Source organism: Papaver somniferum, chromosome 10 (assembly GCF_003573695.1).
Source record: "Papaver somniferum cultivar HN1 chromosome 10, ASM357369v1, whole genome shotgun sequence".
NCBI classification, from domain to species: domain Eukaryota; kingdom Viridiplantae; phylum Streptophyta; class Magnoliopsida; order Ranunculales; family Papaveraceae; genus Papaver; species Papaver somniferum.
Genome location: NC_039367.1, coordinates 69,131,180 through 69,203,268, shown reverse-complemented (window position 1 = coordinate 69,203,268; position 72,089 = coordinate 69,131,180). Strand labels below are relative to the sequence as shown.

Sequence of the window (72,089 nt, the reverse complement as noted above, 5' to 3'; positions counted from 1 at the left end):
CAATTTTATTGATTGTGCTCAACATAAGAAAACTCACAGAGCTACGACTAAGATAATCACACGGAGATGACTACCTTAATCGTTCAAATACTCAACATAAGGAAAACCTTACGGAATATACGACTACATAAACCAATAGAACATGATTAGTATAAACGTTCATATACTCAACACAAGAACTTGTGGAATATATGAAAAACTCAACTAGATTAATTACAAGAGAACCTATATTTAATCTAATTGGAATACACAACCAAACTAATCACCGAAGCAATCAATTTAATTGTCAAAAGATTTTGCTCGACAAAAGAAGACTTTCGAAGCAAATAACTAAATAACCAATCAAGATGATTAATTTAGTTCAAGAATGCTCAACATATATCATCTCATGGAACAACCAACAAGGCCAATATTAATCGACATAGTTGTAAGGTGCTCAACATAAGATACACAATGGAGCCTTCACGGTAAAACATAACAAAATGGATCAATGAAGATCAATATCGTGGATAACATACAAGGATCTATTCTATTTTCCATCACTATTTGCATAATGACATAATAGACTTTATCCTTGTCACACAAAAGATTTTATCCTATTTTCCATCAAATAAATGACTGCATAGGCATAACTTTTGTATTTGTCAAAAGTCCATTCGTCCTTTCATCAATATGAAAACCAATTCTTGAACGACTTTACTTTTGACAAAGTATGGGACAAACATAGTTCACGGACGTAAACACCAATATCCCATAACAAGTTACAATATAACAAATCATAAAGATTAAATATTGCAAAAATCATCTTCCAAACAAATTTAGAATTTAAACCAATAAATCTAAAAACATGAAGATGAAAATGTTGGACATAGCTATGTGTAATCACAATAATGGCTATTCCAAACTCTAGTATTCCAAAATTATCTTCCAAACAAATTTAGAATTTAAACCAATAAATCTAAAAATATGAAGATGAAAACGTTGGACATAGCTATGTGTAATCACAATAATGGCTATTCCAAACTCTAGTAATCCTTCTCAAAAATAACAATAAATTCTCATAAGAAGTTTCCTAGGAAACAAGACAAACTCGTAATGCACATACAAGATGATTTGTCCTTATAGGGTATAATCAATCTTTTTCGCATGGATTTACACCAATAATAGCTACCAAAGGCGTATAAATAGATTTTTCTTAACAAAGAAGAACATACAAAGTCAATAACGACTATGCACCATAGTTCACAAAGGATGGTTGTGAACATTCATGAATTCCATAGCACTGCGTACTACTTTCCATTCTTGAACTTCCTTCTTTGTGATTCACCAAAAACATTCCTGTAACATCTACAAATTAGCTTAGAAGAGTAGTACTCCAAGAATCCAAGTGCCCAAGTTCAAGAGAAGTGGAACAAGTGCAACGAAATGGAGCAAAATACTCAAAAACAAGAGACAGGACAAATACCAATCTTAACTCATCCAAATTCAAGGTTTCTCATCTCCATTTTGAATAGAATTCAAAGAGGAGGAGAGTGCAAAAAGAATGAGGTCAATCCGAGTTCGGACGAATAAGTTACGGCCAAACAAGGTTTACCGAATATCGACGTCAAGTATGCATACTTGGTACGTGTACCATGAAGTCCAAACATCCCGAAAAAATGTTTTCAAACCTAAACATTTAAGAACCTTAAACACAGATCAAGTTAGGTAGAAATGAACAATAATCAAGGTACATGGATCATTATAAGTACTCAAACAAGTAATAAAAACATAAAACTTACTCAAGTTTATAGACATACCTTTTTAGAAAAGTCCAATTGAATTCTTCAGCCTTACCGAATATAATTTGTGCGCCCCAGTTATTGTGCTTTCCTCACCGTATACATAGAAGGGAATTTCTTGGTGAGGATGCACTTTCAACAGAAATAAGTTGTCTTGAGGTGAAAAATGTCTTCCTCACCATGGCACCAAGAAAGAGTTTCTTTCCAACAACTCTTAAATCTTGTAGTGTTGGGAAACACCCAAGGAACTGTTTTTATAAGTCTATCAAAAAACTTCAAGAGAACCCAAAAGGATTTGTGTTTCTGATTTCTTGTTTTACAACTTATAAAAAACAGTTTCTGCAGATAGTTTTTAGTACTGCGAGGGGAAACTCTTTTTGATAAACAGAGACATCCTAGCTTCTCCATAAAAGAAGGCAATACTACTATCTTGATATGAAGTATCAGGAATTGAGCAACGCATCAATTCATGCTTTGAGGTGATACACTCAGATGACTGAGATTTAAACTCCTCTTATAATTCGTTTAGTTTGTTACAACTAATTGGATTACGCAGAGGAGGAGCATTGCTCTCACTGATTAGTAAATCGATATCAACCTCAACATAAATATTATTCATCATAACTTGATTTATCCTGTCAAGAGATTCTTGCTCTTTCTGGAGGTATAACTCAACATCAAGAGATAAGCTCTCAAGCTTCTTTTCAAGCCATGAAAACACTTCAAAGGATTTTAAAACTGGTGGAGGTTTAGATAGAATTTCTTCTACATATTTAATTAAATCATTCATGGAAGATAATTCTGAAATCCCTAGGTTTCTGTGGTGCATTTATTGAGATAGCACTATTGTCCATAGAGTCAGATCTCTTACAAACACAAACTTATTAGGTCTTTAATGTGTTTGCCTGCTCTGATACCAATTGAAAAAGCGGGGGTCTAAAAACACCACCCAATATTTCGATTAGCAATCTGTATGGACTAACTCTGAAATACTTTACTAGAGAATCAACTAGACAGTCAGACTCAATCTAGATAAAAGTATCTTAAGGAGTTAATATCTCTCTATTGATTTGATTTTTAATCAAGCTAAAAACAATAGCGAGTCTTTATCAAATACAAGGAATAACTTGGACGGTACCAAAGACCAATGTCCAAGGATCAATCAATATCAATCAACAACCAAAGGTTGGATTTCCAATTGATGATCACGAACGCACAACCTGTATTATTTCAATTATATAAAATATAATGCGGAAAATAAATAACATAGACACCAGAAATTTTGTTAACGAGGAAACCGCAAATGCAGAAAAACCCCGGGACCTAGTCCAGATTGAATACACACTGTATTAATCCGCTACAGACACTAGCCTACTCCAATCTAACTTCGGACTGGACTATATTTGAACCCCAATCAGTCTCCCACCGATCCAAGGTACAGTTGTACTCCTACGACTCTGATCCCAGCAGGATACTACGCACTTGATTCCCTTAGCTGATCTCACCCACAACAAAGAGTTGTTGCAACCCAAAATCACAGACTTGATAATAAACAGATTTGTCTCACACAGAAAATTCTATCAAAGGATAAATCTGTATCCCACAGATAAACCCTAGGTTTTGTTCCGTCTTAAGATATAAAATCAAGGTGAACAGGAACCAATTGATAATCCGGTTTTATATTCCCGAAGAACAACCTAGATTAATCAATCGCCTCTCTACAATCCTTCCTGACTACACAGGCGGTTTGTCGAGGAATCACAAACAGTGAGACGAAAATGTTTGTGACTTCTTTATCTTGCTTATCGGAGAACTCTCACGATCTCAATCCAATCAATCGATTGTACTCGTACGATAGAAGATGCAAGATCAGATCACACAACTAAGATAAAAGTAGTATCTGTCTGGCTTCACAATCCTAATGAAGTCTTTAAATCGTTAACCTGGTTTTAGAGAAGAAAACCAAAGGTTAAAGGATAATCAACTCTAGCGAGCGCACTAGTATCACACAGACGTGTGGGGATTAGTTTTGCACAATGCTAGATGTCTCTTTTATATAGTCTTCAAATCAGGGTTTTGCCTTAGGTACAAAGCAATCCTTATTCACCATTAGATGAAAACCTGATTTAGATTCAAGCTAATATTTCTCAACCGTTAGATCGAAAACTTAGCTTGTCACACACACTTGGGTAGACGTTTACTGGGTTTGTGAAAACCATGCCCAAACGTGTACGTGTATGTTGGTTCAACATAGTAACCCAAAAGTTTAACCATATGAGCAATGCATATTAACCTTGTTCCTCTTCACCATAACTAGTTCAGTTGACTCAAGTGAACTAGTTAAAGAGTTGTTCAATTTTTATGAGATCTTATGTAACTACACAAGACACAAAAGGGTTTGATATTTGTTCGAGTGTAGTTGGTTCTAGTGTTGCTAATTTTCTTTTATTATGAGTTTACTTAGTGTGTTTATCCACACCGTGTGTTTTGAAACAAAGATGATTCGATTGAATCGGCTCATGAACATTATAGCCATGGTTTGCATAAAGCATTCCTTAGTAATTTAATGTTTCATGTTCAGAGCACATCTTTAAATCATAACCTCTTAAGTCCACAAACAAGTTCACGGACTTAAGTTAATCGGTTGAGTTTTCCAAACTCAGCAGAAATTCTCGGAAAGAGAACTTCCGCCAGTTCGCGGATTGGGTTCGCGGACTTAGCACACAAACGAGTTTTGGAAAATCCAGCAGAAATTCTCGGTCGAGAACTTCCGACAGTTCGGAACTGAGTCTGCGGACTGGGTTCGCGGACTTGGCAAGCCAATTCCACAATCCTCCCGATTTCTCTTGATCAACAAAGTTCGAAAACTTCGGTTCAAGGAATACATGGTTATGTAATCTAAACTCTCATTTCAATCATTGAGACATTCTCAGAGGACGCTATATAGCCGTTATTCACAGATCGATTCACGTCAGAGCAGTTCTCAAAGTGATTGAAATTTTTCATGACTTTCGTCACTAGGTGAAGATAAACTTGATCAAAGCGAAACGCTTTGCCAACACACGATTTCGAGATAAAAGATAAGCAATGAATGCTCAGCTCGAAATGTCAAATGTGTATGATCTAGTCTATATAACATACGACTTTTGCCTCATAAGAAGTCATTAGTACAAAACAAAGCTAGGATAAGTTAGCCTGTGTTAGTGGTGGTCAGGATTTTTCTAGACAAAGATAAATCAAGGGTTGTGGTTCTCCTGACCACCCCCTACAACTCGCACGTGTGACATTAATTCCAATATTATGAATGAAAAATGAATACTCAAGTCAAGATATGGATTTTCAAAAATTATAACGAGGAGGTTCGAACTCATGACCTATTGTGTCATAAGAGTGGCCTCTAACCAGTGTTCCACCTTGGTTGTAATTAATAGAAAAGATAAATCATTGGTGGTGGTTTGTTCAACTTAAATATCATAATTGCGTTATTAATTAGTGTTTCACTAATTGCACATAATAAATAATCTATTCATTATAAAGTGTTTTATTAATTAGTGTTTCACTTATTGCTCATAATAAATGACTAATCATTTTTTAATTATAAATGTTTTCTTAATTAATTATAATATTTATTTCTATTAATAAGTAATTTTGATACATAATATCAATAGACATTTTCGACGACAATGAGTAGTATAAGAGGTGGAGGCCGAAAGATTAGTGGTGGTTAAGGGCGGCGCCAAACACAATTATATTTATTTTTGTTCTTTTATCATAAAACGGGATACAAAGTCCATTTTTCACATGTATCCAACTTGCCAAGAGTTTTTTCTCCCTCTTTCCTCAAAATCCTGGCTCCTCCCCTGGTTTGTGGTGGAAGAAGTAGTGACGGTGAGTACTGGTGAGTAGTGATGGACAATATTAATTTTATGTTGTCGTTACAACATCAATAACATTGTAGTGTGGAAGATGTGGTTGGTTGTTTTTAACACTTTTGATAAAGGAATGTACCATATATTTCAGGGATGATATCATATAAGATAATATTTGCATGATCGTAGTTGGATCACCCAAATGATACCCCTGTTATCTTTGGTACTATATCGTATAAATCATGATTTTTAATGTTAAAATAAAATTGATTGCAATACAAAAAAGAATATATACACGGAAAAAAAATAATGAAACTAATCAATTGACGACATTTTGTTCAATCTAAACCTCATACATGGCATTTGTGATTGAAAATTAGAATTGCGTCCTACAACCTACATGGGGTGGGCGGCAGTGATGGTGGCAGTGGTGGAGTCAAAAATTAACATTGAGGAGGCCTACTTTAAAAAAAAAAAAAAAAAAAAAACATGTAAACTTTGGTGGACTAAACCATAAATATATATGGACAAAGTACTATTTATAAAATAAACTAGAAAATTTATGTAGTTATTAAAAATTTAAGGGGTTAGAGCCAGGTTAGTCAACCCTTGGCTCTGCCACTAGGTGGTGGTGGATAAAAAATGGATTCATATGGTTTTATGGTGGTGGCGGGTATTGGTGAATAAAAACATATTATGCTAATTTCGTAACGTCACAAAATATGTAACATTATATTATAAAGTATAAAACGTGGTTGATCATTCTAATGTTAAAATAAACTCGATAAAACACGTGTCCATTTTAAAAAATTGGTGCAATCAATTGCCATGTTATGTAATAACTAAATGAACGACACGAGTCAAGATCAGAACATATGAAATTATTTATTATCGATTTATCTATGCAAAGAGTGGTCAGGATTTGTCCTTGGAAAAGATAAATTTATTGCTGGGGTTTGTTTAACTTAACCATTTTTAAAATATTTTATTAATTAGTGTCATTGATTGTTCATAATGATTAATTAAATTTTTATTATAAATGTCCCTTTAATAATCTAACATAAATACATTATTTTATAAATAAATAATTGTACTAAAATCTATATTAATTCTAATGGTGGTAGTGGAAGTAGGGTTAGTATAAACGATGGCGGGTGTTTGTGAATGGTGGAGGCGGTAACATTACTATTGGTGGAAGAAATAGTGGCGGTGGATGGTTTTTATGGTGGTGGGTGTTGGTAATAGTAGTGGATAATAATAGTTTTTGTTTTTTAGTGAGTTTTATTGACCGAGTAAAAAACAATCTTCACAAAACATGCAACATTGTATTGTGAAAGATGTAATTGGTTGTTTTTAGCACCATTGATAAGGACAAAAATCAAATATTTCGAGGATGATACCGAAACGTATAAGACAATATGATCATGACTGTTGGATCACCGAAACGGTATCCGTATTATATAAAGGCAATTGGTGTACCCGCATAAGAGAACATTATCGCTCTCTCAAGTACTATTACATTTTTTTTCGTGAAAGACCATCAATGTCGAGTTGTTTCGCGACAACTACCTACAAACACAACAACTTTCACTCAATTCCCGATATAAAACATTATTGACCGGGAAAATGTATTTGCATTCTAAATATTTGTTTGAAAATTATGTTTGTTCATCAAAATCATCATAAAAAAACTCTAAATCATAAATCTAAATTTCGCCTCCGATGTTTATAGAATATTTTTTATATTTTACATTCTCAAATCATGGGACCTCTTGATTACAAATCAACAATATCAAATTATGGATCAATATGTATAGGTTTCATTCACTGGGTTAGAAGGTAGGGTAGATATAGATGGGTAGATCACACAAAGCAGAACATGACTGAGAATACTTCAATAATTTGGTCAAGAAATAAGGTCAAAATTTTAAGATTAACTTTCTATAGGACTAATTAGATCGGCTTCGGTAGGAGCCGACTAAAATATGGATTAATAATATTTTCCACGTAAGACAATTTCAAAACATAGTTTGGCTAACTCTGCCTATGTAAAGAGTGGTCAAGATTTTTCCTTCCTTAATTGCTATGTTATGTGATAAGAAGGTGATATCTAAGATTGGGGTACAATTCAAATCTATTAGAGTCATACCATTTACAACTGGACGCCTTGAAAAAAATTGACGTGTTGTTATTATTATTACAGGTAAGGGATACATTTACCACACTTGTGCAAATAGCTCACTTCGCAAATGATTGGTGTTGCATGTACTGTCTAGAATGCAACGATGAATTTGAGGAAACAAGGCACCAGAAGCAGTGTCCGGAGTATTTTGGATATAGTAACTTAGACCCGATTTAATACTTATGTTCTTTTTTTTTTTAGTTTTTCCACAATCTATTTATTTAAGAAAAATGAAAATTACAAATACATAACATCAACAAAAATTAGACAGATTGTGTTTGATAATAATGGCTACCGATGGTCCGAAAACAGCGAAAGAAAGGAATTGTTGTAGAAGAATTGTTGGGATATACGAAGGATTACTTGATACGAATGAAAGAGGTATAACTATTTCGATTTTGAAATCACATAAAGTTCACAGTAGAAGATGACATCAAGTTTAAAGTTAGTAACAAACATAATATGGCTAACTAAAAATGTTAAAAACAAACAGGATATATAAACTTAGAAAGCCGTGGGACTTGAAGAGGCCAATTTTGAAAACTACAATCTCAGAAAGAAACGATCCACAATACCATAATTTTTTTAATAAATACTCAACGTAGAAGATGTCAACTTTTGGTAAAGGATCTATTGACAACCTATAAATTTGAAATAAGATCAGGGAGTACAATATGTGTTCAAGGTTCTTTATGAGGTAATGTGTCGCCAGATTGTATTTCAAGTGAAGGTAGGAACATATGGAAGTGACAAAATGTCCAAGACTTTTGAAGTTACCAAAGCCTTCGTTAAGACGAACTGTTGGGCACAATACTTTGTTGAAGATTTAATGACAGAGGTTTACATATATACAATCCCTTCGAAAAGGTAATTGGTACACATTTTAAACATTGTCATCTAATGGGTGTTGAAAAATTACAGGAAAATCATGTCACATTGAAGAGTTTGTATCATCCTTTTGATGCACAAAAATATTATTCTCTGCCTATTTGGAGGATCGACAACATGACCATGATAGATGAGTCAGCTGGAGCGAAATAGGAGCATGGGGAGACTTTTATGGACGATATTGATTAGTTGATTTCACTGAGATGAGCGCTGCTGACGACATATTTCCAAAAAATATTTAAACTTCCATGTTCATGTAGAGCATTATCTCATTATAAGCAATGAACCAAAATAAAAAAGTGTCTGGAAGTTAACATTATATTTCTTTCGTTTGAGCAAATCTCCGGCGGTAAAATATTAAAGGAAAAAAACAAGAAAAAAAGAGAGAAAATTCCCGACTATTTTTTATGACAAACCCATATTAAATCATAAGGAGTTGATAAGTATTCGGGACACAAATTATATGATATATTAAAAATAAACCAACATCATGGCTCGTGTCGTTACGGCACGGGTTAAGGGCTAGTAGGAGATAGAATAGATAGACTTCTGAGTGATAGATAATTTCAAGTCTCCACATACCTTTTTGTTGATGAAGTTCAACGGTTCCTTGTATAGATCTTCTTCGTTGTATGATGAATCGCCATGAAGTCCTTGAGCTCAACTACACTTTTCTATCCTAGTCCGAGACTCAGCTATGTAGGCTAAAAATCAAGACTCATAGTTTTGATCACTAACATTGACAAACATGCTTGATATAGAAACGCATGCGAGGTCGACCGAGATATGCTCTAACAGTTGTTGTCTGGAAAGTTGAGATTGGGAGACTTGCCGGTGCGGTGGTGACCTTCGACGGTCGAGATTTTGCATCTTAAGAGGAAAGGTAATCGTTGATTATTGCAACCCTTCGTTTGGTAGCCAGTGGCATGAAAGCATGATCAACATGGCTTTAATATGGCCTAGTTTCGGCGCGGCCAAAGTTAGGGTTTTAGCTTTGTTTAGGCGCGACCAAACTAGGGCCAAAGGTTTCCATGCGTTAGCTGGTAACCTTGGACGGCTAAGATCTGCACCTTAGATGGAAAACTAGCCGTTGATCGTCGCACGCCTTCGTTTTGGTAGCCACAGAGGGAAGGCCGGCATGGTATGGCGCGACAAGGTGGTTGGCATGCCATTGGCACATGTGGCATGGCATGCCTTGGTGCGGTTTGGTGTGGCCAAAACTAGGGTTTTGGGCCAAAGGTTACCATGTGTTTTTTGGCGACCTTGGATGGCTAGGATTTCCATCTAGGATTGAAGGGTGGTCGTTGATCGTCGCATGCCTTCGTTTTGGTAGCCACATAGGGAAGGTCGGCATGGTATGGCGCGGCAAGCTGGTTGGCATGCCATTGGCACATGTGGCATGGCATGCCTTGGCGCGGTTTGGCGTGGCCAAAACTAGAGTTTTGGGCCAAAGGTTACCATGCGTTGTTTGGCGGCCTTGGACGGCTAGGATTTCCATCTAAGATTGAAGGGTGGTCGTTGATCGTCGCAAGCCTTCGTTTTTGGTAGCCGCATAGGGAAGGCCGGCATGGTATGGCGCGGCAAGGTGGTTGGCATGCCATTGGCACATGTGGCATGGCATGCCTTGGTGCGGTTTGGCGTGGCCAAAACTAGGGTTTTGGGCCAAAGGTTACCATGCGCTGTTTGGCAGCCTTGGACGGCTAGGATTTACATCTAAGATTGAAGGGTGGTCGTTGATCGTCGCACGCCTTCGTTTTTGGTATCCGCATAGGGAAGGCCGACATGGTATGGCGCGGCAAGGTGGTTGGCATGTCATTGGCACATGTGGCATGGCATGCCTTGGCGCATGGTGCAGCTAGCACGGTTGGGGCCAAGGCAAGGTGTGGTTGGCTTGGCATGGTGGGGTCGAGGGTTTGTCATGCCATTGGCGCATGGTGCGGATAGCACGGCTGGGGACAAGGCATGGTGCGGTTGGCTTGGCATGGTGGGGCCAAGGGTTTGGCATGCCATTGGCGCACGGTGCGGCTAGCACGGTTGGGGCCGAGGCAAGGTGCGATTGGCTTGGTATGGTGGGGCCAAGGGTTTGGCATGCTATTGGCGCATGGTGCGGCTAGCACGGTTGGGGACAAGGAAAGGTGCGGTTGGATTGGCATGGTGGGGCCAAGGGTTTGGAATGCCATTGGCGCATGGTGCGGCTAGCATGGTTGGCATGCCTTGGCGCAGTGGACGTGGCTGCCATGGTTTGCCATTGGCACAGTGGTGCATCTGGCATGTTTGGCATACCTTGGCGCGGAGATGTGGCTGGCATGGTTTGCCATCGGCACAGTGGTGCGGCTGGCATGCCTTGGCGCGGAGATGTGGCTGGCATGGTTTGCCATCGGCACAGTGGTGCAGCTGGCATGGTTTGCCATCGGCACAGTGGTGCGGCTGACATGGTTGGCATGCCTTGGCGCGTGTAGGATCAGAATCTCGCAGCAATAATGCCTCAACAAAATTATTAACAACACAACACAACAATGTCGCAGAACAGCTTCAGAAATGACATAATAAACGATGTCAGCCAAATCATGAGAAAAGTGTGACGATCCTGCGAAAATAAGGAAGTTTGCGAGGTTGATATTTATAAGGTTGCGAGAATGTCGCAAGTCATATCCGGAAATAAAGGACATACTAGCTGTCATCCACTATGTATTTCCCTATAAATAGTCGTTCAGTTGTAAAGGAAATAGAGAGATCTTTTCTGAGTGAGAAGCAAATAAATAAGAGAGAGAAAATTTAGAGCAGAGGTTATTCTTGATTCCTTTATCTTTTCTTGTAAGACTTTTCAAACACTCATCAATACAATTAAGATTGTTAATCCAAAAATGAGTTGAATGTTAATGAAATCTTGTGAGGGGTGTAGTGTAGGATTTCCTGCAACTACATAATGGCGCTAGAAACAGGGAAAGGATTGAAGATTGAAGATTGTTCTAGAAAAAATTGAAAATTAATATTGAGATTTGTGAAGATTTGGAGTAATTGGTTAAGAATTTTACATAATCTCTGACAATTCATTAATATTGAAGAAATGGCTAGAAGAAGAAATACATCAGATCAACCAACTACTGTTAGAAGAAGCAAGAGACTTGCTGGAAAGGAAAGAAGTGCAATGGGAGAATCTACTAGAATGAGAAATAATGGAGAAAATCAAGTTCAACCACCAGTTCAACAAACACTAGTGCAAGGAAGGAATGTAGATTATGACAGGGTGAGTATACACACTTGGCGATCAAATTCAGCAGAAGAAGTAGAAGAAGAGCAGCAAACCAGGAACCATAGACAGGTAGAGAGGAATCAAGAAGCAGATGAAGGAATGATTCATGGAGATGAGGAATTAGAGCGTTAGAAACGTTGAGACGAAGAATACATGAAGAAGAAGAGTTGAGGCAAAAGAACGTGCAAATCTAACAAGGCAAAATCACGAATTGAGGATGGAAAATATGAGAATACAAAGTAGAAGATCGAGAAGTACTACAAGATCATATTCAAGATCGACTAGAAGAGAGATGAGGCGAAACTCACCCACAGTTAATGCTGGAAATAATATTCGAGAAGAAATACCAAATCCTAATGAAGAACATCGCGAAGATATAGAAAGGACTGATGATCGTTACGTTCCACAAAATGAAACTTTTGATGATAGGCAAAATGATAGAAATCAAGAGAATGGACAACGTCAAGGACGAAATAATCAAGATGGCGAAGGTAATCGAGAGGAAGGAAGGAGAATTTTACATGAGAGAGAAGCTCAAAGAAATCAACAAACGATTGAAGAAGAAATTAAAAGACACTATGCTGAACAAGCACGTTTAATTTGCGAACGTGAAATATTGAGAGCGGAAATGGAAGAACAAGAGCTTCAGGAGACAATTCGCCAGAACAATCACGAAAATCGAGAAAGAAGGCGTACACAAAACCGAAATAACAGTAATCTCAATGAAGAGTATGATAGAGTACAGAGGATGGCTGAAAGACAGCGAATGGAATTGATAAGAAATGAACAAAATCATGGAGGGGAAAATGAGAGACATCATCATATGCGAATTCAAGATAGAGATGAGGAAGAGAATCGCAGGAGAAGATGATATGAGGATGATGAAGAAGAAATGCATAATTTCGCAAGAGAAGAAAGACATGAACGTAGAAGAAGGGAGGCGAAATTAAAGAGACCAATGGATCAAAATTCAGACGTAAATGGACAAATCTTAAAAGAATTGGAAGAAATGAGAGGAATGTTGAACAATAGAGGAGAAGTAGGCAGAATACAATTAGATGAAGCTATAGAGGAAGTTGTGAAAACTCGATTTACAAGAGAAGTACAGCTAGGAGGAATACCCCCGAAATGCAATTTGCCTGCATTAACCAACATTTTTGATGGAACAACTTGTGCAATTCAACACATTAAAGCCTATGTGAGGTGCATGCTACAATGGGAAAATCATGATGCCGTATTATGCAAGTATTTTGCATCCAGCTTAACAGGGGAGGCGTTAAAATGGTTCGAAGGTTTACCAAATAATACAATAACATCTTTCAATCATCTGCAGACTACATTCCTGGGGGCATATATAAGTAACAATTCTTCGCGACCTGGTATTGAAGACGTGTTTGGATTAAAACAAAGGAATGGCGAAAGTTTGAAGCACCTAACTAAAAGATGGAGGACTATGTGTATCGAAATGGCTGGCCGTGTGGATGAGAGATATCTTATCTTATCATTTATCAATGCTACGTTTGCAACCAATCTATTGTATATCCAAATTTTCAGAGTCAAGAATACGATCACAATGACTGAATTGCGAGAACTTCAGGAAGAATATATTTCTCTAGAGGAAAGGAAAAATGAAATGGAACCATACCCGGTTGTGAACACCAGTTCACAAACAGCGAATGCAAGCTTATTACCTAAACTAATAAACACAATGGCGAGTACTTCGCAAGTACAACAAGAAAAGATGACGGGAAACAATCAACAGAAACTGGTGGCTATGGGAAGCCGATATCAAGAGGAGTATGAAAGAGAAAGAAATTTCTACAATCGTGGTGGAAATAACAAGATTCAAAGACTCGATCAGCCGCAAGAAACTAGACAAAATTATAATAGAGGACAAGGAGGTCACAAGGTAGTATGGGAAGAAATCAAGATGCCACCTCTAAATCCAAGTGTGGAGAAAATATGGGAAGCTATAATTTTGATGGAGAATATACCAACACCATGGAATATGGGAACGGAACCACCTCCAAACCACAGAAGTCATGAGTTATGTTCTTATCATCATTTTCATGGACATACTACAAATGATTGCAGAAATATAAAAAGAATTATTCTGAGAATGATAGATCAAGTAAAACTAAACCACTTTTTGGTAGGGAACCCACAATCTCAACCATTTCCACCACCACCACCAGATCATCACAGAGTCAACACGGTGAAAAAGAAGGAAACATTCTTCATATAAGTTGGTGCAAAAGCAAAGAATCTATTCTATCACTCTATCGTACATTCATACAAGACAATTGAAGATTTTCATGACAATGTTTTGAGTAGAGTGTTCGCAAGAGACAATGATGGAAGAGAAATTATGAACATTGCGAAAATCTCGCCACTAGAGGAATGACAGAAACAAACTATTTCTTTTACCGCAGAAGAAGTCCCCGAGGGTGGAGAGATTCTTGACAACCCATTGGTGGTAAAATTAGAAATTAATCCAAAAATAAAGAAGATGAGGATGATGAAGCTGAAGATTCATGGGAAATTAATAGGATTCTAATCGATACTGGAAGCTCTGTGAACATCTTATTTTATCATACTTATAAAACTATGGGAGGAAGAGATGATGATCTTATACCATCAACATATTAGATATATGGTTTGAATGGTACTTCCAACAAGCATAAAGGGGAGGTTACTATGCGAATTCCATTGAAGGGAATATCTTCTGAAATCCTGTTATGTGTCGTTGACGTAGAATCACCCTACAATGCATTAATTGGTCGACCTTGGCTACATGGGATTCTAGGTGTAGCTTCAACTTTCCACCAGTGCATCAAATTCCCTCACCCCAGCGGTGTAGGAATCATAAAGGAGATTGGGTTGAAGGAAAGAAATGTTACGAAACTGAGGTAGAATCCTGCGAAGGAAGAGCAAACAAGAAGGAAAGTTGGCGACGCAAAATCAAAGAGACACAAAGAAGTGAGAGATTGATGGTGGATGCAATCGAACGAAAAGAAGAAGAAATGTTGAAACTAATGCTAGCTCAGAATAAGAAATGGTGAACATACCACTACCAAGGAAGCAGTAGCAGAAAATAACAAAGAAGCAGAGAATGGAAAGGTAAAAAAATAAGAATGTATGAATGATTGATTTGTTGCGACACTCTCGCAACAAATAAAATTCTCAAAAATACATTTTTGAATGAAAAATGAGATTGAAATGCAAATACGATATGATGTGCGAGAATCTCGCAGAGATAATGAATTCTACAAAAGACAATCAGAGAACAATGACAAAAGAGAAAGGGGCGAACCTTTATGGCGTACACCCTAGTTCGCGAATACAATTTCGCAAGAGGCAAATGTAAGACCTAAAGTACGTCATATAAGGGGGTACCTGTTGCATGGCTCAGGGAAAGGCTACACCGCCCCGGAACCTGAGTCATGGAGATTTGGGGTCAATAAAGCCCATCCGGGAGAGGCACCTTGGATTCTCACTTAAGCATATGACTTAGGTTGGGCGACTAAGGTAATAAGGACTCTCCCAAGGAGTGCAGAATCTGACCAAGGCGCCGAGGTACACGGTTGAGTCAAGAGTGCCAGGGGCGTCTGGAGCGTACCTTGCCATTCTTGACAAGTCTTGGCTTATACTGCACTCGGCCCGAAGAAAACCCCACTTAGGGTGCAGTCTCGTAACCATAAGCCCTATAGGTAAAAGGGATAAGAGGCTGCGAAAACAACTGGTTGTTGTTAAGACCGGATGGGAGGAGCCAACCTTGTATGGTAGAGGTACGCCTCCTTGAAGGGGAAACCAGGGGGAAGATAAGGGCGGCACCCTCCATTAGGGAGCTGATAAGTGTCTTAAGACGCAAATGTCATGAGGCCTTTTACTCACAAGGGTATTAAGGCTTGTCATATTTGTGCGACAATCCTGAAGAGGCAATAATATAAAAGAAAAAGATAAGACGAGATCAATGGGTTTTCGCATGAAAGTGCGAAGACGTCCTGCGATTTCGTTGCAAGACGGCAATGTCATGGGGTTTTATTTTCGCAAGAATATTTAGGCCTGTCATATTGTCGCAACATTCCTGAAGAGGCAATAATACAAAACAAAAAGTTAAGGAAAGATCAATGGGTTTTTGCATGAAAGTGCAAGGACGTCCTGCGATTTTGCCGCAATGACAAGGGGTGGCATGATAATACCTTTAGCTAGGAAGGCAAAATAAGACCACACAAAAATGAAATTTTGAAAAGAATCAAAATTCACTTCGCATATGATTGCGAAATTATACAGAAACAACTGCGAAGCTGAGGCACAAAATAAGAGAAATCTGCAAAATCTCTCATTTGGATACAATTAACAGAGGCAAGTATGGGAATGAATGAAATCAGAAAATGTTATTTGTTTCCACATGATAAATTTACGCAGAAAGTTAAAAATTAATAATTATGTTGATTAACCATATTGCAAGGAAGAATTTTCTTAATGAATGCAGGTCAAAATAAAAGAAACTTATATATTAAGGAATATGGGGAACCAAGAGAATTCGTAAATATACAAAAAGAAGGAATAAATGTAAAAGTATTACAGAAGATCAAAGAAAGAAACAAAGACTACTTCTTAGTTGATCTATCACCATCTTCATCAGATTTGCTCTCTTCTTCATCCTCATCAGAACATTTATCTCCATCAGAACCTTCATCACCATCAGATTCTTCATCATCAGCTTCGCTATCAGAGACGATCAGACTAGGAATGTTCTTTGGGATCTCCTCCAAGAGACAAGGATAATCAGAATGAGGAATATTATGGTCATCACTAACCATTTGAATAGTTTGATTGCGAAAATGCAGAGCGTCGTTCTTAAAGTTCGCAACCGTGATCTTGATTTGATTCTTTAATCTAGAATATTTGTCGTTGCGAGAAGAAAGATTCTTTGCGAGTTCCTCTTTTTCAGCTTCAAGTTCCTCAACTCTTTGGCGATATCTACTTTTAGACCCTGCGAAGCACATAGCAATTAATCAGTAACTTGATAAAAACTCGTGAAAAACCAAAGATTAATAAAGGAAAACAGTTAATGACCTTCTCTCTCAGAAATCATATCTCTAATCAAGGTTGTATGCTCAACTTGGAGACTAACATTTACACCTAAATCTTTTCTGGCGTTATCCAAGATTGTCGCGGCCCAAGCGAACTCATCATCACTATTTATAAGAAGACGAGAACGAACTTGATTTTCTCTCTCGCTAAGAACATCATTTTGACGATTGGCTTCATCTCGTTCAAGTTGAACCTCAAGAAGAGTCTCTTGGAATTTCTCCAAAGCCTTAACACCTTGATCAGAGATACGATCTTTATCATCTATAAGTTTGCTAATCTTGGTTCTTAATTCATTGATATTCTCTTTAGAATTGAGATAAAAACGTTTAAATTGGTTGGCTAAACCTAAACTAGATCTATGATCAATCTCTAAGAGGCGAAATTTGGATTTAAGTTCATTCAAAGCCAGAGATGAAATTTTATCATTAGAGAAACTATTCAAAGATTTATTAAGATGTTCAAGAAGAGTGTCATTATCTAGGGCATCGGGAAATGAACGAAGTAGAATGGCTTCATCAGAAAGACCATAAATGTCTGCAAAAAGGATTAATCAAATAAGATAAGAAAATAGGATGAATGAATGAAAGGAAAGGAGAAAAATTGCATACCATAGAGATGATCATTAGCTTTTTGAAGAGTAGAAATTTTGTTCCTTTGCGAAGAAGTGTCGGTTTCCAGTTGTTTGCTCTTCTCGTGAAGACCTTTAACTTCAGCTTCTAATTGTTCGTTCTTCTCACGAAGACCCTTAGCTTCAGTTTCCAGTTCTTCATTCTTCGTACGAAATTGAAGATTCTTCTTTTCAAGAATTTCGCGTCTCCTCTCCAAATCTGAGGCAACAGCGAAAGAAGCTTTTCCAGCCTGCGAGAAAATGTAAAAAGTATTAAAATAGAAAGAGATTTTGAGTTACAATAATGAAGAAGTAAAAAGACGAAAGCATACTAGACTATTAAGAGAATGCAGGAAGTTGGGAGTCACCGATCTAGAAACTCCGCGAAGAGAACTATCACCATCCAATAAAGGAACATTGCAAATTATGGCGAGAGATTTGCAGGTGTTAGCGAGTTGAATATCTCTCATTCCTTGCCAAGAATCAGAAAAGATGTCAGAGAGCTTAGCCATAGAAGATTCAGATGGAGAATCTTCATTTGCAGCAGAGTCATCATTATCCTCATCATCCTCATCACTCTCGGAGTTTTCATGAGAAGGAGTATTTGAAGGAGAGGAAGAATGGATTTTTCTCTTTTTTGAAGGAGGAGAAGTTGGTTTTTCCCTGCGAAGAGCACCTTTACCTTTATCACCAGTCTTCGCAACATTGGCAGGCTCTTATATTTCAGCGATAACCTTCACACACAGGTAGAAATAAGAAATAGAGGCAACAATATATTGTTTAAAATCATAAGAGAATATTTCTTACTTCATCTGTGTATGAGCGAAGAGCTAACAAGGTATTAGCCTTCCCAGTCCTGCGGCAGCTATCTTTCAATTTTTGGATCTGTAGAATGTCACAAGAATCAGCGAACAAAAGAATAAAGAAAAATAAAGAAATGTAAAGTGGGCGAAACTGGAAGAAATATACCTCTTTCTTCTTCTCGGTTCAAGAGAATACCCAAGGTTGATAAGTAGCGAGATTCTCAAGAAGAACATTTGACCCAGCAATGTAAGGTCCTTTCAGCATCAAGGGAAAAACGCACCATTTATCATCTTTGGATTGGCGAGGGGTTGTGTTCTTACCAGAGTGCCAATCAATGTCATGCATGAGCATTTTATCTTCAGCAATAACATCCTTCTTTTCAAGCGAATGCCCCAGCGAGGATTCTCTTTCTTCATGGATATTAATTCATAATTTTCGAAGAAATTCGCTATTGTATACTTCTCAGGGACTATCTCTAGATCTACGAATTTAGGATCCCTAATTTCTTTGGAATAAAGAGATCCTTTACCAGCACCACGGTTAGCGAACTCCATCATCAGACGGATTCAATCCCTACTTAATTGGAAGATAGCTCGCAAAAATCCCGAGTGAGCGAGAATTTCATAGAACAGAGGAATATCTGGGTCATAAAGAGGAATGGGGAGACCTGCGATAATTTTACCCAGTGAAACTATGATTGATTGATCATCACAATGTTGATCAGATAAAAGTTTGATAGAAAGAATTGATTTGGCACTTTCACCAGGAATGGTAGAAAGTGTGAAACCTTTCTCGGCAAGATCTTTTTGAATTTCCTTAAAAGTTTTCTCATGCTTTTGACCTCTTGGAGGCATATCTGAATATAGGGTATGAGAATGAATGAAAAGTAATAAGATTGAAGAGGGAAGAATTACAGTAGCAGAATTTACGGAAGAACAATGGAGTTGCAGAGATGAGAGAGTAAAAAGAGAAGAGAAAGTAAAAAGAAAATGGAAATAAGAGTAAGAAGAATATATAGAGAATATTTTTTTTTACTTGAAGAAATAAACACCATTAATGCGAAAAGACGTGAGCGGTTGAAAAACAGCGGTTACAGAAGACCTGTCAAGAAATAGATGGAAGAAAGGATACGTGTGATAAATGTAGAATATGAAGAGATGGATAGCTGCGACATTTCTCACATCGTTCTCTACTTCGCAGAGAAGATATGAGAAGAGGCAAGATGTAGGATCAGAATCTCGCAGCAATAATGCCTCAGCGAAATTATTAACAACACAACACAACAGTGTCGCTGAACAACTTCAGAAATGACATAATAAACGACGTCAGCCAAATCATGAGAAAAGTGTGACGATCCTGCGAAAATAAGGAAGTTTTCGAGGTTAATATTTATAAGGTTGCGAGAATGTCGCAAGTCATATCCGAAAATAAAGGACAGATTAGCTGTCATCCACTATGTATTTCCCTATAAATATCTGTTCAGTTGTAAAGGAAATAGAGAGATCTTTTCTGAGTGAGAAGCAAGTAAATAAGAGAGAGAAAATCTAGAGCAGAGGTTATTCTTGATTCCTTTATCTTTTCTTGTAAGATTGTTCAAAGACTCATCAATAAAATTAAGATTGTTAATCCAAAAATGAGTTGAATGTTAATGAAATCTTGTGAGGGGTATAGTGTAGGATTTCCTGCAACTATAGCGCGGTAGCACGAGAATTAGGGTTTGGCATAGATGATTTCAATCGATGTGAAGGGTTTTGCCATGGAACATGACCCATAAAAAAAAAGGTACCCCGGTAATTCTTGCGTAGGCATGCTGATTGATTCAATAAATGTGTTAATGGTCATAGTGACGTCATGTCAGTTATACAGTTTTATGATTTTAACCCTAAGCTAAAAACCACCATCAACATTGTAGATCCTCAGTCCCCAAGTGTGGTTTACCTGTTTATATCTGGTGTGGTCGGTGAGTTGACTATGATAAGGATATCACCATCTTGTAATCCCTACTCGTGACTCTATTACTTCTTCCACGTGAAACTAAAACATGGAGAAGTACGGATTACCCTTGTAGCGGTTGTTGCCATGGTGAAGCTCTGGCTGGTATCGACAAACGAGCAGCAACAATTCTTGGCAGAAGATGTGATCAGAAGAGACCACATCGCTTGGGAACCAAAATAGGTTGGTTGGAATTGCATGGGCGTCCATGGAAGCAAAGGGATCGGTTGGATGCGTAAGCGAGTAAACTGTCCACGACCATGAGGTTTGGCGAGATGGATCAAAAAGTGGCCACAACTGCGATCCTTGGATGGCTGTAATCACGATCCTTGACAGGGAGGAGTGTGGTGGCTACGAGCACGAACCTTGGAAGGAAGGAGTGTGGCGGCTATGGCACGATCTTTGGCAGAAATAAGTGGCGTTGAAGCGGCTTCGGCTCTTGGAGAGGACGTTGAAGCGGAGCGACTTCTGGAGAGAACGTTAAAGCGGAGCCGTTGCTGGAGGACGTTGAAGTGGATCCGCTGCTGGAGGATGTTGAAGTGGATCCGCTGCTGGAGAACGTTGAAGTGAAGCCGCTGCTGGAGAACGTTGAAGCGGAGCGACTTCTGGATAGAACGTTTAAGCGGCTCCTGGAGAAAAACATCAAAGCGACTCCTAGAGAAAACTCCAGTGAGGGCGCCATTAACCCTTGACTTCAAAAACGACTTGGTACGATATGGTATATCGGAAGACGTCATAAATAGTGTTGTTCGGCAAGTAGAGGTTTTCTCCTCACGGGAAAGAATACGCTTCTTTTGTTTGATTTTCCCTTGCAACTCTCAAAACCTTGACGGTTACAATGTTGAAGTCGGAGGCCGCGTCAATCAGCGTGCTATCAAACTCGACATCCTTCAAGTGAACAGTGGTTAGGATTCGCCAGTTCCATCTATCAATTGTGCTTTCCAGGAGAGGTTGGGGTTTGGGAACGACTTCCCTGGCTGGAAACAGCTGCTTTCATGATGCAGTGCGGTTGAGGGATGCAAATATGTCTTGACGCTGCGCCTTGGAGAAATACAGAATCTCACATAAATGTTTCATCATAGACTGCACGATTTTGTGGGCGAAGTCCCCAGAAATCATGCAGCTCCTGACGGGAAGAGGGTCTCTGTGAACTCGGAAGGGTTGCTGATTTTCTTTGCCTCGATTTTGGAGAATTCGTTCCTGATCTTCACGTGTGATGGAATCGGATTGTTGATTCTTTTCTACTGGGCGTTTAAGAGCAACGCGAGCCTCTTCATCTATAAAGGCGCGTCCTGCTGAAGTGCTGGCGCCGGATGTTAAAAGTATTCCTTGTCATCTCCATCTGGGGTTGACGTGACTCTTGTGGTAGCCGCTTGTTAGTGTCTTGAGGAAAATAAGTATGTCCTTCTGAGTTGTAGCCATGTCTGTCTGAGCCCTACGAGAATCTTTTGTCTTTCCATCAAATCAACAATAGTAATATAGGATCGGCTTCCTCTGGCTCCTCCAGTTTCTCGTCCTGACGGAGGAGTAGCTGAAGCTCTGGTGACGGTTGGAGGTGTCATACTTGACGAAAAATTGGGAGCGGCGGCAGCGGCTCTGGCTCTGGTGATTGGAGGTGTAACACCTGAAGGAGCATTTTCCGCTGCAGAGGCTCTGGCTCTGGTAACCGAAGGTGTAACGCCTGAAGGAACATTCTCCATGTCGGTGGTGTTGACAGGTGGCGTTTTAACACCACTTGAAGGAACGTTAACACCGGGAATAATTTCAGTGCCAGTGTTCTCAGGGTTTGTTGCTGATCCGGACCTGAGTTATACCATCTTGAGATAGGGGTTGAAAGATAAAATCGGGAATTGAGAAATTGATATTGTAACCGAGAGATTAATCTCCCACTATGGTCGCCAATTGTTTGTGGGTGAAAACCGTTTCTTCTGATTTTGGTAATTTTGGGTGTGTGGGTGAGAAACGAATCTAAACCCTAAACAATGTACTGCACGGGAGTACTTTTAATTCGAGAGATCAATATGTACAATCCTGGCCTACACCAAGAAATGGTTGTTCTAGGCTTGCTTCAGTCACAAAGTGAATGAGAATGGTTGGTCTTAGGGAGGGAAGCGAAGAAAGAGTTGAGACAAGAATAGTTGATTCTGGAAGTGTAGGCATTTTGCGACTTGTATCAGAAAGTTGAACTGGCTAGCTGAGTGAGAAAGCTATCAGATGATTTCTGGATGTGGTATTATTCTCCTGACCAAAACTTGTTTTTTGGTGGAAATATGTGAGACCTATTTATACAAGTCATAGTGAATGTACCCTGGTCTCGTAGGAAGTGGAAACGATTGAGTGGTGGAAGAAAAGAGTAACGTGTAACTGCCAGACGTTATGCTTCCATGATGAAGGAAGTGAATTCGTGTAACCGCCGGTCATTACTCTTCCATGATGAAGGAAATGAATTGTTTACACTGTTACTTTTCACCACCACTAATTATCCTACTTCATGACACTTTCTTGTAACGGGCGCATTGCACGCCGCACGCCGCAAACCGCCAGACCAATACCCTGATGAGCATCCCCCAGTTTGTGACATATTTTGATGTCTCGAGTGTTTTCTTGGAAAACATGTAGAACTTTTCTACGTGTGGCAAGTTAAAATCGAGAGGCTTGCCGCAGGTAAATAGCATGTGATGCTAGGCTCGTCTTGGCTAGTCGCCTAAAACTTGTCGCGAGCTCACCGGTTTGGTGGCGAACTTCGATGGCCGAGATCGCATCTTATGAATAAGGGTAGCCATTGATTGTGGCTACCTTGTGTTGGCGCATGAAAATGGTGCAGTGGCATTGCGGCATGACTTGTTCATGCCAGTAGCACGAAGGTGCAAGAGGTTCCTGGCGTAGCCATGGGTGCTGCGTTTAGGCGGCTGGTATCCTAAGAGTTGCCACAAGTCCGTCAGTTCGGTGGCGAACTTGGATGGCTGAGATTGCATATCATGAAGAATGATGGCCATTGATTATGGCCACATCTTGTTGCATAGCGAAGTGGCGTCAGCAACATGCTAATGGCATGCCAGTGGCGTAGCCATGGCATAGTGGCATGCCAATGGCGTAGCCTTGGCATAGCGGTATGCCAGTGATGTTGCGGCATGGTAATGGCATAGCGGTTTGCCAGTGATGTTGCGGCATGGCCAAAGCTAAAAATTGGCTCCATTGACAAATTTAGGGTTTGGCGTCGTGGAAAGATTGGGGCTTGGCGTGGCCAAGTCTTGGCGTCGTGGAAAGATTAGGGATTGGCGTGGCCAAGTCTTGGCGCCGTGGAAAGATTAGGGCTTGGCGTGTCCAAGGCGTCGTGGAAGAATTAGGGCTTGGCGTGGCCAATTCTCCGTGGAAGAATTAGGGTTTGGCGTGGCCAATTCTCCGTGGAAGAATTAGGGCTTGGCGTGGTCAAGGCGTCGTGGAAGAATTTTCCGTGGAAGAATTAGATATTGGCTTTATTTGTGGGTCTGACTCCACGGAGCCTTGGCCACGCTAAGCCCGTTGCTTTGGAAACGTTATTTGGCTTTGGTAGCAATTTGCTCAAATTAGGGTTTGTCGAAACCCTAATTAGTGCACGTTTCGTGCGGCTGCGGCATGGCCCTACTTTTGTGAAAATGGCGCCATGGATATGCAAAAGGAACCATGGCAAGGCCATAGTGTGGAAACGGTCACAGGAGTAGGAATTGTCGTGGGTGGTTATTTATGGCAGGTTGCCACGAAGTGGCATGTTTGCGAAGTTGGCATGTTGTGAAGTTTGCATGTTGCGAAGTTGGCATGTTGCGAAGTTGCCGCGGTAGGGTGCGTTTGGCCTTTAACGTATGGTGGCAAGTTTAGAGTAACCTGATTGGCCACAAAGGGGGGGCGGCCAAACATAAGGCGCGACCACACTTCTGGTGAGAGTGTGGCGCATTTGGGGCGACCTAATTAATTTTGACAAGCAAGGTCTGTTATATTGCGCGAGGCGCGAAACCCTAACTTCTGCAAGTTAGTCAGGACGGTTGACTAAATTCTATGTGTCGACACATAGCTCTTTTAAGTTCGTTGCCAGAGAGCAGCATGCTTTTCTGATTGAATACCTTATGCAGAGATCTTATTCTTGATACTTGGAGATTCGTGCTACTCTGCTGTGAGTGAACACGAATCGTCATGCCATATCAACATTAAGAGTTCAGCTGGAGAACATAGCATAGAAGGCATTCAGAGGAACTCATATTAAGTGAATATACCCGAGGCGCCGAAATTTACAGAACATCTGGGATTTGCAAGTCTGGATAAATTTCATGTAAGTATATTTAGCGGCTCAATGAATATTCCAGTGGAGAGGATTACACACGTGGCTCTGTTTCCTTGCAGAGTGACGTCACATCAGATGCAAGGTTTTACGATTTTAACCCTAAGCTAAAAACCACCATCAACAATAGTTCAGTCATCAACATAGTCTCCAGCAAATCTCTAAAAAAAAGAATATCAAACCAGTAATACTCAAAATTAAGGTGCGATAGAATGAGTCTAAAATGCAATGCATCTATAAGCTATATCTTTCATCAGAATATGAAAAAGCGGGGGTCTAACAACCTCACCCAATATTTAGTTTCGGCAATCTGTATGGACAAACTCCAATATAATTCTAAGAGAATCAACTAGACAGTCAGACTCAATCAATGGAAATATATCCAAGAGTTGTATCTTTGTTTCACAATGTAATCAGTAAATCAAACAGATAGAAATCCGCGAGCCTGATTATTATGTGGAACAACTTGAACGGTACCAAAGACCAATGTTCAAGTGTCAATCAATTTATATCAACAACCAAAGGTTGGATTATCAAATTGATCACTACAAAAATATTGAGTTTTAGCCACGCTGAAGAATCGTGGCAATTGCTCAAAAATCCGTGGCAAAAGATAACTTACAATGCTTGAAGTGTCGTAACAAATAGGCCAGTGGCTAATACTATTTTCCACGATGATGGCCACCATTTTCTTTGCTTGGCTAATAATGCAACAACACTTACCACGGGTACCAACGTGGCTAATAATTAATCGGATGGCACATGTGTGTGGCTATTAGCCACCGCTGTCCATGCGTGGGTGCTACTTTAGGATCATTTTCTGAAGCTAGATTTCACTCTAGTTGTTTACTGATACAGTTATTTTTTGCTGCCATTAAAATAACAAGACAACATTTACTTACAGTACAACAATTTCAAGAAGACAATCTAGTCATTGAAAGGAAAAAAAACACAAGTACTACATGGTTGTCTGATTGATTACATTCAATAAAAGCAAATAAAATTGTCTGATTGATTACATTCAACAAAAGCAAATAAAAACTTAATACTAAACCATTCAGAGTCTGATACAAGCAGAAATTTAAAGTGAATATGCGAAAACAAAATACTTCAATTATGACAGATGGATTTCTTACTTCCGAAGTTAACTATCTTACATCTTCCAACATTGCCTAGAACATAATATCTTTCAATGAAATTAACCTGCAAAATGTAGACATCAAATATAATATCAATGACAAATAACATAAGAAAATATACTTGTATGCAACATTCAAATAGGCCTAATTCCTTATTCCTTCAAATATAACATGTGGTCTAAACCATCAATTCAGCCAACTATATTTTCTCACGTACACCTATGGATTTAAACAAGTACAAACATACATCAATACATTCAAGCGGATACAGCTAGTTACCCATAAATTCAATCCATGGCAGAAAAAAACAAGAAATTCAGAATAGTCCGAAACAAGTACACCCATTTCAACAATTCGTTATAATTCAATATGAATATATATCATACACTGGTGTATGCGAACTTTAAGATGGTTGGCAAGCTATGTGGCCAACGATAACGCAAATGTGTGTCGTGACAGCTAAAGAAAGTATGTGTCCGCAAATATCACTATAGTCCATGATGTTAATCCAGAGTCTAACTTACAATTATGCCATCGTCTTTCTAATATGTTGCAGCAAGGGGAACATGTTTAGTGGTATGAGCAATTGTAATCTTATGAATATAGGTATTGAACCACGCACAACCATTTGTACTTATAAAGCAGAAAAATTACCTTAGATTCGTGTAGTAAGATCATATTTCTATGGCTCTGAATGTGGGAGGTCGCTCTACAAAACAAAATGCAATAAATAAAGCTTATGATTCTAGATAATACACTGCAAAATCTATTTATGGATATGCTCATACATACCCGACCGGCAAATAGTAGCAATAGGGCATCTATTTTTTTCGGTGATTCCTCGTTAGCCTTTTTCATATGCTCTACAGTTTTCTCCATATGAAGACGTTCTTCTTTCATGTCGTTCATCATATCAACCTGATCCTCCTTCAGTTTCTTAATTCCATCTCTTAATGCAGCATTTTCCTCGTCGTTTTGGCCAACATTTGAAGAAGATCCCCCCTAAGCTTGGTTCCTCTAATTGCTGAACCAACAGAACGAATCCGACCTGGTTTCTCAGCTCCCGTGATTTTAGAATACTTGTCTCCTTTCAGCTGGTCATATGAAGTGACCTCCAAGATTGAAACATCACTATCTGGACCATTCTCTTCTAAATATAAGGCTTCCAGTTGAGCCTGCAATTAATAATATGCAAATTTAAAGTAAGAAAGTTCAACTTAGCGTCGCCTATATAGTTTCTTTTTTGCCGGAGGTTGTGGGTTGTCATACATATTCCTGCAAGAACCACAAACATTAAGTAAGCACATGATAACAAAACGAAACGATAACACGACGTGTAGATAAAACACACATGATAAGAAATTAATGAAAATTCTTGACGGCATCGAATTTCGGATGAAGTTGTGGTCTAATTCGCATTTCTTTGAAGTCTTGCCTTGCTTTCAAACGCCATCCTTTCACTTTTTGTCGAGCTCGAGAAGAGTACCAAGTATATTTTCGCAGACATTTTTCTCAATATGCATGACAGCACAATGTGCTTTAGTAGATTATCTGCAACTTTCTAAAATTAAGATTAACATCCCCCGTTCCATCCTGCATATTCTCCATGTTATCAACTTCACTAGGAAAATCATTTCCCAACAAACCACCAAGATCGTCCCTAATACGGATACCATCAACAACAACATGAGTATCAACCTCAACATCTTCATTTCCTAATTTCTGATGCTGGTGTTGATACACTTCTTTCTTCATGATGAATCCAATTCGTATAACTTGGAAACATCTCATAGCAGACTACATCATCAACAATTCTACTTCGCTCTTGCCACTTAAATTTTTTATAATCAGTACAAGGACACTTCAATTTCCTTCCCTGTTAAGCTTTCCATGGATGTAAGCGTAATCTAGGAATGCATTCAATCCTTACTCATACTCTGAAGAAGCAGTGTCCTTATCAACCCAGCTCTTATCCATGTTCTCTTAATTATGAAACAGCTACAGTGATATGCTCAACTATTGTGATGACAATCTAATAAAAACACAGAATCAATAACATTTAATACTAAAAAAATAAAAACCATGCCTTGTGAAGAATGTTATATTCAGAACCGAGAAACAAAAACTATCCCTGCATCATTGAAAAAACTAGAATTAGTACCAATCACTAGATTTCTTTGCAGAAATTTATAAAGATTTAATTTGATGAGAAGGAAAAGATATAAGTTGTCAGCGAGCATTTGCATTGATAAAATATGTCCATAAGAAACTCAAATAATTTCAAAATCCATCTTCATCCTTATTTCTCAATATTAACCACTGACCTGATCCTACCTAACAAAATAATCAAATAAGATTATAACATAGTAGCTGGTCAAAAATAAGATGCGTTTTCAGTAAATAATAGGGTATCCAGAAATAAAGTTTTTGTGATTTTCAAATTAAGGATTTAAAAAGAAAAAAGAAAATGAAAATTAATAAAATGCAATGAGAAGGAGTCGGTAACCAGGGTCTATGGATTCCACTACTATTTATAATTCTGCACCGAAAAGAATTCAAATTTCAAATCTATGTTTAAATCTTTGTTCTATTGCAACACCTATTATTGGTATAATTTTTTCTAATATAACTTGCATCTCCTAAGTATAACCCATCAAAGTCTCCCAAGCATAACCTATCAAATTATAATAGCAAGCAAATCATTGAAAAATAATTATTGGTTCACAATCACTATTTGTATCGTCTTAGCATAACCCATCAAATGATTTAACCTAAGCATGGATTATCAAATACTATAACAAATAAAATTGTGAAACCAAAAACAATTATGCATTTAGGCTTTACAAAGCCGGTGGAACAAAAACATATAATCTAATAGAATCAATAAAAATAATTAAGGAATTGAAGATTCATTTCTTATAACCTAAAACCAAATTAGTTTCAAAATAATTCAAATGGCCTAATGCTCGAAGTAGTTTTCTCCATAAACCCTAATTACAAATCTTAGCAAAACATGGAGATGAATTTCTCAAAATCCATGAAAATAAATTAAAAGAGTAAGAGATAATAAACCGATATCACCGTCGTCAGCCGGTAATAGTCGTCTTCTTCCCCTCTTGTTTTCTTCTCCTCGAATGGCCGTCAAACCTCTTCTCAGTACCCAAACAGTAGCCGCAACCTCTTGTTGTCGGAAATCCGGCCCCCTGGTTCTTCCGTCCGTCGGCCTCCTCTCTCCAAAACAGAAATCTAATACCGGCCTCTTCTCCACAAAACAGTAACAGAACCTGGTGGAAAAAATTACCTTCCCGAACAGACCCAGCCGAGAACCCCCTCTCTCGTAGTAATGCACTTTCTTTTATATTGAGATTCCAAGTTTAGCTCTGACTTTCCAATCTCGTGTCGTCAAAATGAGCCAAATCTTTATATACGCGGGACCCACTTCCTTAATCTTCATCCACTATGTTATTACTCTCACAAATAAAAGGTAAGTGCCTTTTCAACTTCCTTAAAAGAAATATATATGAGTATCACCTTGTTTTGGAAAGACTGAATATGGTATCTTCATTTAATTTCCTTGTATGCATATATGCCAGCTCCTTTTTGTCCTTCTCTGCATGCATGCCTTTGACTTTCCTTATCATTTGGTGCGAGCAATTAGAGGTAACTTTGCATGGACTATCAAAGTGACGACATAATTGATTTCTTTCTGTTTATGCACGTCCAATCACAGAATAAATTTCCATCTTCGGCTTTGATATTTTTGGACTGCTACCGGCTTGAGACGATGACGTATATTGGTGGTGTGTTACTGAATTAACTGGCCAACTCTGCTGCCCATGATTAAGCACCACACCCGTAACCGTTAATTTAGCTTCCATTTAGTCATTTTATTGCACCGCTTTGGATTTGTTTGTAATTCCTGGAAACAGCTTAAAACAATGTTATTAGCCTGAATATCGAGTTCTAGCTAATATAAATATGGGTATAAAATGTAGCACTTACGTGCTCATCAACAAACTTACCTCCCGTTCCAGACGGGGGATTAACCATTGTAGTCGACTCAGGACACGACTCCTATGTCATGTACGAACCCGAGGGTCCGAGACGATATCGTAATCGTCGTCCTTCTCTGCACACAGTTTATATTTAAATTACCCTTCCGTAGGGTTTAAAAAAAGAAGTAAAAATAATGTCCAAGTCCAAAGTCCAAAGTCCAAAAATAAAGTGCAAAAGAAAAGGAAAGTCTAAAAAAAATCTAAAAAATAAAAATGTCTCTCTTTTTTTTTTTCTCTTTTTTTTTTATAAAATAAAAAAAATATCTTCTTCTTTCGCTCCTTTCGCTTTGCCTTTTACTCCAAGTCTTTAAGTATTCACCAAAAGCTTTGGCAAAATTTTCTTTCGCTCCAAATTCCAAATTCTGTAAGGAAAAGACAAAAACCCAAAAATGTAAAGAAGAACAAATAAAATAAACACAAATAAAAAAACTAAAAAAGAAAAAAAAATCTAAAAAATTCTAGCCTAAAGAAAAGCCCGCGTCGGCGGCGCCAAAAATTGATCGAATTTTAATAGTGGTAAGAAAGGTTGTAATTCACTCAGACTTGTCGGATTGATTTTAAGTTTTAATAAAAGAAAATACTAAAAATAAGAAAATATATATATACAAAATAAGGTCACAAGATGAAGAGGGATCGGGACTCGGGATTCCACTCCTTTTCATGTTCATGGGATTCATAAATTTATCCTAGACATTTATAGCTCAAAACAAAAGAAACAATGACTCTATTCTTTGTCAAAATAGATTTCGTAAAACATCAATTGTAAATTACAAGCATAGTGTATATAAAGCACCTAAGACTAAGCATACACTATCTAACAAGATAACAATTGATTAATAGAAATCATAAATCATTTAAAATCGGTGCAAAAAGTAAATAAGAAATTAATTAAATTACCCCAAGGATGAATCCAGCTTTCTCCGTTGTCCCAGTGATGGGTTCTAGCTCCACATGGTGAAAACACACTCAAAGAAATTTTTTATTGCTCAATAGGTGTTTACAAAGAGGAAAATCTAACTCAGGCAATTCGCAACACTGAAAAGGCGTTACAGAGATCACCGTTACAATAATTGTTACAAACTGAAGGTAATCGTTAGAAACTGGCCGTTACAAGTTGTTAAATATGCGACCCTTAAAACGGCAGTTTTATACGGTTTTATGTTCTTTAGGATCTTCTTCCCTGTAGCAGCAGAAAAATCTGATGTGCAGCTTCCTATTCCTCTTTGTCGCCTCTCCCAACTCTCCACCCCCTGTATGACTTTCAAGAACCCTGAAAATATTTCCACCCGCTCCACCATTCGTACTAGTACAGAGCATAAAGGTAAGTACTAGTCATGCATTCAAGCTACTAACCTTGCACAATGTTAATTGATAGAATTGACTAGTGCTGAGAAATAAAAGTCTGAAAAGTGAAAACCTTATTAGTTCTGTGTTTTGCAAGTACATAGCATCAAGACCACATGTATTGATCAGGGAAGGCAGAAAAAATGCAATTATGAGCTAAGGGTTGATTTGAAATTCTAAAACTGCCATATAATACTATTATATTCACTCTCTAACCTATGACCTAACAAATTAATAAAAAGATCATTAATTGTTTCACCCTCCATTCTGCCAAAAAAAAAAAACTGAAGAATTGTGAAAAACCAAAAGTTAACTTGTCAAAAACTTCTAAACTACCATTAAGCCGTCCTGCACTAGTTTTCGAGCTCATACAAAAAACCACAATCGCAAAACAAATTTTATTGTTGTGTAGCATTTACCTTGAATGTACAGCAACAAAGTAGCAGCAACCACAACCACTTAAAAGAATGAGTGAAATCCAAGAAGACCTGAAATTTGCAGCTGAAACTCAAAACCTTATCTGGAGTAAATTTTGGAACAAATGCACAAATAAAAATTAATACTAATGAGATCATATAATCGAAGCACAATTGTCAGGTCACAACCACTTCTGTGAGCTTAAAAACCATAAGTATAAGATCAATCTTTTAAGATAAGAACAAAGAACCAGGCTCAGAAATTGCAAACCATGACAAAAAATAAACACCACAAGCCAAAAGTTAAGGATGACTCAACAAGCGATAAGGAGTATTAGGTCTCACTATCTTCCACCTGGAAACCCCGCAAATAGTGCATTTTTCCATGGTTTTTACTTCTTTCTAGAGGGAGAATACCAAACAGAAAAGCAATAATCATAACTCCTGATATTTAAGCCAACAATCTACCTTCAAACAACATGTTTCATAAGGATGGAGAACAACATTTTATTGCAGATATTAAGAAATATGCCATTGAATTCGTACGGATATTGGTGCTCACAAAAAAGTAAAAAGCTCCTATTGTGTTTTATCTAGTTGATGCTGAGATAACCAGTTAATATGTAACATGTCACATTCATTTCTAGACAAACTTGTTACTGCTGGGGTGTTACAATAAAACCTAATGAAATGGGATAAGTTGAGGCTCTTGAGGGTGCGCCTCGAATGATAATACTAAATCGTAGGAACACAATACTACCTCAAACAATCTTTATTTACACAGTAAGACTCGGAAAACTCTCTGTCAGGATATAGAAAACAAGTCAATCATGTGAGAGACCCGGTCAAGTGCTGAACTTCATATAATGTGATAACCACAAAACATTTGGTGTAAATGTATTGTAATACCAGTTGGTGCTATCCCATATGAAATTATGAACTACTAATCACATAACTACAAATTTATAGGAGTAGTAAAACTGTAAAAGTCTCCTATTTGACCCACTAATTCAAAAACCATTGCTTCATCAAACAGTACTTAGAAATTACTACATCATGTCTTTAATAGAATACTTCTGACATGTGCTATTCAGAAATTTTGATTGTACCATCTACATTTGATTTGACAGTTCAATAGAGTCATGGAGATAAAGCTGATAGATGAAAGACATTATTCCAAAAAGGTAAACTTCATGCTGAAGTTAGAATAGAGGCTGCATACAACAAATTCGATGTTTAAACATGTGTACAGAGTAAAAAATATAACAAAGAAGAGTAAGGATGCAACAACATTCTCAAGGAATAACCAAAAATAGTATTTGACAAACCTAGAAAGACATGCATACTGGGTTTTACAATTACACTTGAATAGAATTTCAATGCTAAACAAAAACCAAGAACAATAGCTGGAATTTCAAAACAAAAATTGAACTTTGACCTAAATGAAACTCAAAATGTATGACAACCGCAGCAGGAAATCAAGGAGAAAGAAATTAAATTTCTTACCAGCTTGTGCAGATAAAATCGATGATGTCTTGCAGAGAATGAAGACATTGATGGATTTCCTTCTTCCAAATCTGACCCAATATCATAGAACGGTTTAAATTAAAGAAGATACATTCTAAAGCAGTAAAAAAATTGAAGCCTAAATGAAATTAGGTTGATTAATACATAACTAATTAATACTTAAAAAACCCTATTTTCAGAAAAACAAAATCAGAAGATCTAATTTTAGCAAATCTCAACTTACTTGAAATATTGTCTTTTCTGTGTATACGGTTTCAAAGCATCATTTGTTTTTATAGCAACCGTAATCGAAGAAAGAGGAGAGTTAAGGGAGGTGGGAGGAACTGGATGAACTGGGGAATTATCTCATCAGAGATAGGGATCGTGGTCTTCTGCGAGGTTTACAAGCCACGACTTGAGATTTAAAAAAAAAAAATAGGAGAATTCCACGGCACAGTAGCCACGAAACCATTTATTGTCCCGAAGCAAGAGGCCCGGTATACCCACGGCCCACTCTGTCGTGGGTAGAAGACATCTGACGGACTAATACCTTACAAACCTAGACGCGTGGCAAGTGAGTAACCTATTTGCCACGGTTACTTATCTAGCGTGGAAAAATGTCACAAATAGCCACGGATATTCAAATCCATGGAAATTAGGCCGTGACAAAAGGTCAGTAATTTTGTAGTGGATTAAACTGCGCACAACCTGTGATATTTCAATTATATAAACAAATATAATGCGGAAAATAAATAACGCAGACACCAGAAATTTTGTTAACGAGGAAACCGAAATGCAGAGAAACCCCGGGACCTAGTCCAGATTTGAACACCACACCGTACTAAGCCGCTACAGACACTAGCCTACTCCAAGTTAACTTCGGTCTGGAATGTATTTGAGCCCTAACCAATCTCACACTGATCAAGGTACAGTCGCGTTCCTTACGCCTCTGAATCCCAGCAGGACTCTGTGCACTTGATTCCCTTAGTTGATCTCACCCATAACTAAGAGTTTCTACGACCCAAAGTCGGAGACTTGATAAACCAATCTGTCTCGCACAGAAAAGTCTATTGAATAGATAAATATGTCTCCCCCAGAAATACCTAAGAGTCTTGTTCCGTCTTTTGATAAATCAAGGTGAATAGGAACCAATCGATACACTGGTCTTATATTCCCGAAGAACAGAAGAGTAATATCAATCATCTCACAATAATCTTAATCGTATGGTAGAGAAACAAGATATTGTGGAATCATAAACGATGATACGAAGATGTTTGTGACTACTTTTTATCTTGCCTATAGGAGATTAAATCTCGAGCAAATCTTAGAGAATAAAGTACTCAGTACGATAGAAAACAACAAGATCAGAACACGCAACTACAGAGAATATAGTCGGGTCTGGCTTCACAATCCTAATGAAGTCTTCAAGTCATTAACCTACAGGGTTTTGGAAAAACCTAAGGTTAAAGGAGAATCGACTCTAGTCGCAACTAGTATCACACAGGAGGTGTGGGGATTAGGTTTCCCAGTTGCTAGAGTTCTCCCTTATATATTCTTTAAATCAGGGTTTGCAATCAATGCTACCTTGGTAACGAAGCATTCAATATTCACCGTTAGATGAAAACCTGATCAGACTCAAGCTAATATCTTTCAACCGTTAGATCGAACTTAGCTTGTTACACACAAATGAAAAGTGACTTCATTTAGATGTGAATAACCATACCTAAACGTGTGCACCTTGTTGGTTTAACAATAGTTAACCGAAGTTAGCCATATGAACACTTTCATATCAACCTTATTCATCTTAACCATAACTAGTTCAAATGACTCAAATGAAACTAGTTCTAGAGTTGTTCAATTGTTTATATTCTCATAGAAGTATAAAAGACACAATTGAAGCAAAACCGGTTTTGATTCACTTGAATCAATTCATGAACATTATAGCCACGGTTTGCAAAAGATTGCATTCCTTAATATATAAATGTATTAGTTCATGAACAAACCGATTTTAGAACATAACCTACTCAAGTATGCAAACGTGTACGCATACCTAAGTGGCCGGACTAAGTTTGGGTTCGATAGTATGCGAACGGGTATGCATACCTCCAAACTCAGTTGAGTTTCCCGGAACTGAACTTACGCCAGTATGCATACAAGTACGCATACTAAGTTCCCGGACTTTCATTAATCAACTAGTACGCATACGGGTATGCATACTATGGTTCTCGGACTTGGAATAACATGCAACAGTTTAGCATACAAGTACGCATATTGTGTTATATCCAATCAAAGGTTAATTGTTCTAAACTCCCATTTCAATCATTGAAACATTCCTGGAAGACGAGAATAGCTGTCTCACATAAACTATTAGCTTTAAAGCAATTTTCAAGTGATCGAATGATCAATACAAAACATTCCGAGTCTACATCAAATGACTGTCTCACACAAATTATGTAAGATGTTACCAGGCGATTTTCACATGATCATCTTTTGACTTCCGTCAAGAATATAAGATGAACTTGGTTAAAGAGAAAGCTTAACAACACATATTTCGAGAAATATGTAAGCGAGTTAAACTCAACTCGAAATAACAAATGTGTATAATCGAAGTTTATATAGCTATACGACTTTTGAATCAAATAGGAGATAGAGTAGATAAACTTTTGAGTGATAGATGAGTTCAAGTCTTCACATACCTTTTGTTGATGAAGTTCCACAAGCTCCCCTTAGTAGTTCTTCGTTTTCAGTCGATGAACGTCGTGAATAATGCTCAACTACACTTATTATCCTAATCCAAGACTTAGCTATATAGTTTTGGCAACTAAACTTGACAAACAAGCTTGAGTTAGCAACGCTTGCGAGTTCGACCGAGCAGTGGTCTAATAATCTCCCCCTTTGTCAATTTTAGTGACAAAATTATCAATACATATGGATTACAAAATAAATAAACTTTGTAGCTTCTCATCCAAATGCTTGATTTCCTTGGTTCTTCGACATTACTCGAAATCTTCGTCACTTCCAAGTACTCCAGTGATTCTGAACGTGTTCAACTTAGTATCATAGTTGTTGAAGATCCGTAGCTATAACAATATATAAAAATAAAATGTTTCATATTGTTATACAATGTCATAGTATTATTACACAACATCAAAGTCCAATTATATCACAACTTTGACAACAATACTATGGTGATATGTATAACTCCCCCTTAGTCAATACTTCATCTCATATGAAAACACTCCCCCTTACGTAATGATCTGTAAACCATATGTATTTGTAGTGTGAACTACAGACTAATTCTCCCCATTTTTGTCAATATAAATTGGCAAAGGTACGAAAACTAGTGGGATCATAATCATAGAGATTCTTCATGACTAAAAGAAAACATATCAACTTTGTTTAGATGCAGTCATATAATCGAAACTAAATGCATTCATCAAGGAGTTCATAAAGATACAAGAAAACTCTTACGATATTCCACATCGGCACTCCCCACAAAGATTTGGAAATTAAGCACAAGTTGAAAAAGAACTCTCCCCCATAAAATGTCATTCCCGAAAGAACAACAAGAGCGACCTTACTTTTGCAAGAAAAGAAGGATTTCTTTGGACATTAACAAATTACATGAAACATGAATTTGTATCCAGAAAACTCAATTAAATTTGAAAAAGCGAGGGTACAACAACCACACCCAATATTTCGATTAGCAATATGTATGGACTAACTCCAATATACTTTCAAGAGAATCAACTAGACTCAATCTTAATAAAGTATATCAAATAGTTATATCTCTCTTTCTCGATTCAATACTTACTCAAGCAAATAGAAATCTGGGAGACTAATTGAATACAAGATAAATCACTTGAACGGTACCAAAGACCAATGTTCAAGTATCAATCAATTTCAATCAACAACCAAAGGTTGGATTTCCCAATTGATTGATTCAAATGCACAACCTGTGATATTTCAATTATATAACAAAAGTTTTTTTATATAATTGACCAAAGACCAAAGATCAATGTTCAAGTATCAATCAATTTCAAGAGAAATCACTTGAAAAGAAATAACACAGACATCAGAAGTTTGTTAACGAGGAAACCGCAAATGTAGAAAAACACGGGACCTAGTCCAGATTGAACACACACTGTATTAAGCCGCTACAGACACTAGCCTACTACAAACTAACTTCGGACTGTAGTTGAACCCAAATCAATATCACACTGATCCAAGGTACAGTTATGCTCCTACGGCTCTGATCCCAGCAGGATACTACGCACTTGATTCCCTTAGATGATCTCACCCACAACTAAGAGTTGCTACGACCCAAAGTCGAAGACTTTAATAAACAAATCTGTATCACACAGAAAAGTCTACGATAATAGATAAACTTGTATCCCACAGAAATACCTACAAGTTTTGTTACGTTTTTTGATAAATCATGGTGAACAGGGACCAATTGATAACCCGAACTTATATTCCCGAAGAACATCCTAGTATTATCAATCACCTCACAATAATCTTAATCGACCAGCGAAACAAGATATTGTGGAATCACAAACGATGAGACGAAGATGTTTGTGATTACTTTTATATCTTGCCTATCAGAGATATCAATCTCAGCCAATCGTTACGATTGTACTCAATATGATAGAAACAGCAAGATCAGATCACACAACTACAAGAAAGTAGTATCGGTCTAGATTCACAATCCCAATGAAGTCTTCAAGTCGTTAACCTACAGGGTATCGGTAGAAAGTTAAGGTTAAAGGAGAATCAACTCTAGTTTATACAACTAGTATCACACAGGAGGTGTGGGGATTAGGTTTCCCAGTTGCTAGCAGTTCTCCTTTATATAGTGTTTCAAATCAGGGCTTGCAATCAATGTTAGCTTAGTAACAAAGCATTCAATATTCACCGTTAGATGAAAACCTGATTAGATTCTAGTTAATATATTTCAACCGTTAGATCGAAAACTTAGCTTGTTACGCACAAATGAAATGCACGTTTTAGGTTTGTGTAACCGTACCCAAACATGTACATTTGTTTGTTCAACAATAGTTAAACAAATGGTTAGACATATGAGAACTTTCATATCAACCATGTTCTTCTTCACCATAACTAGTTCAAATGACTCAAATGAACTAGTTAGAGAGTTGTTCAATTGCTTAGATCTTATAGAAGTATACAAGACACAATCGAAGCAAAAACGATTTGATTCACTCGAATCGATTCAGGAACTTTATAGCCACGGTTTGCAAACTTGCATTCCTTAGTTAATATAAGTATAAGTTCACGAATAATCGTTTTTAGAATATAACCAACCTAAGTACGCGGATCAGGTACGCGGACTTAAGTACCCGGAATAAGTTGGTAAAAGTTTACAAACTCCAGCAGATTTTCTCGGGAAGAGAACCTCCGACAGTATGCGGACTGGGTACGCAGATTGGGTTCGTTCCGGTTTCCTGAGCAGCAAAGTACACAGACTTTGGTTCAAGGAATAAGGACTTATACATGTATGTGTTACCACACAGTGCTTATATCCAACATTGGTTATATAATCTAAACTCTCATTTCAATCATTGAAACATTCTTAGAGGACATTATATAGTTGTTATTCACAAACCATTTTTCGTTAAAGACTTTTTTAAGTGATTGAAACATAACATGACTTTCGTCACTAGGTAAAGATGAACTTGGCCAAAGCGAAAGCTTACCAACACATATTTCGAGAAATAGATAAGCGAGATAAACTCGGCTCGAAATAGCAAATGTGTATAATCAAAGTCTATATAGAAAAACGACTTTTGTCTCAAGATAGGAGATAGAGTAGATAGACTTTTGAGTGATAGATAAGTTCAAGTCTCCACAGACCTTTTAGTCGATGAAGTTCCACCAGTTCCTTGAGTAGTTCTTCGTCTTGTATGATGATCGACATGGAGTTCTTGAGCTCAACTACACTTTCTATCCTAGTCCGAAACTTAGCTATAGTAGACTAGAAATCAAGACTTATAGTTTTGATCACTAATATTGACAAACATGCATGAGATAGCAACGCATGCGAGTTCGACCGAGTAGTGCTCTAACAAAATTAATCATAAGAGGACCCATGATTAATTTAATCGGAAATGCTTAACATAAGAGAACTTACGGAGCCGCACAGTACTTTCATATAGAAGTGGATCATGGAAAGATCAATACTGTGAAATATTCAAAGATTCATTCTATTTTTATCAATATTTGCATAATGATATCATAGACTTAATCTTTGTAATCAAAAGTTCATCCTATCTTCCATCAAAATTTGTATAATGACACAATAGGCTTAACTTTTGACATATATGGAACAATCATAGTTCACGGATGCAAACACACATATCCCATAATAATTTTTGCAATATAGTTCACGGATGAAACCAATAAAGATTAATGCTACAAAATCATCTTCCAAATAAACTTTAGAATTTAAATAAATAAATCTAAAAACATAAAAATATGAAAATCGTTGGCAATAGCTATGTGTACTCACAATAATTGTTATTCCAAACCCTAGTTATCCTTCTTAAAACACAGGAATAAATTCTTTTAAGAAGTTTCCTATACATTAAGACCTTTGAAAAATTCTTTATCGTCCCCGAACTCCTTGTCGTCAACAGCCATTGGAACATAAGGTTCATGAAGAAAGGAGTCAGTTCTAACAAACCTTCTTGACTGATGCCGAACCAGGGCCTTCTGAATTTCAAGAGTCCTAAAAACAATAGCCTCTATTTGTTGTATCTTCTTTCTTGTTTCCTTCAACTCTTCAAGAACACCAGAAACTTCTGAAGATTTGAAGGAACAACCCTTGGTTTTCTCACATTCCTCCTTTTTGTTTTCAAAGTTGAAGGTGCATGAGATTTATCTTTTTCCTTCATGATTGAGGGCTTAACAATCATATTAACATCTTTTCCACCAGAAGACATAATGCTTTGATAAGTGCATATTTTACATATCTTTAGTGTCCATTCCATGCTAGTATTTGCTAGATATTGTTGTAAATTATTTGTATATTACGTTTGTTTTCTCTTATTTGTGTTTTATTAGGTGAATCATCCGAAAAGAAGTGAAAAGAGCTATAAAAGTGAAGTCTACAAGTAAAGAAGGGCCAAAGACCAAGTAGAACTCGTTTGAATGCAGGAGTCCTTGCTATCATCTTGAAGAGGACGCAAAGACGAAGCGAAAGGCGAAAGAATGGAGTCATTCTGACTCCGTATGAAGAAGTTACAAACATTTGAAGCAAGCCAAAATTGCGCCAATTGTGAACGCACAGAATTTGTGAAGGCACCCGCCTTATTACTCAGGCAGCCACGGAGAACTAAACTGTCAGTCTTCCGAGACTGACAGTTGATTTAAAGTTTTAAAGGCACCTGGTTTTATTTCTCCCAGGGCCATCCATCTTCATCACCGTTAATCTGTTCAGACCAGCAAAGCATGAAACTGCTGCCATTGTGATCGAGTGCGCTGCTGGTGATTGATACGATGGAAGAGGTTGGCTGAGAATGATGATGTTCGTGAGCTGATACCACTGTAATGCATACTGGCAGAGAGGATGGAGAAGATATACACTGGAGCTCGTGATAGAAAAGATCAAGGCGATGTTGCCATTGATCAGATGGCAGAGATAGCAGCCAGGCTCGAGTTGATGGTTGAGCTCAAGTGAGAAAGAGAAGAGTTTCGAGCACTCGATTTTGGTGATGAGACTCAAAGGAAGGGAGAAGTTAATGGAGAATGGTTTGAACTCGAGAGTTATAAGAAGTTAGAACTTGGAAGTCAGAGTCGAGCTGGTTTACTGGGAGTTGAGAAAATATCAATCAAGGAGAGAACGTGATGGCAATGGAGCTGCAAACTGAGTCGGGTTGCTTCCAATACAGAGAGACGAAGATGGGTTACGAACTGACAAGTGTGGATGGTCTGAGCTCGAGTTTACAAAGCAAAACAGAGACGCTACGAGTCTATGACCATTGGTTATATATGATGATGGAGCTCAAAAATGACCTATGGTGAGAATGGAGATATATATTGATGCTGGTGATCGGAAACTGAACTGTGGTGAGACAAGAGGAAGGTGAGGTGATCCCGCTGAATAAGAAGAGAAGATGATGGTGATGCTCGTAAGTATGATGAATAACTAGCCAGTGACGATGGAGTTTAATTAAGCAGAGTTTGTTGAGTTGCTGCTGGTGATTTGTTGTTCTCAGAGAGATAATGGTTTGTCAAGCTTTGTTGTGAGTTAATGGCAACAATGGAGAGAGTGGAGTCCGGATGATTGATGGAAGATACGTGCAGAGAGTTTGCTGAGCGATGGATGTTGTTGGTAGTGAAGGGAAGCAAGAAAGAAGAAACAGAGGTTGGCTGGTAGTTGGGCGAGAAAAGTTACAGGAGATACTACGTCTGGGAAGTTCTAGCCGCAAAACTGTAGAGAAAAGGGGGAAAAGATACAGGAGAAGTTACGGACGGAGAATCTGGTCGTGGGAAAAGAAGAAGAAAATAGGCTGTCAGTTCCGTGGAACTGACAAGCCAAAGACTAAGCGGGCTGGGCTTCTTTCAGGGCTTGTTCGCCACATGACGCGGCCCATTGGTATGTGGGGTTATTCCATACGAGTTTGGCTAGGTTTTGGTGGAATTTTGGCAAGTTTAACATCTTATTTCCACCTGGATTTGACATGGGCACTTCTACAACTTGGAGACTATTTAAGAGACACTTCTTAACCTAAATCATGTCACACATCTCACAATATATTTTTGTTTTTCATTAATATTTTAGGGTTTACCCCTTTAGGAGGAAATCGGAAAACGATGTAACATGAGAAGTTAAACCTTCTTTGATTTAGGATGAATTCTATGTTCTAGCATGAACCTTTATTAGTCATATAAATCTATTTGGAGTTTTAGTCACATAATCGTTTGTTTTCACTATTTCTAGGGTTTATGATTGATTAATTAGATTGTTTAGAGTACATGCTGGATTAATCTTTTGATCATTCTGTTGCTAGTAAAGGGTTAGGATATCCGTGTAATTGTTGAATAACCCTTACACAAGTAGAGAACGTGAGACCTCACTGAGGGATTCTGTGGAGCAATCATGTTTGAAGACAACACTAGTAAGTGGACCTTGCGCTAAGAGTCTAACTTCTAGGATCAACCTAAGTTCACATAGCTTAAAGCTTCCAATTGGATTACACCTTTAGTGCGCTACTACTTGGTGGTTCGGTTGGATAAAATTTGATGTGTGATCGAATTTTAATAGTGGTAAGAAAGGTTGTCGTTCACTCAGACATGTCGGATTGACTTTAAGTTTTAATAAAAGAAAATACTAAAAATAAGAAAATATATGTATACAAAATAAATCCACAAGATGAAGAGGGACCGGGACTCAGGATTCACTGCTTTTCATGTTCATGGGATTCATAAATTTATCCTAGACATTATAGCTCAAAACAAAAGAAACAATGACTCTATTCTTTGCCAAAGTAGATTTCGTAACATCAATTGTAAATTACAAGCATAGTGTATCTAAAGCACCTAAGACTAAGCATACACTATCTAACAAGATAACAATTGATTAATAGAAATCGTAAATCATTTAAAATCAGTGCAAAAAGTAAATAAGAAATTAATTAAATTACCCCAAGGATGAATCCAGCTTCCTCCGTTATCCCAGTGATGGGTTCTAGCTCCACATGGTGAAAACACACCCAAAGGAATTTTTTATTGCTCAATAGGTGTTTACAAAGAGGAAAATATAACTCAGGCAATTCTCAACACTGAAAAGGCGTTACAGAGATCACCGTTACAATAATTGTTACAAACTGAAGGTAATCGTTAGAAACTGGCCGTTACAAACTGTTAAATATGCGACCCTTAAAACGACAGTTGTATACGGTTTTATGTTCTTCAGGTTCTTCTTCCCTGCAGCAGCAGAAAAATCTGATGTGCAGCTTCCTATTCCTCTCTATCGCCTCTCCCAACTCTCCACCCCCCTGTATGACTTTCAAGAACTCTATATATACCCATCATACACCACCAAATCTCGAGAATAACTCAGAATAATCCACATTTACTCCCGACCAAATTACGGGAATAATTCCTTTATTTTCATTCTTCACGTGTTTTCTGTCGCTTAACACTCTCCCAGCATTATTATTACTTATCTATGATGTTGTCAAGCTCGCTCAGTGATAATGTTTTTGATTGTCGTTGTTTTATTTAGTAAATAGGATTCGAACTCTAAGACTTGTTAAGATTAATTTTAATGGAATAAAATAGAGAGTTACTGGGTCTAGGATTCGGCCAAACTCATATCAATAGGTTCAATTATTCATTCTCAAACAATTATCGCTCGACAAATAAAACAACATCGACTCTTATTCTTGCCAAGGTAGATTTTCCAAACATTAGTTATAAATCGTAAGCATGGGACATCAAATATCTAAGAAAGCATGACCCATCCAATAAAATAATAACTAATTTTTTCAAATCATAATTCTATTTTAATTAAGTGCAAAAGTCAAATAGAAAATAAAAAAATTCACCCATGTATGAAGTCCGGCTTCCTCCGTCGACCCAGTGTTGGGGTCTAGCTTCTCATGATGAAAACACACTCAAAAAATATAATTAATAGCTCAAATGGTGTTTACAATGGTGAAATGAAGAAAAATTAAACGCAACAATTTTGCTCTACCAAAACTCCCCCCTCTTTTCTTTTTTTGGTCCTATTAGCACCCTATTTATACACAACAACCCATTACTCAAACATCTTTTCAAAATATTCTTCCATAACTCCACCAGATCTTCTCTTTGATGAAAGATATCTCAGGAATAATTTATTTCTCCATTATCACACATCTTCCTCTATTTTCTAGAATAAAATCCTGGGCATATTATCATTTTTTTATTTATAAATAAAACCACAGATTTTCTTTCTCCTTTTCAATAAAAACAAACTCATCAATATATTATCTCTTTTAACTTCAAGATATGAAAACTTCTTGTATAATAGGCAACAAGATATCTTTGCCTTAAATCTTTGAGATCTCCCATAAATTATGTGAATCTGTTTCAAATGAAGAACAAGAGGGTGCCTCTATCCATTTGTTCATTTGTTGGGTGTCTTTAACAAGTTGGGTGACCGTATCTGAAATGGTGGGTGCCTTTATCAGTTCCTCTGGCAGCTTTTAACACTTTTTTCGATCTATTTTTCCAAAAGAGCTTATTTCCTTGAAAAGACTTAAAACAAGTTTATTAGTGACAAAATGAGTCCCAGCTAATGTATTTATGGGTGAAAATGCGTCGCACTTTCGTGCTTATCAAATTCCCCCACACTTACATTTTGCTAGTCCTCGAGCAAAACAGAAAACTGACCCGCTACACAGCTGGTCATATAATAAGAGACAGAGACAGACCCGCTACACAGCTGGTCATAATTAGTTTTTTTTTTTTTTTTTTTTGAAGACCCGCTACACAGCTGGTCATAAAATGCAAGAAAAAAGAAAAGACCCGTTACACAACTGGTCATAACCCTAATAATCATAATAATTTTTATTTATTTATTTTATATATATAGACCCGCTACACAGCTGATTATTATTATTATTATTATTATTATTATTTTATTTTTTATTTTTTTTGGAGACCCGCTACACAGCTGGTCATAAAATGCAAGGAAATTCCTGAAAAATAAAAGTAAAACGTTAACCACTCCCCCACACTTAAACATTACATTGTCCTCAATGTAATTGAGTCATCCAATGCAAAATTTAAGATGGGAAATCCATAAGATGAAAAAAAGTAAACGAAAATATAAAATTAAAAATAAAATACACCTACTGGAATGTACAAAAAAGGATCCCAAAAAATTAACAACCTTAAAATTTGGGGATCGACCCAAAATACAACATTTGTAAATGACAGCTTCACACTTATGTTATAACGATGCGGAGACACTGAAACTATCAAAAACAAAGATTTACCCCTAAATCAAGTTTTTACTGCACAAGGAAGTGCGTAAAGAACAAAATATGGGGATACTATTGAGACTGGGAAATTGTCAATTGGCTCATGCACGGTATTAGAAACAGGGACGTCCTCTGGGTATTTTGTGCAAAGTATTCCAACAAAATTTTTGAAGCACATAATTCTAACCCTATACTAGGTAACTTTTGGAAGTCTAGGGGACTAGAAACAACCTCTAAGTTGAGTGAAAGATCTTGTGAGATAGGTTCTTCTAATAAATTAGACGAATCATTTACACAATAATTCACAGGGTCATCTATATATTCAGTATGGGACAGAGAGTCACTACATGATTCATCATCATCATCAGAAAATAATCTTTGACATTTAAGAACTCTCAATCTTTGTTCCAAACTAGGTGGTGTGTGTTTATAATACTTCTCGTGTATCTCTAAAGGAGATTCTTCACTTACCACATGTGGATCAAAAACTCCATACCGTTGCCTCTGCATGTATTCACCAAGCGTCATCTCAGATGAGGATGCATGCTGATTTGAATTTCTGCGCTTATATTCTGCCAATGTCATCTTAGGTGACGTCTCCTCGGAAGAAGTCATCATCCTCAAAAATTCCCTGAAAAGAAATACAAAAAGAAACACATAAAAAGGAAAAATAAAAATAATCTAAAATAAAATGAAAATACTGTACAAATAATAAAATAAATAAAAATAAATAAATAAATAAACCTAAAAATTAATCTAAAAACAAATCCGCGTCGGCGGCGCCAAAATGATAATGTTTTTGATTGTCGTTTTTTTATTTAGTAAATAGGATTCGAACTCTAAGACTTGTTAAGATTAATTTTAAGGGAATAAAATAGAGAGTTACTGGGTCTATGATTCGGCCAAACTCATATCAATAGGTTCAATTATTCATTCTCAAACAATTATCGCTCGACAAATAAAACAACATCGACTCTTATTCTTGCCAAGGTAGATTTTTCAAACATTAGTTATAAATCGTAAGCATGGGACGTCAAACATCTAAGCAAACATGACCCATCTAATAAAATAATAACTAATTTTTTCAAATCATAATTCTATTTTAATTAAGTGCAAAAGTCAAATAGAAAATAAAACAAATTCACCCATGTATGAAGTCCGGCTTCCTCCATCGACCAAGTGTTGGGGTATAGCTTCTCATGATGAAAACACACTCAAAAAATATAATTAATAGCTCAAATGGTGTTTACAATGGTGAAAATGAAGAAAAATTAAACGCAACAATTTTGCTCTACTAAAACTCCCCCCTCTTTTCTTTATTTGGTCCTATTAGCACCCTATTTATACACAACAACCCATTACTCAAACATTTTTTCAAAATATTCTTCCATAACTCCACCAGATCTTCTCTTTGATGAAAGATATCTCATGAATAATTTCTTTCTCCATTATCACACATCTTCCTCTATTTGCTAGAATAAAATCCTGGGCATATTATCATTTTTTTATGTATAAATAAAACCACATATTTTCTTTCTCCTTTTCAATAAAAACAAACTCATCAATATATTATCTCTTTTAACTTCAAGATATGAAAACTTCTTGTATAATAGGCAACAAGATATCTTTGCCTTAAATCTTTGAGATCTCCCATAAAATATGTGAATCTGTTTCAAATGAAGAAGAAGAGGGTGCCTCTATCCATTTTTTCATTTGTTGGGTGTCTTTAACAAGTTGGGTGACCGTATCTGAAATGGTGGGTGCCTTTATCAGTTCCTCTGGCAGCTTTTAACAATTTTTTCGATCTATTTTTCCAAAAGAGCTTATTTCCTTGAAAAGACTTAAAACAAGTTTATTAGTGATAAAATGAGTCCCAGCTAATGTATTTATGGGTGAAAATGCGTCGCACTTTCGTGCTTATCACTCAGCCACGCCCAAATCAGCCAAAAATAGCACACATCTCGAGAATATCTCACGGGAGAATATTCTTCTTTGCTTTCTCGTGTTTGCAAATAACCTTCCTTTCTCACGCGTCTACTGGATTATCTCCTTTTTTATCTCCTACAATCTTCCATCACATCCCTTGATCGAGTCAACCCATACCAACGTCCAAAAATGAACAAATAACACGGGAAGAAAATAGCAAGCCGGAGATATTTTGTGCATTGACAGTGTGCAACAAACTCCTCTTTCTTCGGTTCTGAGACATTTACCTTTCCTGTTTAAGCTCAACAGGATATTCCCAACTAATTCTGACGAAACTCTCTCACAAAAATCTTGACAGAAATCAAAACAGAAGTTACGGAGATTTAAACCATTTTTCCCGCTTAAATATTATTCAAACTATGAAGAAGATAGGCGCCCCCTATCCAGAGTAGGGGTGCGAATAGCAGTTGGCTCCCTGGGGGTGTGTATAGTAAAGAAGGTGGCCTTTATTGAAAAAGGTGCCCCTTAGCAACTGGGTTCCCCTTATCCAAAATGAGAGTCCGTTTAACAATCGTCCTCCGGGGTGCAAATATCACTTTTTGAGCAACTTTTTCCACACAAGTGATTTCTCCAAAAACACCTACACAAACACAAAATACCATAATAAGTACAAATCGAGCACTAACAATACAGAACATTGAGAACAAAATAGACACAAAAATGTGTCTATCAAATACCCCCAAACTTATTATTTGCTAGTCCTCGAGCAAAACTGATCTAGAAAATAAAATCTTAGCTAACTAGGTGGCCCTAGTGACCGAGTTCATCTCGGGAGGGTTTACCAGAGGTGTACCCACAAAACCATGACTTCTAATTGTTCACAAGTATCCAAAAAGCTATGAGGACATACATATTCTCAACCTATCTCCAAGTAACTAGAATGCCAGAGAAATTAAAGGTGCCAGCTCTAAAGCTGAACAAAGAATAGGGGAGACACATCTGCAACACTGCTAGATAAAGAGATATCCGCTACACAGCTAGATAAACATTGTAAGATGCATCCGCTTTACAACTGGATAAGATTAGGAGAGAGATAAAGATGAGACATCTGCTACACAGCTGGACTAATTACGTGTGATGAGTTGAACTAGTGCTAGAAAGATCTTGTGCCAGATGGAAAGCGGACTAACAAAGCAACCAATATGCATCTCTCTTTGACTCTCTCATAGTGCTCAGTAGAAACAACGTCTTCTTTGGCTTCAACTATTGATGATAAACTCTCGAACCTCGTAGAACCTTAAAAATTAACTCTTCTCTCCAATTTCTTGCTTGAAACTTCTTTATAGATTCTACTTCCCCATGGTCTTATTGAATAAAAAGCTAACTGCAATTTTTTTTCACTTTTTTTTTTCATTTTTTTTTTTCAAAAATAAATTTACATGGCCATGAGAGAAGGACTTTAGAATTTGGATCTTCGCAACTTGTAAGGTCTTAGTATCAGGAACTTCAACAACTTACATCGTTTGATTTTCTTTGCTCTTTTAACTTCTTGTAACTAAGTCTTCAACTTTGATTTTTGAATTATTCTTTTCTATTGTTGCTTCTAAACCTTAAACGTCTTCAACTTTCTTCATAGATTTTGATGTCGCTCCGCTTGTTGATGATGATAAGTTTCTAATGAGAGAGAGTCGTAATCCAGTAACTAAGACTACATTGTGAGGTTGCTTTGTCTTTCTGGCATTTCCTTCTGACCTACTTGCCTTTCTATCATGGATGGTTAGGTCCATCACGGTTACCCTCTAAAAGGAACAAGTTCTCTCATGGATTTCAAAGATCTCAATGTCTTTTTCTCTAATATCTCAGTAGAATGTTATCCCTAGCAATTCCAATTTCTATCTTTTCGGTGAGAAACAGTATGTAAACTTAGCTAACCGGATACTATGTGACGCTAGAAGTTTCTCCCTTACCCCCAAACTTAAATCTAACATTGTCCTCAATGTTCTAAAGATAAATTGAAAACATGAACAAGGAGAAACTATTACCACTTGAGGGAAAAGAAATAAGGAAGAATATTACCGTGTCGCATGAAAATGGGTTACCTCCCAAGAAGTGCTAAGTTTAAAGTCTTCTTCTAGACATTGGAAGAATTAGTCATCTCGTAGAACATATAGCAGTAGCCGGAATAATTGTGGGTCATCTGGATCAAAAAGTATTACCCACAAGAAGAGGAAACTGCAACATACCAAGAAGATACCGAACATACCCTTGCTTAAGACAACTACATCTAGTTGTGGTTCAGGTTCAGGCTCTATAAAAGGGTCTAAATAAAAAGCTTTAATTGGTTGGATTTCCTCAAAGCTAAGATCCGGTTCAGGTATTAGAGTCTGGAAAAACTCAACTATGAACTTAGAAGCACATGACAACAACCTGAATAATTGGGGATCCTCTAAGTCAATCAGATTTGACTCACAAAGTTGACCATAATAATGGTCATTCTTAAGAAAATGTGTCGACCCTAATATCCTAAAGTAATTAGGTTTAGTATCAAAACTTAATAACCGACACATCTGAAAATCATATGTTCCCACAATTGGAATAAAAGTTTTTGGTGGGAAAACAAAGTCAATCTTGGTATCATAGCCTGGGTTAACCACATCAACCAGAGGATGGGTTTCTAACAACTGAGCTTCTTTCTGGACATAATTAGGTTCGGTAAAATGTGTATGAAGATAATCTTGTAAGATGGTTGAGGCACAGATGTCAAGTTCTACATGAGGGAATTTTCTAATAGTTAAAGCACGCGGAGAATGATAATTACCCCCAAACTTAGAGTTTTCTGTGTCTCTAGAAAGACTAGTCACAACTTCCCTAATTTCTAGGTCATCAGATTCCTGAAAATGGTCAATTGATTCTTCTAAGTCTGGTTCATCCTCACTCATCTCTATGAGTTTATGGTCTTCTAAGATTAGTGTTTCTAAATCGCTAGACTCTAAAACATTATTCTCAGAGTAAACTCTTTCCTCTAAACCATCATCACAATCATATAAAGGATTACCAGCGAAAGTTTCTAGTAAAGGCTCATTAACTAAGGTGTTAATCATAGTTACTTCCTCCGATTCACTGATAGGCACATCAAGTAATGGATTATCCAACATACTGCAGGCTAAAGGATCGTGAACTACATCGTCTAAAATGGTGGTATCTCTAGTCAAATCCTCATCCTTTTGAATAGGTGAATAATTATTAAAATTATTTGGATTTGTACTAGAAATAACACTATCATAATAAATTTCAATCGGAGTAACAAATTCCTGATCACTATGCCTACATATTTCATGTTCTTCATCAATACTATCCTCATCATAATCATCATTATAATAACATGATAATGATCGAACTTCATCTAAACAAGTAGTGTTACCAATTCTAACCTCGTCATCTTGATTATGTGAATAAAAACTATCCTTATTTTCAAGGGTGGTATTGGGAACACTATATTGGAAATTAAGACTATCCTGAGCAAGTTTTTCCACAATCCTATTTGCACTCTCAGTAAATTGCTTGAGGGACTCTTCTAGAGAAATATTAGTTGACTGCTCTACGGACTCTTCTGGGAGAAGAATATTATAAGTCTCTTTCATAAATACCTTTCGTGTTGACTCATTGAAACTCTTGAGAGACTCTTCTAGATAAATAGAAGGATTGTTTTGCTCGTATGACCTGTGGGTATGTACATAGTAATTGGGCTCACAATGGTATGGACCATAACCTTCAAAAGTTTCGCGTTCCCAATCACTATTCACACTATGGTCATAAAAAGGATAATGTCTAAGCTGCTCAGTCGATACTACTTTTATTGGATATTATAATACCAGTTCGACATCCTAAATGCAAGGGAATTCTAAACAAACACAAAGAAGGCTGGATCGACCACAACAAGCCTATTTTATCTACCAAACAAAAAGCATGAAGGCTCCACTTAGATTGTTTCTAGACCAGCTTTTAGTTCTTCGAAAGGGAATTCGTTACAATTTAAGCAAACCCCTCTGGAATCAACCCGAGTCAAAGTAAGTTGAATAGAGGCGAGGGAATCTCAGTGGAGCTTTGATACCCAAGGCCTCACCGGTATTACAAGGCGGCGCAGTTACGCATTCAACTCACAGAAACCATCATGAACTTTGAAGTATGCTTAAAAGAGTAACCAATATTTTTCGAATGACTTTCCTATTAAGCTCGTTACCCTATCGGTCTCGTTCTGTTCCAAATTTTAAAGCTTAGGTTCGCGTTAAGTATCGTTATCCTAAGGTAGGCAAGAAGCGAACGGTGATGAAATCCAAACCCTTATCTTGTATATGGACAATCCTTGCCCTTTACTAGGAAATTAAAGCAGCCGTTTTCAAGTCCTCAGCATATATTCACACGAAGGAAGACAGTAAAGTCGCTGACAGGGGGTTCGAGAGTGTTTCGACAAATGATAGGATTCTAGATACCCTATATATAATAACCGCAATCGCACGGTGTCTAAATAGTAGACAGAGGCAAGTACAGGTCATTCCCACGAGGAGCGATGGAAATATCGAATTAATATTTTCAATTGATTAACCAGAAATAAAGTTTTTGTGATTTTCAAATTAAGGATTTAAAAAGAAAAAATAAAATGAAAATTAATAAAATGCAATGAGAAGGAGTCGGTAACCAGGGTCTATGGATTCCACTACTATTTATAATTCTGCACCGAAAAGAATTCAAATTCCAAATCTATGTTTAAATCTTTGTTCTATTGCAACACCTATTATTGGTATAATTTTCTCTAATATAACTTGCATCTCCTAAGTATAACCCATCAAAGTCTCCCAAGCATAACCTATCAAATTATAATAGCAAGCAAATCATTGAAAAATAATTATTGGTTCACAATCACTATTTATATCGTCTTAGCATAACCCATCAAATGATTTAACCTAAGCATCGATTATCAAATACTATAACAAATAATATTGTGAAACCAAAAACAATTATGCATTTAGGCTTTACAAAGCCGGTGGAACAAAAACATATAATCTAATAGAATCAATAAAAATAATTAAGGAATTGAAGATTCATTTCTTATAGCCTAAAACCAAATTAGTTTCAAAATAATTCAAATGGCCTAATGCTCGAAGTAGTTTTCTCCATAAACCCTAATTACAAAGCTTAGCAAAACATGGAGATGGATTTCTCAAAATCCATAAAAATAAATTAAAAGAGTAAGAGATAATAAACCGATATCACCGTCGTCAGCCGGTAATAGTCGTCTTCTTCCCCTCTTGTTTTATGCTCCTCCAATGGCCATCAAACCTCTTCTCAGTACCCAAACAGTAGCCGCAACCTCTTGTTGTCGGAAATCCGGCCCCTTGGTTCTTCCGTCCGTCGGCCTCCTCTCTCCAAAACAGAAATCTAATACCGGTCTCCTCTCCCCAAAACAGTAACAGAATCCGGTGGAAAAAATTACCTCCCCGAACAGACCCAGTCGAGAACCCCCTCTCTCGTGGTAATGCACTTTCTTTTATATTGAGATTCCAAGTTTAGCTCTGACTTTCCAATCTCGTGTCGTCAAAATGAGCCAAATATTTATATACAGGGGACCCACTTCCTTAATCTTCATCCACTATGTTATTACTCTCACAAATGAAAGGTAAGTGCCTTTTCAACTTCCTTAAAAGAAATATATATGAGTATCACCTTGTTTTGGAAAGACTGAATATGGTATCTCATTTAATTTCCTTGTATGCATACATGTCAGCTCCTTTTTGTCATTCTCTGCATGCATGCCTTTGACTTTCCTTATCATTTGGTGCGAGCAATTAGAGGTAACTTTGCATGGACTATCAAAGTGACGACATAATTGATCTCTTTTTGTTTATGCACGTCCAATCACATAATAAATTTCCATCCTCGGCTTTGATATTTTTGGACTGCTACCGGCTTGAGACGATGACGTATATTGGTGGTGTGTTACTGAATTAACTGGCCAACTCTGCTGCCCGTGATTAAGCACCACACCCGTAACCGTTAATTTAGCTTCCATTTAGTCATCTTATTGCATCGCTTTGGATTTTTTGTAATTCCTGGAAACAGCTTAAAACAATGTTATTAGCCTGAATATCGAGTTCTAGCTAATATAAATATGGGTATAAAATGTAGCACTTACGTGCTCATCAACACCCCCACACTTATATTTTGCTAGTCCTCGAGCAAAATAAATAATATATCCGCTCCACAGCTGGATAAATATCCGCTAAACAGCTGGATCGATATGTCTGCTAAACAGCTAGACGGATCCACTAAACAGTGGATAGAGATGTCTGCTAAACAGCTAGACAGTAAGACCCGCTACACAGCTGGTCATAGCATGCAAGAAAAAAGAAAAAACCCGCTACACAGCTGGTCATAACCCTAAAAATCATTTTTTTTATTATTTTTTAAGATCCGCTACACAACTGGTCATTTTTTTCTTTTTTTCAGACCCGCTACACAGCTGGTCATCATTTCATTTTTTTTTATTTTGAAAATACATAACGAAAGTGCCACTCCCCCACACTTAAACATTACATTGTCCTTAATGTAATTGAGTCATCCAACATAGAAATTAAGATGGGAGATTCAAGCAAACAGATAAAAGATGGAGGAAAGAAAACAAATCTGATGGGTTGACTCCCATGAAGCGAAATAGTATGGGTTGACTCCCATGAAGAAAAATCTTTGTATCCCTGCTTGCGCAAATAAAGAACCTCAAACAAGGTGAGGTTGCACTAAAGTAAGCAGCAAAGCATATATATAAAGTCTGAAAAGTTGGGGATCAATCCAACGAATCAGGTCAGCTGTGAATATGAACCTGCAAACACTATAAACCTCCAAAAAGATGTGTAAATCCATTCCCAATAGAAAACAGTCCTTAGACGAGATAAATAAATCACTCACATGGACAACAAACATAAAATGTATCTTATTTCTATTCGGAAAGCACACCTATATCAGGTTCTAAATCAGCTGAAATACATCCGGTCGACATATTTTCTTCACTATAAATAATAGTAAGCAATGTATTGACAATGCAAAAAGGTACTAGATTATCAAACTCAACACAATAGTTTAAACTTGTATCAAATGGTTCAAGTTTATCAAAATATGCAACTCCTAAATCCGGTTCTAAGTCCGCCGAAATAACTTCCATTGTTGAGTTACCTTGATTATCTATTGGAGGTCGCAATGCATTGATAATATCAATAATCATAGGGTCATCGGAATCAGAAAAGTGGGTTAAACAAACAGATAAAGGCTCAAAATCATCGATACAAGTTATCTGACCAGTATCAATATGTTCAACATTCACATCAGCATTCAGAAAATCACTAGATGTATCAGAATAACAAGGACACAATGGAGCAACAATATCATGAATAATCACCTCATCGCTATCTGCAACTAAGTGACTTATAGGAAACTCATTATTTGAATGATTAGAAAATATCTCATTATGCATGTCTATTGTCTCTAAGTCATCAGACTCAACAATAGTATCTTCTTTATAAATATGTTCTTCTAAATCATCATTATCTGAAATAAATGGCATCTCTAACACAACTCTCGTCCTTTTGAATAGACAAATAATCAGCTAAATGATCATGAGTTGGGTAAGATATGATAGATTCAGATACTATATCGGTATCATAATTCCTAAAATCACTTCTGGTATCAATTTCCTTTTCACCCTCTTGGTATTGGGGTTGATACTCATCTGAATAACCACTCGTAGCGAAATTACGTGGATTCCAAGTTCCATACCTGAGACGATTATAAGCAAGAACTTCCTTATACTGTGACCCATACATGTATTCTCCAAGAGTCATTTGAGATGAAGTCTCCTGAGGATGTGAACTTCTACGCATATATTCTCCAAGTGTCATCTTAGATGACGTCTCTTGAGAAGCACTCAACATCCTCAAAACGGTACCTGAAATAAAATTCCAACACTCAAAAAGAGTCAAAAGGAAAAATAAATCATAAAACAAAATTAAAATACTATACAAAAATAAAATAAAAACCTAATTATTTACAAAATCAAAAATATTAATCACAATATTCCACAACCGCTCCCCGGCAGCGGCGCCAAAAATTTATAGGATTCTGGATACCTTATATATAATAACCGCAATCGCACGGTGTCTAACTAATAGGCAGAGGAAAGTACAGGTCGTTCCCACGAGGAGCGATGGAAATATTGAACTAATATTTTCAATTTATTAACCAGAAATAAAGTTTTTGTGATTTTTCAAATTAAGGATTTAAAAAGAAAAAAGAAAATGAAAATTAATAAAATGCAATGAGAAGGAGTCGGTAACCAGGGTCTATGGATTCCACTACTATTTATCATTCTGCACCGAAAAGAATTCAAATTCCAAATCTATGTTTAAATCTTTGTTCTATTGCAACACCTATTATTGGTATAATTTTCTCTAATATAACTTGCATATCCTAAGTATAACCCATCAAAGTCTCCCAAGCATAACCTATCAAATTATAATAGCAAGCAAATCATTGAAAAATAATTATTGGTTCACAATCACTATTTATATCGTCTTAGCATAACCCATCAAATGATTTAACCTAAGCATGGATTATCAAATACTATAACAAATAAAATTGTGAAACCAAAAACAATTATGCATTTAGGCTTTACAAAGCCGGTGGAACAAAAACATATAATCTAATAGAATCAATAAAAATAATTAAGGAATTGAAGATTCATTTCTTATAGCCTAAAACCAAATTAGTTTCAAAATAATTCAAATGGCCTAATGCTTGAAGTAGTTTTTCCATAAATCCTAATTACAAAGCTTAGCAAAACATGGAGATGAATTTCTCAAAATCCATAAAAATAAATTAAAAGAGTAAGAGATAATAAATCGATATTACCGTCGTCAGCCGGTAATAGTCGTCTTCTTCCCCTCTTGTTTTCGGCTCCTCCAATGGCCGTCAAACCTCTTCTCAGTACCCAAACAGTAGCCGCAACCTCTTGTTGTCGGAAATCCGGCCCCCTGGTTGTTACGTACGCCGGCCTCCTCTCTCCAAAACAGAAATCTAATACCGGCCTCTTCTCCCCAAAACAGTAACAGAACCCGGTGGAAAAGATTACCTCCCCGAACAGACCCAGCCGAGAACCCCCTCTCTCGTAGTAATGAACTTTCTTTTATATTGAGATTCCAAGTTTAGCTCCGACTTTCCAATCTCGTGTCGTCAAAATGAGCCAAATCTTTATATACGCGGGACCCACTTCCTTAATCTTCATCCACTATGTTATTACTCTCACAAATAAAAGGTAAGTGCCTTTTCAACTTCCTTAAAAGAAATATATATGAGTATCACCTTTTTTTGGAAAGACTGAATATGGTATCTTCATTTAATTTCCTTGTATGCATATTTGTCAGCTCCTTTTTGTCCTTCTCTGCATGCATGCCTTTGACTTTCCTTATCATTTTGTGCGAGAAATTAGAGGTAACTTTGCATGGACTATCAAAATGACGACATAATTGATTTCTTTCTGTTTATGCACGTCCAATCACAGAATAAATTTCCATCCTCGGCTTTGATATTTTTGGACTTCTACCGGCTTGAGACGATGACGTATATTGGTGGTGTGTTACTGAATTAACTGGCCAACTCTGCTGCCCGTGATTAAGCACCACACCCGTAACCGTTAATTTAACTTCCATTTAGTCATGCTTTGGATTTGTTTGTAATTCCTGGAAACAGCTTAAAACAATGTTATTAGCCTCAGTATCGAGTTCTAGCTAATATAAATATGAGTATAAAATGTAGCACTTACGTGCTCATCAACAAACTTACCTCCCGTTCCAGACGGGGGATGAACCGTTGTAGTCGACTCGGGCCACGACTCCTATGTCATGTACGAACCCGAGGGGCCGAGACGATATCGTAATCATCGTCCTTCTCTGCACACAGTTTATATTTAAACTACCCTTCCGTAGGGTTTAAAAAAAGAAATAAAAATAATGTCCAAGTCCAAAGTCCAATTATAAAGTGCAAAAGAAAAGGAAAGTCTAAAAAAAATCTAAAAAATAAAAATGTCTCTCTTTTTTTTTCTCTCTTTTTCTTTTATAAAATAAAAAAAATATCTTCTTCTTTCGCTCCTTTCGCTTTGCCTTTTACTCCAAGTCTTTAAGTATTCACCAAAAGCTTTGGAAAATTTTCTTTCGCTCCAAATTCCAAATTCTGTAAGGAAAAGACAAAAACCCAAAAACGTAAAGAAAAACAAATAAAATAAACACAAATAAAAAAAAGAAAAAAAAATCTAAAAAAATCGAAAAAACTCTAGCCTAAAGACAAGCCCGCATCGGCGGCGCCAAAAATTGATCGAATTTTAATAGTGGTAAGAAAGGTTGTCGTTCACTCAGACTTGTCGGATTGATTTTAAGTTTTAATAAAAGAAAATACTAAAAATAAGAAAATATATATATACAAAATAAAGTCACAGGATGAAGAGGGACCGGGACTCAGGATTCCACTGCTTTTCATGTTCATGGGATTCATAAATTTATCCTAGACATTTATAGCTCAAAACAAAAGAAACAATGACTCTATTCTTTGCCAAAGTAGATTTCGTAAAACATCAATTGTAAATTACAAGCATAGTGTATCTAAAGCACCTAAGACTAAGCATACACTATCTAACAAGATAACAATTGATTAATAGAAATCATAAATCATTTAAAATCGGTGCAAAAAGTAAATAAGGAATTAATTAAATTACCCCAAGGATGAATCCAGCTTCCTCCGTTGTCCCAGTGATGGGTTCTAGCTCCACATGGTGAATACACACTCAAAGGAATTTTTTATTGCTCAATAGGTGTTTACAAAGGGGAAAATATAACTCAGGCAATTCGCAACACTGAAAAGGCGTTACAGAGATCACCGTTACAATAATTGTTACAAACTGAAGGTAATCGTTAGAAACTGGCCGTTAGAAACTGTTAAATATGCGACCCTTAAAACGGCAGTTTTATACGGTTTTATGTTCTTCAGGATCTTCTTCCCTGCGGTAGCAGAAAAATATGATGTGCAGCTTCCTATTCCTCTCTGTCGCCTCTCCCAACTCTCCACCCCCTGTATGACTTTCAAGAACTCTATATATACCCATCATACACCACCAAATCTCGAGAATAACTCAGAATAATCCACATTTACTCCCGACCAAATTACGGTAATAATTCCTTTATTTTCATTCTTCACGTGTTTTCTGTCGCTTAACACACTCTCAGCATTATTATTACTTATCTATGATGCTGTCAAGCTCGCTCAGCCATGCCCAAATCAGCCAAAAATAACACACATCTCGAGAATATCTCACGGGAGAATATTATTCTCTGCTTTTTCGTGTTTGCAAATAACCTTCCTTTCTCACGCGTCTGCTGGATTATCTCCTTTTTTATCTCCTACAATCTTCCATCACATCCCTTGATCGAGTCAACCCATACCAACGTCCAAAAATGAACAAATAACACGGGAAGAAAATAGCAAGCCGGAGATATCTTGTGCATTGACAGTGTGCAACAAACTCCTCTTTCTTCGGTTCTGAGACATTAACCTTTCCTGTTTAAGCTCAACAGGATATTCCCAACTAATTCTGACGAAACTCTCTCACAAAAATCTTGAAAGAAATCAAAACAGAAGTTACGGAGATTTAAACAATTTTTCCCGCTTAAATATTATTCAAACTATGAAGAAGATAGGCGCCCCCTATCCAGAGTAGGGGTGCGAATAGCAGTTGGCGCCCTTGGGTGTGTATAGTAAAGAATGCGGCCTTTATTAAAAAGAGGTGCCCCTAAGCAATTTGGTGCCCCTTATCCAAAATGAGAGTCCATTTAACAATCGTCCTCCGGGGTGCAAGTATCACTTTTTGAGCAACTTTTTCCATACAAGTGTATTTCTCCAAAAACACCTACACAAACACAAAATACCATAATAAGTACAAATCGAGCACTAACAATACAGAACATTGAGAACAAAATAGACATAAAAATGCGTCTATCAATATGCGAGCGTTTCGGTATCCGGTTACAAGAGGAACTTTGCGGATACCACTGCTCTAGCTGCTTTCCTACGGTTGGTGATGAATGGTTCTAACGAAGATAGATAAGTATACTATTGAGTCAACGTTTGGTAACGGCGAAGGACTCCTTGATCATCTTTCTTTTATTTGTTATTTTTTTTATTTTACTTTTATTCAACCCCCCTTTGTGTTTTCCTTTGTTTTGCTAATATAAATAACCTATCAATTACACAGCTCTATGTGGGAACGATCCTTACTACCGCTATATTACTAGTTAATTAGTAGGAAATATCTCGATTAATTTGTTGCGGTTACGACACGCATCAAACTTTGGCGCCGCTGCCGGGGACCAGTTGTTAATTTATTTGTTATTTGTTTAGCTTGTTTTTATTTTGGTTTTTAGATTTTTGTTTTGATTTTCTCTTTCTTGTGAATCGTCATGTTTCCTTATGAAATACCATGTACGGAGCACAAGACCAATCATCATATTATAGTGGTAATCAATATGGTTCTCAATATCATTCATATGACAACTTCCAACCATCCTATGGGTATAATCAAAACCAATATTTTGGCTATGATCAATATCCCACGGAACCTTACGGATATTCTCATACATGCCAACAACCTTATGACGGGCATGTAAGTGAACAATCACAAGGATGGGAGGATAGTTATGCTTCTAATCCTATTTCTTCAAGTGTTGCAGAACAAATGTGTACCATGATGGAAGATCTTCATGTGCAAATAGAAAAATATTATGAAGGATTAGAGAAACGTCAACAAAGTGTTGGTCAATTACTCTAAGAAATTCAAGATGGCATGAAAAACTTAAGAAGGGACATGAATCAACTTAAGGAGGAAATGGAGAAAGATGAGCAACCTTTGGAAAGCCTTTGTAACAGTGATGAAGTTATTCCAGCTCCGGATCGTAATAATGATCATTCGCCTATTCAAAAGGAGGAGCCTTGGTATGACCGAACCATTGTTATGAACGGTGTAACATACTCGAATGCATATCAACGTTATGAAGAATATTCGGATTACAGTGTTTTTAGGCCGGTTGATTTGCAAGAAGTAAATCCAATTATTCATTCGTCGGAGACTATGGAAGACCCTAGGATTTGCACCAATGAACTAGACTTCTTGGGGGAAGATTCCGATTCTGATGATGAGAATATTGAAGAGATGGAGATTGAGAATGAAACCAAATTGATTGAATACGTGGAAGACCCAATTGAACTTGTCAAAGAATATAATGATGCTGAGATTTTGGTTGAAGTAGAAATTAAAAGTTTGATAGAGGACCACGATATACTTGAGGTAAATAATTCAATGAAGTTAATTAAGAATGATGAAGATCCGGAACAAGGTATGTCTAATCCTTTACATAATTATATATCTATTGATCCTTTTCATCCAATTGAAGTAGATTTTCAAATAGTTGTTAACCCAGCTTTTAGGAAAATACCTCACTTAGGATTGGAGTTGTGTGCTTCCAAATTTTTAACGGATTATTTTGCTTCTAAGTATCAATCACTTGATGTATTTGATTCTAGTATTATGCAGGCTACCAAAGAGGAACCTTTTGAAGTTTCCAAATTATATATTCTCTATCCACTTTAGGGTGTAGAAAGAACTAAGTGTGGGGGAAACTTCAATAAAGTGATAGCTTCAATATTCATATCTTGTGCTAATATTTTTGTGAAGTTGTTACTAGAATTGCGGATTATTTTTTGGGAGAACTACCAGATTTTCAGATTGTTGGTTTACGGACGATAACAAGAAGGTCAGGCTGAGGACGTTAAACTAAGCACTAAATGGGAGGCAACCCATAGGTTTTGTATTTTCTATCCTTTTTGTTTTTAGTTTTCTTATTTTGCATATCATATTAGGATTTCCCACCTTGATTTTACTTAGGACGAGTCGATTACATTGAGGACAATGTAAAATTTAAGTGTGGGGAGTATTTGGATATTTTTGCATATAGAGTTTTTAAAAAAATTTGCATAAAAACCTCCAACTTGTAGAGATTTTAGAGTCACTAGCATACTTCTAGGTATGTTTATATAGAGAATTCTGACCGACATAACTGAACTTGGAAGTGTTGGGGAACTACGTTTATATTTCTTGCTTGTTAGAGTGTTAAATAATGGATTTAATCATGCTGGTGATGCAAATGAGGAGCAGGGAGAAATGCATTATTAGAGTTTCTGATCAATCATTAGTGGAGACTACCTATTTTCAAATCAACAGAGGCACCAGACCAAAAAATTTCCTTGTAGCTGACTAAAGAGCTTTCTTTTGAGTGTGTGTCACCGTACGTTAATTCCGGGTAGATCGGTGAGCCACCCAACCTCCCACCAATATAAACACTAATCTTTGATCTCTTGAGTGTTAATTTTGTCAATCATGAGGGTGACGTCTATAGATGAAAATCACCTTCTTGTAGTTTGATTTGCAGTTAGCACCATTCTCTCTCTCACCAATAACAGGTCCATTAAAACACCATCATCAACAACAAGTGGAGCGATATCAAAATATACAAGGAAAGTTGAAGACGTTTGAGGTTTATAAGCAACAATACAAAGAATAGCAAATTTCATATCCAAGTAAAGTAACATACAATGAGCAGATTTTTATATAAATGTTGAAGACTTACATATAATGAGCGGAATTCTATATAAAAGTGGAAGACTAAGTACAAGAGCGAAGAAAATCAAAAGATGAGAGTTATTGAAGTTTATGATATGGGACAATACAAGTTGTGAAGAATCAAGCGATAAAGTACTTCACCATGTCCATTTTCATTGTTATTTTTGTACTATTTTTCTTGTCTTAAAAAAAATGAAAAAAATACGAGAAAAATTTGTTATTTTGTTTTTATTTATTTAATAAAGCCATGGGGAAGAAAAATATATAAAGAAGTTTCAAGCAACAAGAAATAGAGGAAAAGAGTTGCAATTTTCAAAGTTTTATGAAGTTCAAGACTTTATCATCAATAGTTGAAGACCGAAGATGAAGAAGAAGACGAGATGAATGAAGAAGTTTCTATTGGATGTTGTGATAGTGGTGCTTTCGTCACTGCCGATCGGATGTGGAGGTGGTAAGTACTCTCATCCTCGCAATAGTGGTTGATTTTCTTTCTTAGAGATCGTCAGAAAAAGATTTTATTTCCCACGATCTTGTGGGGTCTCCCGAAATAATTTGGAAGGTTTCCTTCCCACCATTCAACATGTGTAGATTTCTCTCTTCATTCCTACCTGCACACATGTGAGACCCAATAAAAAATCCGTCTTATTGAGTGCAATTATCATAAAATCTTTTTAAGTGATGCAGAAGTCGAGGCGAAATGCTTATTGATCGCTCTCAAACACGCATTCTCTCATTATGGTGTGGTTATTTCTCACTTAACATTTAAGAATGAGAATATATTCTTTAGTGTTTCTAACTTCTTATTACTAGCATGCAGAAACTCTACGTCCTCATACCTCTTTGGATGTTTGGGACGCTGGAACACTTTGAAGTTGAAGTAGGTTTTGTGGGTATATCTCTTGTAAGCCCTCACGAGACTATAAATCGTCCACTGGGGACACCTAGGGGTTTAAAGGCTTGTTGCACATGCTAAGTGTAGCCGTAACCTCGACGACAATGGAGTTGTTGTATTTAGATAGTTTGCTCGAGGACTAGCAAAAGCCAAATGTGGGGGAATTTGATAAGTGCATCTTTTATATATCTTTAGTGTCAATTCCATGCTAGTATTTGCTATATTTTCTTGTAAATTATTTGTATATTACATTTGTTTTCTCTCATTGTGTTTTATTAGGTGAATCATCCGAAAAGAAGTGAAAAGAGCTACAAAAGTGAAGTCTACAAGAAAAGAAGGGCCAAAGACCAAGTAGAACTCGTTCGAATGCAGGAGTCCTTGATATCATATTGAAGAGGACGAAAAGACGAAGCGAAAGGCGAAAGAATGGAGTCATTCCGACTCCGAATGAAGAAGTTACGAACATTTGAAACAAGCCAAAAATTGCGATAATTGTGAACGCACAGAATTTATGAAGGCACCCGCCTTATTACTCAGGAAGCCACGAAGTAGGAACTAAACTGTCAGTCTTCTGAGACTGAAAGTTGAATTTAAGTGTTAAAGGCACCTAGTTTTATTTCTCCCAGGGCCATCCATCTTCATCTCCGTTAATCTGTTGAGACCAGCAAAGCATCGAACTGCTGCCATTGTGATCGAGTGCGCTGCTGGTGATTGATACGATGGAAGAGGTTGGCTGAGAATGATGATGTTCGTGAGTTGATGCCACTGTAATGCATGCTGGCAGAGAGGATGGAGAAGAGAGACACTTGAACTCGTGATAGAAAAGATCAAGGCGTTGTTGCCATTGATCAGATGGCGGAGATAGCATCCAAGACCGAGTTGATGGTGGAGCTCAGGTGAGAAAGAGAAGAGTTTCGAGCACTCGAGTTTGGTGATGAGACTCAAAGGAAGGGAGAAGTTAATGGGGAATGGTTTGAACTCGAGAGTTATAAGAAGTTGGAACTTGGAAGTCAGAATCGAGTTGGTTTACTGGGAGTTGAGAAAATATCAATGAAGGAGAGGACGCGATGGCAATGGAGCTGCAAACTTCGGGTTGCTTCCAATACAGAGAGACGAAGATTGGTTATAAACTAAGAAGTATGGATAGTCTGAGCTCGAGTTTACAAAGCAAAACAGAGACGCTATGAGTCTGTGACCATTGGCTGTGTACAATGATGGGGCTCAAAAATGACCTATCGTGAGAATGGCGATATATGTTGATGCTGGTGATCGGAAACTGAACTGTGGTGAGACAAGAGGAAGGTGAGGTGATCCCACTGAATAAGAAGAGAAGCTGATGGTGATGCTCGTAAGTATGATGAATAACTAGCCAGTGACGATGGAGTTTAATTAAGCAGAGTTTGTTGAGTTGCTATTGGTGATTTGTTGTTCTCAGAGAGATAATGATTTGTCAAGATTTGTTGTGAGTTAATGGCAGCAATGGAGAGAGTGGAGTCTCGGATGATTGATGGCAGATACGTGCAGAGAATTTGCTGAGCGATGGATGTTGTTGGCAGTGAAGGGAAGCGAGAAAGAAGAAGAAGAGGTTGGCTGGTAGTTGGGCGAGAAAAGTTACAGGAGATATTACGTCTAGGAAGTTCTAGCCGCAAAACTGTAGAGAAAAAGGGGAAAAGATGCAGGAGAAATTACAGACGGAAAATCTGGCCGTGTGAAAAGAAGAAGAAAATAGGCTGTCAGTTCCGTGGAACTGACAAGCCAAAGACTAAGCGGGCTGGGCTTCTTTCAGGGCTTGTTCGGCACATGACGCGACCCATTGGTATGTGGGGTTATTCCACACGAGTTTGGCTAGGTTTTGGTGGAATTTTGGCAAGTTTAACATCTTATTTCCACCAGGGTTTGACATGGGCACTTCTACAACTTGGAGACTATTTAAGAGACACTTCTTAACCTAAATCATATCACACATCTCATAATACACTTTTGTTCTTCATTAATATTCTAGGGTTTACCCCTTTAGGGGGAAACCGGGAAATGGTGTAAACATGAGAAGCTAAACCTTCTTTGATTTAGGATGAATTCAATGTTCTAGCGTGAAGATTTATTAGTCATATAAATCTATTCGGAGTTTTAATCACATAATCGTTTGTTTTCACTATTTCTAGGGTTTATGAATGATTAATTAGATTGTTTGGAGTGCACTCTGGATTAATCTTTTGATCATTCTATTGCTAGTAAAGGGTTAGGATATCCGTGTAATTGTTGAATAACCCTTACACAAGTAGAGAACGTGAGACCTCGCAGAGGGATTCTGTGGAGCAATCATGTGCGAAGACAACACTAGTAAGTGGACCTAGCGCTAAGAGTCTAACTGCTAGGATCAACCTAAGTTCACATAGATTAAAGCTTCCGATTGGATTACACCTTGAGTGCGCTAGTACTTGGTGGTTCGGTTGGATAAAATTTGATATGCGAACGCTTCGGTATCCGGTTACAAGAGGAACTTTGGGGATAGCACTGCTCTAGATGCTTTCATACGGTTGGTGATGAATGGTTCTAATGAAGATAGATAAGTATACTATTGAGTTAACGTTTGGTAACGGCGAAGGACTCCTTGATCATCTTTCTTTTATTTGTTATTTTTTTTTATTTTACTTTTATTTAATCCCCCATTGTGTTTTCCTTTGTTTTGCTAATATAAATAACCTATCAATTACACAGCTCTCTGTGGGAACGATCTTTAATACCGCTATATTACTAGTTAATTAGTGGGAAATATATCGATTAATTTGTTGTGGTTACGACAAGCATCATACTTGGAGTCTCCATAAGTATGTGATTGTGAAAAGAATTCACGAATCAGGCTCAACAAGCTATCTTGTGATAAAAAGAGTTTTTCAGAGAAGGAAAAAGGAATGTAGGGTTACAGAACCTTTATACAAAAGAAGATTCACGTACGCACAATTCTCAACCCTAAATAAGGCAGAATTGTCGATTTTAACCCTTCTTTTATTGATCAAACAGGGAAATCCCTTTTAATATCAATTAGATATGAAAAGATGGAAAATTTCCAAACGGGTGAAAAACGAAATCGGAAAGAAAAAACAAAAAACAAAAATCCAAATGGGCGAAAAATCCATTTTATCCTCCAATGTGGTTGACGAAGTTTCTCCAGGAAGAATATCAATATTGATGTATGTATTGCTACAATTATCAAAATCAATATTTTCACTAAGGAGTGCAACACTTGGATTTTCATCTTCATCTGAATCATAGTGATCAGACATCTCATCAAGAGTTGCAACAAGACCTTTGTTCCCAATGTATTTTCTACGAGTTGGACACTCATTAGCAAAATGACTAAAATCTTTACACTTGAAGCATTGTGGCATATCCTCATCAGCAATATCGACTGTATCCCTGTTTTTAGGAGGAACACGGTCATGAGGTTTAACTGATAATCTAGGCTTATCTCTGACAAACCGTTTACTTCTCTTCAAAAGAATATCTCTAAACTGTCTTGTGATCAGGGAGACTTAGTTATCAAGATCTACATCAGACGAATCAGTCTCACTAGAATCATCCACAGAGTTTCCAACACTTTTACTTTTATCAAGTAATTTAGTGTTCTTTTGTGCGTTAAAAGCAATATCCTTACCAGACTTGGATGTATGCTCATGATCAAAGATCTTTATCTTCTCAACCAGCGTATTTATGGATAAAGTATTAAAGTTATTTCCTTCAACGATGGCATGTTTCTTAGAATCGTATTTGGCTGGCAACGATCTGAGAATTTTCATCACAATGTCCTTTTCAAGAATAGTCTTACCCAATGCAAAGGAGGCATTAGCAATTTCAGACACTTTGTGATTAAACTCATCAAATGAATCTTCATCATCCATACAAAGGTTTTCTCAATCAGAATTTAGGTTTTAAAGCCTAGCTTCCTTTTCAGAGGTATTCCCTTCGAAAACAGTTTCTAAGATATCCCACGCATCTTTAGACTGAGTGCACGTAGTCACATGGTGCTGGAGATTTGGGTTAATGGCATGAATGATGCCATTTAAACCGTCAAAAATTTGCGTTGCAGCGAGAATCTCGTTAGGTTCATATCTACTAATATCCTTTGCAATAGAGACACCGTCTACTGTAACCACTGGAGGATCATAGCCATTAACAACATAAACCCATGATTGAAAATCACGCGCTTGAAGAAATGCACGCATAGTAATTTTCCACCATAAGTAATTTGAGCCATCGAAGACTGGTGGTACGTTTACTGAGATATCACTTCTATCCATAGAGTCAGATTCCTACAAACACAGACTTATAAGGTCTTAAACGTGTTTGCCTGATCTGATACTAATTGAAAAAAGGGGGGTCTAACAACCTAACCCAATATTTCGTTTAGGCAATATGTATGGACAAACTACAATATAATTCCAAGAGAATCAAGTACACAGTCAGACTCAATCAATGGAAATATATCCAAGAGTTGTATCTCTGTTTCACAATGTAATCAGCAAATCAAACAGATAGAAATCCGCGAGCCTGATTATTATGTGGAACAACTTGAACGGTACCAAAGACCAATGTTTAAGTGTCAATCAATTTATATCAATAACCAAAGGTTGGATTATCTAATTGATTGAACGACGCACAACCTGTGATATTTCAATTATATAAACAAATATAATGCGGAAAAGAAATAACACAGACACCAGAAATTTTGTTAACGAGGGAATCGCAAATGCATAAAAACCCCAGGACCTAGTCTATATTTGAACACCACACTGTATTAAGCCGCTACAAACACTAGCCTACTTTAAGTTAAATTCGGACTGGAATGTGGTTGAGCCCTAACCAATCTCACACTGATCAAGGTACAGTCGCGTTCCTTACGCCTTTGAATCCCAGCAAGACTCTGCGCACTTGATTCCCTTAGCTGATCTCACCCACAACTAAGAGTTGCTACGACCCAAAGTTGAAGACTTGATAAACCAATTTGTCTCACACAGAAAAGTCTATTGAATAGATAAATCTGTCTCCCACATAAATACCTAAGAGTTTTGTTCCGTCTTTTGATAAATCGAGGTGAACAGGAACCAATTTATACACTAGACTTATATTCCCGAAGAAAAGCCTAGTAATATCAATCACCTCACAATAATCTTAGTCGTATGATAGCGAAACAAGATATTGTGGAATCACAAACGATGAGACAAAGATGTTTGTGACTACTCTTTATCTTGCCTATCGGAGATTAAATCTCGAGCAAATCTTAGAGATGATAGTACTCAATACGATAAAAAACGGCAATATTAGAATACGCAACTACAGAGAAAATTGTTGGGTCTGGCTTCACAATCCCAATGAAGTCTTCAAGTCGTTAACCTACAGGGTTTTGGAAAAACCTAAGGTTAAAGGAGAATCGACTTTAGTCGCAACTAGTATCACACAGTAGGTGTGGGGATTAGGTTTCCCAATTGCTAGAGTTCTCCCTTATATAGTCTTCAAATTAGGGTTTGCAATCAATGTTACCTTGGTAACAAAGAATTCAATATTCACCGTTAGATGAAAACCTGATTAGACTCAAGCTAATATCTTTAAACTGTTAGATCGAACATAGCTTGTTACATACAAATGAAAAGTGACTCCATTTAGATATAAATAACCGTACCTAAACGTGTGCACCCTGTTGGATCAACAATAGTTAACCGAAGTTAGCCATATGAACACTTTCATATCAACCTTATTCATCGTAACCATAACTAGTTCAAATGACTCAAATGAAACTAGTTCTAGAGTTGTTCAATTGTTTATATTCTCATAGAAGTATACAAGCAATTGAAGCAAAATCGATTTTGATTCACTTGAATCAATTCATGAACATTATAGCCACGGTTTGAAAAATATTGCATTCCTTAATATATAAATGTATTAGTTCATGAACAAACCGATTTTAGAACATAACCTACTCAAGTATGCAAACGGGTACGCATACCTAAGTGGCCGGACTAAGTTTGGGTTCGCCAGTATGCAAACGGGTACGCATACCTCCAAACTCAGTTGAATTTCCCGAAACTGAACTTACGCCAGTACGCATACGGGTATACATACTAAGTTCCCGGACTTTCATTAACCAACCAGTATGCATACGGGTATGCATACTATGGTTCCCGGACTTGGAATAACATGCAACAGTTTAGCATACAAGTACGCATATTGTGTTATATCCAATCATGGTTAATTTTTCTAAACTCCCATTTCAATCATCGAAACATTCTTAGAAGACGACAATAGCTGTCTCACACAAATTATTAGCTTCAAAGCAATTTTCAAGTGACCGAATGATCAATTCGAAATATTCTGAGTCTACATCAAATGACTGTCTCACACAAATCATGTAAGATGTTACCAGGTGATTTTCACATGATCATCTTTTGACTTTCCTCAAAAATATAATTTGAACTTGGTTAAAGCGAAAGCTTACCAACACATATTTCGAGAAATATGTAAGCGAGTTAAACTTAACTCGAAATATCAAATGTGTATAATATACGACTTTTGTCTCAAATAGGAGATAGAGTAGATATACTTTTGAGTGATAGATGAGTTCAAGTCTTCACATACCTTTTGTTGATGAAGTTCCACAAGCTCGCCTTAGTAGTTCTTCGTCTTCAATCGATGAACGCCGTGAAGTCTAATGCTCAAGTACACTTACTATCCTAATCCGAGACTTAGCTATAAGTAGATTAGAAATCAAGACTTATAGTTTTGGCAACTAAACTTGACAAACAAGCTTGAGATAGCAACGCTTGCGAGTTTTACCGAGCAGTGCTCTAACAGAATATAACTGTTATGGGGAAGATAGACCAAGTATGACAAATTAACAACCCACACCTACCTTTAATAGTCTTCACCAAGTGATCCAGCAGAATGATTGAGTATAAATATAAAGCCACTATTATAATAGATTTATAAGCAACCAAAACGATGATCCACTTTACTTACTGATAGAGGGTAGTGTCAGCATAAACTTCAGAAAAATATACATCAAGATGAGCCTCAACAGAAGAAGAGCTAACATCAAGCATCCATGTAGCAGGATTATATCCATCCCTAATCTTTGGATCCCCAGAACAGACTGCAAAAAGTTATCATCGTATTGATTAAAAACTTTTCACACATGGACATTAAGAACTCTTTCTCGGTTATCGGTTGAGTTTGAATATTGAAATGGATGCTCACCTGCAAGTACTCTACAAGCTTGTGAGAACGAGCACCAAGTGATCCAACATATGTGACTTGTCCTCCTCTTTTCATCAATAAAAGATGCAAGCAAACTCTATCGAATTAGCAGTAATCCTAAAATAACAATGATGATTGCAAGGATACAAAAGCTTGAGTCATACCTCATCAAATGCTTCGAAGATATCAATACTAGGCTGATGAATAGTGATGACAACGGTTCCCCCTGTATCTATCGTGTTTCTCACTGTTCGCATGACAATTACAGCATCCCTAGCATCAAGGGCCGATGTTGGCTCATCCATGAAAATAATTGATGGGTTAGCAACCAAATCTACGTCTATGGTGAGTCTCTTTCTCTGTTCAGTTGAAAGACTATCTTCTCTAGGCATACCAACTAGATAATTTCCCAGTGGATGAAGCTCAACCAAATCCATGAATTCGTTCATAAGTCAATTCTGAAATACTAAAATTACTCTTAAATATATAGTAAAAGCATATGAGATGTATACCTTCAAGCGTACAAATCTTTCACTTCACTATCAATGGAACTCAAAAAGGAGACAAAACGTAAGATTTATACCTTCAAGAGAGCAGGAGTGCCTTCTCCTCTAACTATAGTCTTAACACAATCTGCAATCTTTCATAAGTAAGACATATTAGAGAAACAGAATATGTGAAAAATTACTTCCACCTGTTATACATATCAAGAGATGAATTCGACAAATACTGAAATGGAACAACAATACATAAGAAGAGATGAATCACAACTCTGTCATGGTCGTCTGACCTAACATAAATACAAAATATGTGAAAAATTAAACCCCGGACAAATACCCCAAATAAGAAAATTGAACAAAAATAATTTCAAACCCTAGAATCGCGCTACAAATAAAATGAAGATTTAAAGAAAAATCAATCGAAACTAAGATGCAAGTTCTAAACGAAACAAAAACTAACCCTAGCTCAAAATCGAACCAGATGACCAATACCTGTAATCAATAAACCAAATTCCAAACTGAAACTTAAACTCTAAGTCCAAACAGAGAAGCACCAAAAGAGATGATATTATGGTTTATAAAAAAAACACATAAATCGATTAAATCTGGAGAGAAAAACATCAATTATATCTGATAGAGACAGAAAGTCAGATATAAGTGCAGGTATAAAAAAAAATCTTATGGAGAAAGAAATCATTAGAGTTGATTGGAATGAAATCATGAGATTCGAGTTGTGATTCCCTAAAGAATATATGATGATGTTGATGATGTTCCAGAGAGGAGCAGAAGAAAGAGAGAAGGGAGGAGAAATGGAAGGTGTTCGATTAGATTTACAGGGGGTTAGTCGTGGGAGAGTTTAGGGGATTCTAAAGTAGTTCAAGAGAGTTTCTAAATCCCCTGTTAGTCGTGGGGGAGTTTGCAAAAGTGTTTTAAAATCCCTGTTAGTGGTGAGAGAGTTTGGGAGTTACTCAAACTCCCTAGAAATCCTTGTTAGTCGTGAGGTATTTTAGAAAAGAACTTCAAAATACCTGTTAGTGCCAAAACCCTAGATTTCTGGGGATTTTATTGATCTGGGAATTTCTAGGGAGTTAGCTATGTATTTTTGGCTAGTTAGAAATCTCGCAGAAAACAAGAGATTTGGGAAGGGAGTTTGGCTACAGGGAAAAACGGGAAGAGAAGAGAACATAAGCAAAAAACCATTATTTATTTTCAAGTATGGTTTTCACCTTTATTCTTTCGGAAAGATACGTCTTTTTTTATCACTCTAGTTTGCTTTGATTTGGTTGTATATGTTGTTAGAGCACTGCTCGGTCGAACTCGCAAGTGTTGCTATCTCAAGCTTGTTTGTCAAGTTTAGTTGTCAAAACTGTAAGTCTTAATTTCCAGTCTACTTATAGTTATATCTCGGATTTGGATATAATGTGTAGTTGAGCTTTAGACTTCAGGACGTTCATCGATTGAAGACGAAAAACTACTAAGAGGAGCTTGTGTAACTTCATCAACAAAAGGTATGTGGAGACT

At 37.1% G+C, this 72,089-nt stretch overlaps 1 protein-coding gene and 2 long non-coding RNA genes across 3 annotated transcripts in view; 1 reads left to right on the top strand and 2 right to left on the bottom strand.

Annotated features, from left to right (window-relative positions):
* Positions 1-25,728: 25,728 nt before the first annotated feature.
* Positions 25,729-27,747, bottom strand: LOC113315017. Its single transcript, XR_003342670.1, has 3 exons — positions 26,720-27,747; positions 26,582-26,636; positions 25,729-25,991 (listed from the first exon to the last, which is right to left on the bottom strand). It is a non-coding gene; the product is annotated as an uncharacterized LOC113315017 (long non-coding RNA).
* Positions 27,748-30,937: 3,190 nt separating this feature from the next.
* Positions 30,938-33,667, bottom strand: LOC113319311. The gene is made up of 4 exons (XR_003345347.1): positions 33,493-33,667; positions 33,249-33,319; positions 31,746-31,814; positions 30,938-31,285 (listed from the first exon to the last, which is right to left on the bottom strand). It is a non-coding gene; the product is annotated as an uncharacterized LOC113319311 (long non-coding RNA).
* Positions 33,668-70,613: 36,946 nt separating this feature from the next.
* The window catches only part of LOC113315757, a 4,215-nt gene continuing 2,739 nt past the window's right edge, over positions 70,614-72,089 (top strand). The window contains exon 1 of the mRNA XM_026564016.1: positions 70,614-70,717. Within this exon, the coding sequence (XP_026419801.1) occupies positions 70,614-70,717 (104 nt within the window). The remainder of the gene's footprint in view (positions 70,718-72,089) is intronic.